Source organism: Cupressus sempervirens, chromosome 7 (genome assembly GCF_028749045.1).
Source record: "Cupressus sempervirens isolate cs-2001-9-10 chromosome 7, ASM2874904v1, whole genome shotgun sequence".
Classification (NCBI taxonomy): domain Eukaryota; kingdom Viridiplantae; phylum Streptophyta; class Pinopsida; order Cupressales; family Cupressaceae; genus Cupressus; species Cupressus sempervirens.
In genome coordinates this window covers 374,690,508-374,762,596 of record NC_143124.1, presented here as the reverse complement: position 1 = coordinate 374,762,596, position 72,089 = coordinate 374,690,508, and the positions used below count along the sequence as shown (strand labels likewise).

Below are 72,089 nucleotides of genomic sequence, written 5' to 3'. Positions count from 1 at the left end.
TAAGCAAGACATCAAACTCAATTAGGTGTATTGAACTACTATAATGCAACCACTCTATATTCAATGTAATGTAAATTTAATTCATCATATCAATGTATTGTTTCATTATATTTATTTATTTATTTTTTAAACAAAAAAAAAGGTTGTGCTTTGGCTTGGAAATTTTGGGCATGACAAGATCTATCGTGTTAGTCACCAGTTTTCCTAACTATGTTTGTCTACTATCACTCAATTTCCTACTAAGGCTCTTCTTACTAAAGATTCCTCTTTAAATTTAGTCACCAGTTGTTCTAACTACATTTTTCTATTGTCATTACCCTACTAAAGAGATTTATTTCATACATGTTCTGAACATTGACACTTGACATCAATCCTATGACAAAAAAAAAGTTGAATCGAAAATGATGAATTTACTTAGGATATGTTGAGCTTTTCTTTGTTTCTTTGATTTTTCTTTATCATGTCTCTTTTAGCAACTCGATGATGTCACTATTGACTAGAGAAGAAAGGACTAGGGGCATGATCTTTTTCTTTTCTTATGTTTGTGGTTTAGTTCCAATTAATCTGAAACATCCATATATAAGGGGTGTCCACTATAAGAGCCTCCATCTCATATTGGATGGTCATGTATACCCCAACTCCTCTTAAATGGATAAATCAATGAGGTTGGTTCTTCTCCTTTTTGGATTGAATTCTCTATGCTACAATAAATACTGATACTCGTCCTGCTAAGTGAATGTATAGATCACTGTGAGTATACCTAACACATTTCTATCTCAGGTTACAAATGCAAGGGTCATTGTGGAAAAAATACTTGCTGATTACTTAGCATGAGAAGGATCTCTCATGTGTTTGGTGTTTCTACATGCAAGAAACATTCTGGTCATCCTAGCATTTATGCTCTAATGTTTATGTTAGCTTGCTACATTAAAAGGGACAAGTGTTCTAGTCATTCTGGCTTCTTGTGCCTTGAATGCTTACATTTAATCCTCAAAAAGCTAGAACATGTGTAATATTCATATTCTCATGATTGTAATGTCAGTGGGAATTGTATGACATATGGGGTTTCACTATACGCTTAGTAATGACAATTGTCAAAGCTCAGTAACTAGACCTAGGGTTGCATCTAGCATAGGGCTGCCACTAGTGCATTTGACCTCATTTTTTTGATGAATATTGGTCAAAATTTTGACCAACCAATCACTCAAAAATTTTCTCGTAGAAATTTTGGCCAACTTACTTGTTGGTCAAAATTTTGACCAATATCTTGGTCAAAAACTTTTAAAATTCTTACTATAATTTCTACCAAGCATTGGTCAAAAAATTTGACCAATGCTTGGTAGAAAACTACCAAGCATTGGCCAAAATTTTGACCAATACATTGGTCAAAACTTTCAGAACTCCTAGTGTGATTTCTACCAAGCGTTGGTGAAAATTTTACCTAATGCTTGGTAGAAAACTATCATGCATTGGTTGAACTTTCGACCAATACATTGGTCAAAACTTTCAAAATTCTTGGTGTAGTTTCTCCCAAGTATTGGTCAAAATTTTGAACACTGCTTGATAGTTTTCTACCAAGCATTGGTCAAAATTTTGACCAATGTTTCATAGAAAACACCCAAGCATTGGTCAAAATTTTCTTGGTCAATTTTTTTTTTGAGGCATTCTATAAAATAGTTCATATGCCTTGCCTATGATTGGACATTTTGCATGCATCTTGTAGTCTCTCATCCTGATCATGGATTATAGAGAGTGATCTAAAAATGATGATGCTAAAAAACACACACAATCAAATCCAAAATGAACCTGCATTACAAATGGATTGTGGAAATCTGATATTGTTAATTTTGCATGCATGTCTACCAAGAAAATCACAACTTAAACACATATATAATAGATTTATATATGTGTTTAAGTTGTGATTTTCTTGGTAGACATGCATGCAAAATTAACAATATCAGATTTCCACAATCCATTTTTAATGCAGGTTCATTTTGGATTTGATTGTGTGTTTTTTAGCATCATCATTTCAGATCACTCTCTATAATCCATCATCAACTAGATGAGAGAGTGTAGGATGCATGCAAAATTTCAAATCATAGGTAAGGCATGTGAACTATTTTATAGAATGCCTCAAAGAAGCTAAGAATATTGAAATACTTACAAGGGTGTGAGGCGCTTCATATTTGTTGATCACACAATATGGTTTAAGAACTCCTCCTCACTAATTAACTTGCACCACAAACTAACAATCTTCATATTTATTGTGGGCTCCTATACACTATGTGAGTGCTGATGTAGAAGCCAAAGTGAAAGAGTGTTGAATAAGGTTTCTAATCTCAAGTTGGTCAACATTGTTTATTTAAGGACTATGGATTGGACAATTCTTCAATGTCTGAAAATTACGAGTAGCATTGCATCCTCTTTAACTATTACATGTATAGCCCTAGGAGGAAATAGGTTGTTGGTTGCTTCTTCTAGCCTAGAAGGATATGACTATAATAAAGACTAAGCTTAATCAAATATTCCCAAGTTCATAGTAGCTTCTACAATTTCAATTGATTAGCATACAAATGCAGAAAATAACTATTTACCAAATGTATGTACTAGTGGAGTCAATCTCAAGCACTAGAAGAAAACTATATATATATATATATATATATATATATATATATATATATATATATATATATATATATATATATATATATATATATATATATATATATATATATATATATATATATATATATATATATATATATATATATATATATATATATATATATATATATATATATAATACATTTCATTTTGACACATGAAAACAACAAATATTTTGAGTTCATTTGAATATCCTCAATTCAGTGCAGTAAGTTCAGCAAAATGATTTAATCAAGCCAAAGTGAAACCCTTAGATAGGTTTCCATTTGTCTTGTGTCACAACAAGTTCAGACTAAAAAGGATATGACATCCCATCATTCACTTGAATCTTTGGAGACAAATATGTGAATAGAAGCAAGCTTAGTAGATGTCTTCATGAATATTAATTTCTTAACAATGCAACAATGTTAAAGCTCTATTATTTTCTTCCATATTTCTCTTTCTTGGTTGAAAATATTTGTACTTCAAGTGCATATATGTTTAAAAAGAATTAATCAATGGCTAAGATAGAAAAAGATGTAAATGTATCCACTATGGTTCTGTCCTTGTTTGAAATTCTTTGTCAGCATAAAAACTAAACATAATAGTAACAACAAGAAACACACAAATCCTTCTTTTTTTTCTATTTCATATCAATTATAGATAAAAAAAGCCACTAGTCTATTCCCCGTGTTTAAACCAAGAACAAAGGAAAAGCCATCATCCATATGGAATACATAAGATTTTTCACAAATGCTAAAACCTATAATAAAATTTAGTTGGAATTATAACTACTTACTCAATCATTAACATTGGAGAAATCTAACAAATTTCTTAAATGCTCCATGAAAATGAAATTTTCTAGAGAATAGTGATGTAGAAGGTAACCAAGTACACAAAAATAAGGTTGATCACCCATATCAACTAGAATTTAGTGTAAAATAACATCATCTTCACTTAGATTTATTATTAATTGAGTGTAATCCATTTGCTTTCAAACTATTGAAACTTCCCTCTAGTCATGTTACCAATTTCATAATTTAAGACAAGTTTCAATATCAAATTAGTTTTCAAAATATCAACACATTGTTAATGAGAAAGTATTTAAGCACTGGCCTGACTTTTGTGCTTCACCAATTACTATTGTCTTTGCCTTTTTATCAGAAATAATTTTAGGTTTTGTAGATGATTCCAACAAAGTCCTCTTCTTGCTAGTAGTCTCAACCTTTCATCGAGAAGGTCTTAAATGAGCTATAAGCTAGAATAAAAAAATAGAATAATACCTTCCCAAATGGAAACCTTCCAATCCATCATCATACCATGGGTGTCTTTTGATTTGTGTCCTTGTCACTTTCATCTTTAGAAATTCTTCTGAATCACTATCACTTCTTCTTCCAAAGCAATCAAATATTGGGTCACTTATGAAAACCTTGTATAGTCCAATAAAATATGATCTCCACAAGATATTAATGTGAAAATAGTATAAGATGAGGAGCAGTATTCATTTTTGCATTACTAAAATCTTTCATTAGTTTTAAATAAAAATGAACCAACACAAAAAAAATATAGAGAATCAAACAAATGACAACTAAACAAATTTACATGTACACAGTATATTCCAACCAAAAAACAATGAATAGCTAAAAGAATAAAAGTCATCAAAACACATGTAAAGATGGCATTAGTACCCCCATCAATGACTACATCTCCACATCAATGAATACATCTCTTCATTCTGGAATATATCCATTGTCTTCATGTTGGAAGTTAAATTTCTAACTTTGCATACTCTCATATTTTTGTGGGAAATCTTAACCCTATATCAAAATAATGGACCATTTTACAAATTTCAATCTAGTAGCATCTAGGTAGCTCTTTTATTCCTCTATCTTTTATCAATCCTCTTACCTTTTGAAAATTACTAGATCTCCCCATTTTTGCACAAAGACATAATGTGCTCAATTATTTGGATATAGGATTAAGATAGGGATGATGTTGGAAAAGGTTATAGAGTCATACTTTGTACCTTATAGTTGTACCTTTTTAAGAAGCTCCAAATCCCTTTCAAAAAAACCCACTATGTGCATATCCTGCAATGATTGTAATCTATGTGACCATGTTAGGGTTACACATTTTGTCAAACATTTTATGTTCTTTTTGTATGTTACCACATTTCACATACATGTCTATTATCCTATTCCCAACTCTAGCATTTGATAAAAATCTACATTCAATTATGCTTTCATGGATGTCCATGCCCTTTTTCAAAGCTCCCATTTTAGCACAAACTGGGGGGATGCTAATGAGGTTTAACTAATTGAGTTAGTTTATTGTACTTGTTCAAAAATCTCCATAGATTTTTTAATAAGTCCATATTGTGCATATCTAGATATTATTGCATTCCATGAGGCCACTTTTGGTTGAGGCCATTCTTTCAAAAGTCTTAATACCTCAATGAGATCACCATTTTGTGCATGCCCTACAATCTTTGCATTCCTGAAAACCATGTCACACTGAGGAATTATGTCAAATAATGCACATGCCTTCCCTATACTTCCATATTTTGCATACATGTCAAACAGGGAATTCCCAACAATGATATTAGAAAAAAAAAAAAAATTTATTATGTTCAAATTGATATTCATTCCCTTTTTCAAATCTTTAGTTTTATCACAAGTTGAGAGGATGATAGAAAAAGTGAACTGATTGGGTTTGTTACCAATTTGTTGCATTTGACTAAAAGCATCCAAGACTTTTTCCACAACCCTATTTAGAGGACATCAAACAATAATTACATTCCATGATCCTACATTTGGTTGAGGTATATCTCTAAAAATAAGTAAAGCATCACCAAAACTACCATTTTGTGCATATCCCACAATCATTACGTTCCATGGAACCACTTTTCATTTAGGCTTTTTGTCAAATAGTTTGTGTGCCCTCTACAACCTTCTACATTTTTCATACATATCCACTAGGGCACTCTCAATTATAACATCTAGAAAGGTTCTTTTTTAATTGTGGTCTAATAGATATAGATGTCGTGTTTCAAATCTCCCATTCCAAAACATGCTGGGAGAATACTAGAAAATGTGATCCAATTCAGTTAAACACCTGCACATAGAATTTTCCAAAAAATCTCAAAATAATTCCCAAAAAGAGCACATTGTGTATATCCACAATAATTTCATTCCATGAAACCATGTTTGGTTGAGGTATTTTGTTAAATAGCATTAGAGCCTCTTCTAGAAGACCATTTTGAGTACATCTAGCAATGATTGCATTTCATGATATCAAATTTGATTTAGGCATCTCTTTAAAAAGTCCTAAAAGGTCATCAATAAAACCATTTTGTGCATATCATGGTAGTGCATGAAACCGCATCTTGGTTGGGTGATTTATCAAATAATTCATGTGCCTATTGTATACTTCCACACTTTGCATACATGTCCATCAAGGCACTTGCAACTAAAATATTAGATAGATATCCATTTCATTTTATACTTTTGTCTAAATCCATTCCATGTTCTAAATCTTATGTTTTGGCACCAGCTAAGGGCATTGGCTAAACAATTGAAGATTTTCACTTTGACAAGTACCCCACATTTTCCCTGCACTACCAGTCTGCTATGAAACGTAGACGTACTTCCTGTGGGGTGTATATTGAAGCCCAATAGTCTTTCATTTGTTATGTACAATTTATTATTGTTTCCCTCCAATTTAATAGGTAAAGTAAATAGCTAGAATTAATACAATAACACTGACACATCAAATATATGTAAATTTTTTACAAAATCATCTTTTTTGGATGCACATGCATGCAACTTAAAAATTGAAAATGTGAACTTACTTCAAGTATCATTGGCCATCAAAGCCACCAAGAGCATACAAAGCTCCATCCAAAACTGCTCCTACTAAAGCAAATCACTGCCAAAGTAGAGATCCAAACAAACAAAACACAAAACATTTATATTAGAAATAAGTACAAATAGATTTAGTAAACAGGAAAAAAATATAGTCAAGGGAAAACAAAATTGAAGTATACCATTACAGAATTATAGGAGCCTTGCTCCTTTGTTTGACTGAAAGGGGTTAAATGTGTTCTCAAAAAATCAAATTCAAGAAAGATAAAGGCGATATGCTTATTCAAAAGATGCTCTAAAGAATATAATTAATTTGATTGAGTTTCACTAACATGTTAGCAATAATGATTAGGGAGAAACATATCACCTTGCCAACTCATCTTTTGATTGAGTTTCACTAGCATGTTAGCAATAGAGTCAGTAGTCTTGTTGGACTCACGGTAGACATGAGATAAAAGATAATTCTCCATAGTGCTAAGGATGCATTTAGTTTCTTGAAGTATATAATTAGTAGTTCATAAAGGTTTTGATATCCCCTTTAAGACATTTCTAATATTTTTTGAGCCACCCTATAGCCAAAGATTAGAAATACCCATGTTCTTCACCATTTTGGTAGCTTGAAGATTCGTCATCACCTCCACTTAGTGATTGGACTCCCTAGTTAATAATTTGTTGTTTTGGAATTTCTTGACAAGAACTACCTGACTCTTGGATTTTAAAATTACATTATTCCTTCTACATTTGTATTTGAGCATTGATCTTTGAGGTCTTGAACCTTGAATACCTTAAACTATATTTCTTGAAACTTGGACATTTTCAACACTAGACATTGGACGTCTAGAGAAATTTCAAAAGAGTTTGTTTTAAAGTTTTTTAATATTATTGGAGCCTTTAACCATGCTTGGTGGTGACAAATTATGCACTATTCATTTGGTTAACACTTGTGATTTCTCCAACTGAAATGAAAGTTGTTGTCTTCATCTTAATAGGGTTTAATTTAATGTTGCCAAGCAAATAAGAATTTGCAATTGAAACTTGGCCTTATTCATGCAATGCTTCAATGCCATGGAAAATAGCAAGGTTGTGTTCATATATTAAAGGTCTAGTTGCTTTATCACCTTGTCAATGTTATTCAATCCATTCTTCTTGCTCGCTATTTCATATTTTAGATTGCATAGCTGACATAACTAGAAAGAAATATTAGTGAAGCTACCAATCCTTCATCTAAGAGAAAAACACATTATTAAAACAATGTAAGTGGAGTGGATATTTAATAAATGGTATATAGTGTGAAAATAAAAGGCAATCAACAAAGCATGGAACTAAAAGTCCTTCCTAAAAGGTAAGGTTTAAAACAACAATATCACAAGCAGTTGCTATAGCTTATGCTATAAAGCCTTTCTAAAATTATAAGCATGTACACATGCATATGAGTTCTCCTTGGCCAAGTACTCTAGAAGACTTACTTGGCTTACAAGTAAACTGATACATTTTGGAGATTTCTATGGCTTAGTTTATGATGTGAGTTCAAGATGGAATGCTCCTCATTCAATTGGGAAGATGTCAAAGCTATCCACTATCTAAATCAATACAAAGATATGGTGGATCCTGCTGAACTAAATCAACTAGATAAGATGATGAAAGATTTGAATATTTCCAATGACACCTAGAACTCTATCCCTAATAAGAATGAACATGAAGATTTCATGGGACCTAATGATAATGCACCAAAATGATGAACTATTTTCTATAGAATTTCTGGAGTCTCTAGAAAGTAATGATGTTTGGGGCCCTCATGAAGGATCTTAGTTACTTCTTTATTAAGTTTGATACTATCAAGTTTTGATGTACTATGATGATTATACTCCTACTCTTAACTCCTCATGCTATATATACTTCCTATTTGTTTCCATGGGATAAGTTCTTGATATGTCGTAAGATGTATTCCTTTATTGTATCTAGTTCTTGAAGCAACTTCTAGAATTTTGATACTTTTTTGCTGAATATATCCAACTAAACTTATTGTATCCAATGATTAAACTATTCTTTAATATCAAAACTAAAAGGCAATAACCAAAACATGGAACTATAAGTCCTTCCTAAAAGGCATGGTTTAAAACAACAATATCACAAGAAATTACTATAGCTTATGCTATAAAGTGATTCTAAAATTATAAACATGTACATATGCATATGAGTTCTCCTTGGCCAAGTATTCTTTAGATTCACTAGGAACAAAATACAAGAAAAATATTGGAATATTACAATGCAATAGATCAAATTTGAATATGAAAAACATTCAAGAAATTTCTATGAGGACAAGTTCATGTATTTGTTATAAACAAATTAGTAAACAATTAAGGTAACCTATGCAAAGGAATAGATAAATAAACTACTTTTCCTGAATGCAAGCTAAAAGTCCTTTCTAGTAAGTGGCAACCAATCCTTGGCCTATATGAGTAGATGTTGTATCAGCTCAGGATCCTTAACATTGTTGCACTATTTTCCAAGATTGAATTCATAAAAATATAGAAGACAAGGTAAGGGGCATTCCATACATCACCAAAACAAAGACTTGACACAAGGCCTTTGCATTAGAGTCTATATGTTAGTAAGACATTGGCAAGGATGGAATTGAGGATGGTAAATATATCATTCATTTCAAAAGGTCCATATCTAGGCCTGTGATGAGACTACAAAACCAAGTGAATGTTTGATTAGAATAGATTAAGTAAACCTTTTTTTTGTTACAGTGGAATTTTAGGGTTGAAGATCATTTTTTCATCCACTTTAGCTCAAACTACAATAGCATTAATTTCATACCTCATGGATTCTAAAGCCTTAATTTGACCCAATTTTACTAAAAGCCCTAGAGAGGGGGTAAGACCTTAGATAAGTGGAGTCCACTTGAAGAGATAGAGGTTAGCATTGGGTAAAGGCTAGTAACCTTGCTTGGCATCTTGTAGTGGGTTGGGTGCTACTAGGCACCTAAGAAGATTTTGGTGGATTAAGGCTGTAAACTCTACATTAGTTGAGGTGAGATATGAGCACATATTTTGGGCACCTTACAAGTTACACTACCTGAACCTGGTGATGCAAGCAATTGGCATCCAAATAAAGTGGGTGAAAGAAATAGTGTGCATTATTCAAGCACATCATTGTTTTCTTTGGAGTGTTATGATTTCAAGATATGCAGATGATGAATTGATTAGGCTTTAGACCCTTCCAAATAAAAGTGGTAGAAAAGATGACTTATTGGGATGAGAATATAAGAGGTAGATGGATTTGGGTTTTGTGATTCCTTGGTATGTTAGTTTGAGCTTCATTTGGTTTCAAGAATACTATAATATTCTCTACTTAACAAGGCTAATCATGTGAAGGTGGAATCTCATCTAGCCCGACCCCCCTCCCCCTAACATCAATCTAAATTACCCATTATCATCTAATTACATACTTCATTTGTTAATTCATCCATTTATGAACTATAACATTCAATCAATACAATCACATAACATTCATTAATATGATATAAAATTCATTAATATACAATACTAATCAAGACTTCATTAACATATAACAATATTCATTAACATAAAATAAAAATAAAAATTAATATAGATCATTCATAGATAATTACTTAAAACAAAATTCTTTCATTATCCAACAAGGTTTATCAAAGAGCATTTTTAAAATAGCATTTCTTCTTTTTGTTTTTCTTAGCTCTCTTAAGAAAAATTCTCATAGGAGCATCCATATCTTCATCATTCTCCTCCTCTTCTGGCATGTGTAATGTCAAATTTTGATGGCTCCTTCTATTTGGAGGAGTAGGAAGCTACTGCACTAAAGGGGGCTCTATTGCAAGAACAAGTAAATGGGATAAATTAGCATACTCTTTTTCTATTTTTAATTGTTACAAATTTGTAATTAAGTACTAGTACAACATAACATGCATTCTTCTTACTTGACAATTCCACATCATGTACATTAACATTTTGATCCACTACCATGTCAACATGTTGAACACTTGGAACATGCTCCACTCCTTCACCATGATGTTCAACATGCTTTGAAATATTCAAAAAAAGGATACAAGTAAAGTTGCAATTGAAGATGTTAAATTGTATTCATGATTGCATAATTAATTTCCAATAGCAAATTAATACCTCCACCACTATAATACACATCATGGCCTTCATCACAAGCAGGTTTTGTTATAGGATATGAAAGCTGCAGTAAAATGGTATGCACATTGTTATGCAATCAATTTACATTCAAAACTAACACCAAAAAAGAATATTCTCAACTATTCAATTTCATTTACTTTTCATCTGACCAATTTAGGCAAGGCTTTCAAATTCTTTGTGTAGGAGGGCAACCATGACTTTATAGCCTTCCTTCAAGGCAATTTTTCTATCTTCATCTATGAGCTCCACATTGAATTTTGTGTCCTGTATTTTTTGCTTATTATCATTAGTTTTCCATGTATAGTTTCATTAAACAATTTTTTTTGCAACATTATATAAAAAAATAAAAATGAAATTTCATTGCTCCTACTTAAAAGTCAAGACTAGAGATTCATATAGCCACTAGAGCCAAGTTTGTGTTGCCCAACCTTTTGTAGTCTTGCTTTTGTAGCCATGGATGTGTCTTGCAATCTATGAACAATTTCAAAGATCTTAGATTATATATTTACAAATATCACTAATTAGTGCATGATTACAATGTACTTAATACTATCATGACATACATTTTTTTGCCCTATGTTGCTTGATTTACTCTATTTTCACATAGTCTTTTCTCCTTTGCATCTTCTATTATTTCATTCCACTCCATTGATGGAATCATAGGATGATGGTCATACTTTGGGTTCTCCTTAAGACCCCTTCTACATTGGTCCCTCACAGTCTTTATGTGTTTTGATGCTCTTTTCAGAAGTAAGCCAATGTCAAAAATGTTTTTTCCAAATTTCTCCTGAAAAGATGTAATTAGCTGATTTTTTAATTCCATAGCTTGTAAATTCCATCTTTAAAAAAAAAATAGATTTTTAGATCAATAACTTTAATATAGTATAATAAATGGAAGAAAAAAAAAATTATGTAGCAATGATATGAAACTACGTACCTTTTACGTATGGTGGGTCCAAACAATCTCAATGTCATATAAAAAAGACGATCAAAGAAAAAATTATTACCTAAAAAAACATAAAGGGATTATCAATCCAAAATGAGTAATGTAAAAGTAAACTAAATTTACACTTTAAATAATAAAATTTTTAAAGCACCTGGAAGCTTTTGTAATTTTAATGGAAACATGGATTTCTTGTTCAGCAACAATGTCCCTACATATGAACCAGTACTAATCATATGAACTACTCTAGGAAATGGATTAGCTTCTATTGCTCTATCAACTGAAGGTCTATCTATTAGTGCAAAAAATATGAATGTAGCAAGATCTATTTGTCATAACTTTTATCACTAGTTACATCTACTAATGAATTAGGAAAAACATTTATAGACCATACTATTCTTTTACTACCATTCCTCATGATGAGTTTGAAGATTTAAAATATTTTAATTCATTGACATCCAATGACCCTTAAAGTGGAATTGAATGACATGGTTTTGTAGCTAAAAAAACATGTGAAAAACACATTCTAACTAAAAACACAGTCTAACCAACATTTTACCTGCATTGACATTTTTGCCCCTAGCCTTTAATTTGTTTACAGTAATTTAATAGCTACTCCTGCCAATTAGCTCGTCAAAATTTGGGAAACCTTTTACAAGCTATATCACTACATCCCCTCATCCAAAAAATTTAGATAAACATTGGTGAACTTATTTAGTAGTAGTGGTGAATAAGTGCTAATATTGATTAAACACCCCTTCTGGCCCACTCAAACCAAACAAGCAAAAGGTTGGAATGTTTAATGAATCTTCTATTTCATTTTGACATTTAATTTTTCCAATTTGTTAAGTAAAATTTGTAGGGTGATTAATATTTCCTATCACTACTCATTCTCCTTGTGTTGACACACAATAATGCTATTACTTCTCAGCACGTATATTATGGAAAAGAAAATTTTCTTGAGTAGAAGTGGAGCAAACTTCATTATGTTGAAAATATGTTCCATTGAGTGCAAAATTTCCTCACATTGTTTTTCTACAAGGAATTTGACATGTGACCAGCAAATGTAAGTTTCAAATGCCAAGTAACCTTCGAGGCAAACAAACTAGTGATCAATTTGTGAATTAAGTTTGAAATTAAAAAGTTATCCAAGTCTCAAGTTATCTGTTCATTACTTTTATTGTGAATTAAAGAAAGTTGTCATTACTAATGTTGTGAATTAAAAAAAGTTGACAATAGTGGAATAATTTAATCTACAAGGAGATTAGAGCAACTTGATGAATTAGCTTAAGTCTATGTTTTATTAGCAATCTAGGTGATGGAAGTTATGAGACCAACTAAATATGGATGTAGGTTGAACATGAGTTATCCAATGAGTATGTTGTTGGAAAATTCATTTTTATGGTGGCAATGATTCAGAAATCACTACTTTGTGCTTTTTACAAACTGACTTTTTTCATATTAATACATAATTATGATTATTTATGATGTAATATGTGGCTTCTCTGAGTTTTATTGTTCTATTAGAGTGGTCAATATTGAGTTGCACATCATGGTAGCATAGCATGTAATTTCCTCTAGAAAGCCCTTGGTCAAGAGCTTTTATCTTAGTGGGCAGTTGAACTTTGGAGCAATTAGTTAAGCCGTGTTTTGATTTGTAACATTACAATAGAATTGAATATTTTAGCATGAGTGGTCAGAGCAATGATATAGGCAGAGCTAGAGTTGATAAAGATTGTGATTGATCACAGAATGGCATTGGTGGATGTATGTAGTATAACAATTCTAGATCTAATATTGATATAGTCTAGTTTACACATACAGTAACATATAATGGTTTCATTTTTAACTTTTGTTTTATGTGTGTGATATTAGTTTTTTCCATAAGAAAAGGGCAACTAATTCTGTGATGGTTTTGTTAGTAGAGGTTTGTGACAAATCATTGGACATGAGCCACTTACTATGGGGTTAAATACTTATAATGTTAATCAACCTCATCAGGCGTACACTTTAACATTTACACAAAGCAATAAAGTGCCAATGACAGAGTGCATGCACTAACAATCCATTGTCAATTTCTCTAACTGTGACATCTATTACTATTTACAAGTATACAACAGTCATGTAAAATAATGTTTTGCCTACTCGTTGTACATGTAACAGTAGTAAAAGTATTTTGAACTATTTAATTGAACATGTCTAGCAATTTGTATAGGTCATGGAATAAATAATCTATCATTACAAGAACAATAGAATGTAGTACACAAATGGGTGAATATAAATCATTATTTTAATTGTGGGCATGAGCTTTCCACAATTCATATATTATGTGCAAGAGTTTCATAGAAAAACTTGTATATGTATTTTGAATCAATTGCTTGGTTTGTAGTCAATGATCCATCATTAGGAAGGGAAAAGTTGATTCAAAAAGCATATACAGTTTTCCCTAGAAACTATTTCACATAATTTGAGTTTTATACCTCAAGCATGTCACTATATGAGACAACATATTTAATGTTTCATTTAATATGACTTTTCAGCAATTGAAACGGTTGATTTACACTGCATCTAGAGTACTTGGGTTCCCAAGAAACATCCTTTAAGCATCACTATTCTCTCTGGTTTGTAACCAGAGTGTAGGGATAACATGCAACTTATGGTGAATTTAACTATATCTCAATGTTTTTGAGTGTATTTTCTTTTGTCAACATCCAATACTAATATTGTTGGGAGGAACCTACTCTAGTACGTATTTTTTTTTCCAGTAGATAGATTTGACTAATAGCATGCATGTGAAAGAAAGTAATTTAATATGTTTTGATATCCATACTATTAGGCAATGGAAAGAATCAACGATCTATAGGCTTACAACAGTTCAATAGGATTTTAAATGCATAAACAAAAGCTGCCATTGAAGATACAAATGAAAAGCCAAAGAAGTATGTTTTGAGTGCAAGACTTAATAGCTCAGATTTGCAAATCCCAATGTCTTAAATAAAATTCACCCTAGGCTCTTATCTATAGTTATACATAATGATATAGACATAAGGCTGAAAATGATAGTGACAAGGAATGCTTTGTTGGTGGTGGAATTAAAGTATTAACCACATGGACTACTCCAAGAAATGGATCAGTCACACATACCAAAGTACTAATCACCAAATTTTGTATTCTGGTATGTATGATAGGTACATGAGTAAAAAAATTCTCCCAACAAAAAGAATGCATGATTATCACATTAAAAAATATAGAAAAACAAAGTTTTACCAATTGTAGTGGCCATAGACAAGGATGTTTGCATGGACCTTGTTGCCAAAAATGCACAAGGCAATACTAGACCACTGATCGAAGGAGGTGTCCACACTTCATCATGAGCTAAAGAATACAATATTGTTAGCAAAGAAATTTGCAATGGATAAAGATCAAATGAGATACTAGGCAGAAGCATCCACACAAAAAAAAGGTAAGTGTTATAATATTGATGAAAACAAACAAAGAAAGAGTTACTTACACAAAGGTTGTGTGCTACAATCCTCACCATGTTCACCATGTGATGTCACAACTGTCACATATTTCTATAAAAGAACACATAAAATTAGAGATCATGATTCATAAAAGACTATAAAATATTAACATCTATTGAACTTCTATTATTGATGTAGTCAAATTACTGCTTACCTTCAAAGATTAGACCCTACGGTCCAATTCTTTTCTCAATGCCTCTTTCTCCTCACTTGTGTCACCCTTGATGATAGTGTTAAAAATTTCATTAGTGTATCTTTGCTTGATTTTCTAGGCCATGAACATAGGGTCAGCACTAAGGGAGATGTCATGTAGAAATGACACCCATATTTCAGATCACATTTGATCAACTGTCATTCTAGCTTTTTCCTATCATTTCTGACATCAAATATTAGTAAAATTCCATCAAAATATCTCTAAAGCCATAAAGAAAAGAACATAATAATACGAAATTTGTTTCTATATTACCATTAAAAATTACAATAATTAATATTTACCTCCACTGAAAGTGTGTGAGATGGTGCATCCATGTCACCTTATGAAAATGATTAGTAAGTCTTAGAAATCAGCATTGAAATTAAAGTAATAGACTTACCAAAAAAATATTAATAATAACGTAGATTGTATATGTAAATAATTTTTCCTAAGTTAGCCAAAAAATTGGTGTAACTAATGTGTATATCTTTAAAAAAAATTGACATGTTCTATTTAATGTTTACATCTGCACTTATGGTTTGGAAAGAAAAATTTGGTTGTCCATGACACCATCATAGTTGACATTGATCCTACCTAAACATTTCATTGACCATCATTATCTTCATCCATGTCATCATCGTCATCATCATCATCACTATCATCATACAACCAGAAAATTATTAGAAAAAAAAAAAGAGGGGAAAAAAAGAAAGAAAAAAAAAAAAAAAAAAAAAAATTTGTGGAGGAGAGAGAAAGTGACGAAAATGGAAGGAAAATAATTTAAAATAGAAAATAGGAAAAGTGGAGAAAAGAGGAATCTCTATTTTCAAGGTGCATGGGTGGCATAAATAGAAAGTAATAAAAATAGTTGTCATTCCATTAATCGAGGTGTGTAGGTGGCAAGTTCCTTAAATCATGCATTTAATATTTGTTGGTGCTTAGTTGTATTTGGGTGGGAATTTAATATTTATTTAAAGGTAGTTGTATTTATCTTTTATCCCACATTGGTTGTGTTTGTAATGTCTTGGGTTAGAAGTGCCTATTTAAGAAAGGCCTATTATCATTTGTAATCAAGTTCAAGAAATGGAAGCTCTTCTAATGGAAGTTGGAGAAATAGAAGCTCTTCTAATGGAAGTTGGAGAAATAGAAGCTCTTCAAGACAAGCTCTTCAAGTAGAAGCTCTTCGGATGTAATTTCTTGTAGAAGCTCTTAGCGAGAAATCTCTCTTATATTGTAAGAATTTGGGGTTTTTCCATTTGGAGAATATTCTAATGAATTTCAAGTATTAATGGAAGTTTTATGAAGCATTTTGTCATCTCTCTTGTCTCCATATTATTGAATTTTTGGTTGTGAGTTGGTACGAGTGGTGTGGCCTGTCATCAGTGGTATCAGAGCAGGAGTTCCTGAGCGTGCGGACAGATCGCCGAACATGAGGCAGTTTGCACCAGGACCTTGAGTTGGTTGAAGTTTGTCAAGAAGTTCTTGATTGTGTAGATAGATCGCCGACTGTGAGGTAGTTTGCACAAGGTTCTTGTGTTGCATGAGATTTGTCTTCTAAAGACTTGACTATGGAGAAGGGAAAGAAGAAGATGACTTTTGTGATTGGATGGATTCTGAGGATTCCTCGACTTGAGAAATTTAGAGCAAGAAATCAACAATTATTGCTAGTTGATTTGCAGAAGCAAGTGAATGAATTAGAAGCTGAGTTGCAGAAGAGAAGAGCATGTCACCAGAAAAGAGATATTGATAATTCCTTGGATATGGAAAAGAAAGATGATCCAGTGGAAGAGCAAGCGGATGAAGAGGAAATCATTTGCGAACCTAAAGTTGAAGAAGATGAACGAGAAGAGGAAGAGCATCAAGATGAAAAGATTTATGAACCTGAAATAGAGCAAGATGATTTGAAGATTGCAACAGTGGAGGAAGAGTATAGTGCCTTAGTTGGAGATCAAGCAAGTGGAGTAGTTACGTGCATTTTTGATGACATAAAAGAGGCAAGTGAAGATGAAGATGTCAAATAGGTAAATTCTTATGAATCATGGGATGTTTTCTTTGATACGAGTTTTAAAGATATTAATGATGGTTTGCATGAGGATCTTGTTCATGATGTATGGTATGCAAAGGAAGATTGGTATGGTGTTGTTGGGTTTATTACAGGTGTGATTAATTCAACAAGATTGGATGAGGATGAGAGTTATACTTGGATAGAGTTCATTGCAAAGGAGCATTTTCAGCAGCAAATAGTTGTTCCAGCCAGGTGTTGGAAAAGAAGAAAGAAGGAAATATATTGGCACCAAATACTTGTTCCAGCTATGTGTTGGAGGAAGAGGAAAATAAATCTGTCAACAGTGGCTACTTCATTTTGTGAATCCATATTCACAAAATTTTTCCTACCATGGGAGTCGGATGCAGGAGCATCATGCATCAGCAAAAAAAAAAAAAGGTGGAAGATTTGCATGTTGGTTTTCTTGTCCTGTTGAGGTGGAAGCTTGTGGTGAAGATACAGATGGTTCTATATCTCTCTTTTGACATCAAAGTGTGGGACACACTTTTCTATCTACCAAGGGAGTCTGATGCAGGAGCATCTTACCTAGGAAAATTAAATTATTAGAAAAAAAAAAAAGAGGGGAAAAAAAGAAAGAAAAAAAAAAAAAAAAAAAAATTTGTGGAGGAGAGAGAAAGTGACGAAAATGGAAGGAAAATAATTTAAAATAGAAAATAGGAAAAGTGGAGAAAAGAGGAATCTCTATTTTCAAGGTGCATGGGTGGCATAAATAGAAAATAATAAAAATAGTTGTCATTCCATTAATCGAGGTGTGTAGGTGGCAAGTTCCTTAAATCATGCATTTAATATTTGTTGGTGCTTAGTTGTATTTGGGTGGGAATTTAATATTTATTTAAAGGTAGTTGTATTTATCTTTTATCCCACATTGGTTGTGTTTGTAATGTCTTGGGTTAGAAGTGCCTATTTAAGAAAGGCCTATTATCATTTGTAATCAAGTTCAAGAAGTTTTGGAATTGTAAGCTCTTCAAATGTAATCTCTTCTAATGAATTTCAAGTATTAATGGATGATGTTTTATGAAGCATTTTTTTTGTCATCTCTCTATCTCCATCTTGTTGCATTTTTGGTTGTGTGTTGGTACGGGTGGTGTGGCCCGTCATCATTGTCACTTTGATCATTGTCATCACCACCACCATCTTCATCACCATCATCATCATCTTCATTACTATCATCATCATGACCATCATTGCCATGATCATCACCATCTTCATCACCATGATCATGATCTCCATCAACATCATCATCGTCATTATCACCATTATCATCAACATGACCAAAATCATAACCATCTTCTTCTTCTTCATCGCTGGGTAATTATCATTCCTGATAATCATTTACTTCATCTTGTGCTTCTTTAATATCTTCTTCTTCCATCACATTATACTTTATTGGCCTTCCTCTTGGGTCATGTCTAACAAAAAATTACCAACCTAGTTTGTGTGGAACACCAAAATAAAACACTTTCTTGCATTGGCTTGGAAGAAAATAGGGCTCATCTTTGACAGGCTCAAATGACCTTGTATTAATCATTGAAAATCCACTATCATATTCAATAACAATCCTATTAGGATCATTTTGATTCAACTGTGTAGCCTATACCATTTAACAAAAAATAGAACTATTTTGAATGAATTAAAGTCACACTCAAGTATATCATCCAAAATGTCATAGTATCAATTTTTAGATTATTGAGGATGTATGTTAGTTCTAGACAAAATATTGGTGATCGTGAAGATAACACTTATCCTAGAATCACACATTTTCTTTGTTTCATCTAATCTTTTTGAGTAAAATTTATAGCCATGGTAGTACATAGCTTTGTGGTGTTTGACTTGCAATTATTCAAACATGTCAAGATTATTTGCATTGATCTTTGAGTTGATATTAAACTTATGTCTTATGATTAGTAATCTTATGCATACTTTTGTATCTCTTAAGGCATATACTAGATCAAGTACCATTGGCGTAACATTAGGATCTCTATTATAGTGAGCTTCTTTAACCAACGATACAACACCATCCCATGTTAATGAGCGACCATTTTCTTGAGATTGTTCAATCCATACCATCATTCAATCAAGATTGTTTGCAATATACAAATGTAGTGCATCCCACTCATGACCAACTATAAAAAAAGACAATTACAACAGTTAGAAACAACTTATATATATTGATGATGGATAAGAATAATTAAAATACAAAAAAAAATCTATAATTACCTCTCACTCTCCTTAATCTACCTTTCCCTGTTAGGTACTCCCCTTCAAATTTGCCATTAGAGTTGGGATCCCAAATGTGATCTACATGAATATTTGTTGCAAACTTTGAAAGATATTCACTAATGTACACCATGGTTTGATATACCATAGAACCCTCACAATGTGCTCTTTGTTAAACCAAGCCCTTCATAAATTTCAAGTGCCTCTCAACCATCCACATTGACCTAGTTTGTATAGGTCCACACAATTCAATCTCTTCAACTTGATGTATAAGGTAGTGTTCTTGAGCATTAAAAAAGATTGAAGGTAGACACTTTTGCATTTCACACTTAAGTTGTGAAATTTTTCTCTTCCAATATTTTACATCTTTTTTATTGATTTTTTTAGATGATAACCACCTAAAAGAGATTCAACATGCAAAAACACATAAATGAGATTTCAAATAAAATTATATAATAGATTTTAGATTAAAAGCTTCAAATCTAAGAAAAACACTTCTAACCTCATGTATTTTTCAAGATCATATATAACTTGTTTAATACTATTGTCAAACTAGCGTGGAAAGGATAGAGGTAGGATGTACTGCAATCGTTAAAAAATAATCATTTCAATATATTAGTACATTCAATTTTATAAATATACTGTGAATAGAGAACATGACTTACCTTAATGAAGGTATTCCAATCATGTGTTTTCAACCTTGGCCCAAAATCACCTTCTTTGATAGAAGAGTGCTTATGTTTTTAACAAATCCTGTTGGAAATTTTTCTTATTTTATGACTTATTTTAATGCATCACTTTGTTACTCCATTGATAAACAAGGAAGGGCACTTGTATTTATGCGGTCTCCATTGCTATTTGATTCAATGAAATCTTTTAGTGCAGGATTGGATTCATGAATGTTAGTATAATTTTTAGCAATTTTTTCTCTATCATGCCTTCCATCCAACATTTTTAATAGTGTCTCTATTACATTCTTTCCAATATACATAACATCAAACAAATGCATGATTGGGATATCCTTATAGTATGGTAACCTACTAAATTGAGTAGGATAACTTTTCATTCCTCTAGAAAGTTGATCATTGATGCATTGATGACCAAGTCACAAGCATCAATTAAAACATTAGTAAAAATAAGAGAATATCAAAATAAAAATTTTAAACTTTGGATGACAAATTGGACATTACCTCAACAATTTAGTCAATCATTTTCCAACCTCCATAGATGAGGTGTCATTCTTCATAGCCTTGATGATATCTCTTTTTTCCCATTAAATTTTTTTTTTTTGGCAATTTGATACCTATGATTATTGTGGAGAAAGTGCCTAAACTCATCGAACACCTTCTTTCCTAAACTTCTCAAATGACAAGATTTCATGTTCAGACCACAAACTAGACATGTAAATTTTTCCTTTGTCTAAAGACCTAAAAGATCATGTACAATTGGATCATGTACAATTATTGTATGCAACTTAAGCATACAATAGTAATGTTTAAGCACTATAATAGACCAAAAATATGTGATCTTAACAATATAACATACTGCAAGAATGAGTTAGCCCAAGGGCATCATGTATTGTCTATACAAGCATTACATGGAATTGAAAGTGTCAGTGTCCTATTGGTCTAGAGATGTCATGCATAGTGATGTCATTCCATAACTTCAACAACTCATCAATTAGGAGTTCAATATACACATTCATATCTTTAACTTGGTACTTACCTAGTAATTGAATGAACATAAATATTACATAATTATTATGAACATTTTCACTATTTATAATTTAATTTAGATAACTATAAAATAAAAAAATACCCGGCACAATCATTGACAACATTATGTGCTCCCTCTTTATGGGCATCCAAGGAGGAATGAGGAATGTTATTGTTAATAACAAAAATAGGCAACACTAAGTAAACAAATATCATATCTCCATATGAATTGACACTATTTGCCACTAATAAAAGTGTCAGATTACGAAGTTCTTCTTTAAAGTGTGACCATGTTTCTTCTATCTCTTTAAATGCAAAACAATCAGTAGGAAATCACATAATGTCATCTTGAATTCTATTGCATGCATGGTAATCCATAAATTGTGCCAAGCTAGTGCACCTAAATAATTGTTGAAGCTGTGGAATAATGGGAATGTACTAAAGAACCTTATGAGGCACCTTTTTTGTTATTTGATCTGACCAATATCTACTAATATGACAATCAGGGCATTCTGTTGCAAATTCATGTTGTTTATGACATATAATATGATCATTGGGACATGTATGTATTGTCTAATACTTCATTTCAATTTGATTCATAATGGTAGATAATTCTCGGTATAAACAAAGAAATTTTTTTTATTGTGGTAACAAAAACTCACCTATCAACCTACAACAACAAATATACATTGTTAATATAATGAATAGTAATTGTATGCTAACATTGAAGATGACAAAAATGGCATGCCTTAGTATATGGGACATTGCTACATTAGATAAACCATTCATAACCTTTAAGTTCACCAACACTATAGCCAAGAGTAGAGTTGTTTGGGAGCCTTTTTATAAGGGCTTGTGTGCCTTCTCAAGTAAAAGTATATCAAGACCATCTTTATCATCATTATCAGATTTTCTATTACCATCATTGTGAGTCTCTTCATCACCTGCTCCAATACCATCTTCTTCAATCATGTCCTTTAGCACATTATCATCTTCTTCCATGGGAGTGTTATCCTCAGCTTAGATATTCACACCTCCATGTTCCTCTAGTAGGAAATTCATATTCAGTAAAGAATGAAAATTGTGGCCCCTTCAACATGACAATGTTGCCTATAATGACTCTGGGCTATTGTGATTAGAATTCTTTGATTCTTTAAGCCCTTACACTTTTTGCAAGGACAATAACATTTTTCAAAAAAATTTCAAAACTAAGACCACAATGCAGCCATTGTCTCATTATTTTGTTCTGGGTTCATATTGCTAGGCATGGTCTTTCTTCACATGAAAATATATTTGCAAATAAATTGGACATGTTGTAGTTAATTTTTATATCTGCACATATGGAAATTTTTGATTAATATTTTCAAATGTAACTAAAATGATCTTATAATTTCTAGAAGGCCTAGATGTTTGCAAAATGTGGAGTTATAGACAAAGTATCTTAATTATTTGCAAAATGCCTCAAAGAGGTGTCACAAGGTGAAAGTTACTTAGGTGTGATCAGCAGCATGCCTTGACTAATCTTGATAGCAATGACTGATGTGATTAGTGCATCAACTAATGAAGATGACTAAAAGATCAAAACATATTAATGTATAGCAATTTTTTTCTTGAGGAAATATATGCTCTTTAGTAAGATGTAAAAGGAAATATGAATTAGATGTGATATATGTGTGCTCCAGGTAGATGGACATTACCTTTTGAAAATTGAACAGGTGAACCCACAATAATGGGTTCCACTTTAGTGGGATGAACAAACTTGGAAAAGTTGGCAAAATTTTCAGATTTCTATTAGCCATACGTTCGCACGAACATCTTAGACATGTTAGCACGAACACATACCATGCACCTGTTCGCACGAACATCTTAGCACGTTTGAAGGTATGTTCGCGTGAACATGTATATGGTACATGTTCATGCAAACATATATCGAGCCGATTTCTGGCACTTTAATTTCCTTTTTTTACTTTTCCAAAGTCATTTTCACGGTGAGTACTGTTCATTGAGCGCTCTGGCAAACTTGTGGTTTGTGCTACCTCCATCAGCATCATCATGTCGCTTTAGTTCTGATTCTCATCATCGAGTATGTCAAAATATTATTAATTTAATGTTTTCAACATCTTTAAAATATTTTTTTAATGTTTTTAAAACATATTTGAATGTTATTTATGTTTTTAATAGTTTTGAAAACATATTTGAATGTTATTTAAATTTTTAATAGTTTTGAAAACATATCTAAATGTTAATTTAATATTTTTATTGTTTATTTATATTAATTTAGAAAACAGGAAAATATTATATAGAAAGCATTAGAAAATATTAGAAAAAATAGTAAAAAATTTATAATATAAAATTTAGGAAAAACATTAGAAAACAAATTTAGAAAAAATATTAAGAAAACATTAGAGAATTTATAATTTAATATAAAATTTAGATAACAAATTTAGAAAAAAAAAGTGTAAAAACATTAAATAAATATTAGAAAATTTAGAAAAAACATAACAAAAATATTACAAAATTTAGAAAAAAACATTACAAAAACATTAGAAAATTTATAATTTAATCTAAAATTTAGAAAAAATATTTATAAAAATTAGAAAATTTAGAAAAAAACATTAAAAAATATTTAGAAAATTTAGAAAAAAACATTACAAAAATATTAGAGAATTTATAATTTAATATAAAATTTAGAAAAAATATTAAAAAATAAATTAAAAAATAAATTTAGAAAAACATTAGAAAAAATATTAGAAAATTTATAATTTAATATAAAATTTAGAAAACAATTTAAAAAAAAACATTGCAAAAACATTAGAAAATTTAGAATTTAATATAAAATTTAGAAAACAAATTATATATATATGTATATATATATGTATATGTATATGTATATGTGTGTATATATATATATATATGTATATATATACATATATATATATATGTATATATATATATATATGTATATGTATATGTATATGTGTGTATATATATATATATATATACACACACACATATACATATACATATATATATATACATATATATATATATATACATATACATATATATATGTATATATATACATATATATATGTATATGTATATATATATATATATATGTATATGTATATGTATATGTGTGTGTGTATATATATATATACACACATATACATATACATATACATATATATATATACATATATATATATATGTATATATATACATATATATGTGTGTGTGTGTGTATATATACATATGTATATATATATATATTCATATGTGTGTGTGTGTGTGTGTGTGTGTGTGTGTTAATGTTAAATGTAGACATGTATGTTTTCGATATTAATGTTTATGTATATATGTCAAATTCACTTTAATGTCTTAATCTTAGAAGTTTAATTAAATGGCATATCTTAAGGGTCTAGATCCTAAATTGTAAATGTAAAAATATAGATTAGAATGTATAATTTTTTATTTTGAACATAGATGTACATATATATTTGTTCATGGTTAAAAGTAGATGTATGTACATGTTTTTAATAAATTCACATTTATATATATATATATAATTTGTGTATATGTTAACTATTGATCTTAATTTATCTTATAAGTGTAATTAACTATATTTAATAACACATGTCTTAAGGGGAGATGCTAAATTATACATAAGAATGTAGATTAAAATGTATATTTTATTTCATAAATGTACATGTAAATATGTTCATGTGGTAGATATAGATGTGCATACATATGTTATTATTTTTAATGTCTTAATAATTAGAAGTATATAATTAACTATATAATTCAATGACATGTCTTAAGGGGAGATCCTAAATTATACATATATAAGAATGTAGATTAATTTGCATATCTAGGTATGAATATAACATACATGTACATCCAAACCCTAACCCTAACCTTGATCTTAAAATTTAATTTCTAAACCCAAGTTTATAAATGATAATAAATACCCTAAATCATAATCTTGAACCAAATCATAAACTTCATATGCTAAGTTCCCTTATCCTAAATTCTTAACCATGGACCTTAATATTAACCCCTAAATTTAATGCTAGAAATTATGTAAGTTTGTATAAACCCTAACAATGTCATAAGGTCTTAAATCTTACCCTAAAATTGAGCCTAATTACACTAAAACCTTATTTCAAAACCTAATTGAGGCCTAACTTACATAAAATTAAAACAAGTTGACCCTAATCCTAAATTGTTAAAAATTACATTTGAGATACATGCACATACATTCAAACACATGTACATATATAAAGTATTCACCCTTGTTTTAAATGATATATATGTAACCCAACTTGAAACCTAAACTTCAAAACATTATCATTTAAGAGTAATATAAATAATTTATTACCCTTTAATTGAATTCTCTAATAATACCCCCCAAAGTATAATAAAATCTTAGAACATTAAATTAACTCTAACCATAATCAAACTCTCAACTTTAAAGTTATCTTATACTTATATGCAAATTAATCTAGGTCTGGATGTGTTACAAATTATCTAGGTCCATGATGTGTGATGTATGTTTTATTACATGTGTATAATTTTTAATGTTAAAAATAAAAAATTGTGTGTACATTAGGCAGTTTAGCTCTTCATACATTTCTACAGATATGGCTTCACATGATCAACTTGATGCGGCTCCTAGTGTGGCACCTAATGTAGTTCTTGTTGTGGCTCCTATTGTGGCATAGGTTGATGCAGTTCCTATTGCAGTGCCTGATGCAATTCCTAATCTAGCTCCTCATGCACCTCGTGGTGGGGCTCGTGTTGTAGCTCCTAGTGGGGCTCGTCATGCAGCTCATGTTTTGGCTCCTAGTGTGGCTCCTGGTGGTGTAGGTCCTGCCATGGCTCCTGGTGCGGCTCCTATTCTAGGTCAGGCTACACCTACAACTCCTGTTGGAGGTCCTACTACACCACCTCCACGCATCGATATCGATGCTTTATTTGCATTTTTAGAGTAGGAGGTTGCTAGACTACAACACTCTATATTGACCTCTAATGATGGTCTTTATAGAGACATATGTACTACGATATGTAGGAGTTTATAGGATTTGACAGCTAGGTTTAGAGCTCACCATTCATTTACTCCTGCCATATTAGCTTCCATATCTAGGGAGCTTAGGGCTGAGGTTTCAAGAAATGCATCATTCGATGATGTCAAGAGGGTAGCCCCCAAAGAAATCATCTAGAGAGAGCTCTTTCTAGCTTATGAGGGAACACGAGGTAGGGTGAGAGGCTACAGAGTCACACGATGTGGAGACCCTATTATTGCTAGCATGATCTATCCACAATTTTTAGCTACACATGGTTATTATCCTAATAACGACCAGATACCCCTTTATTTTGCACAGTAGTTGTACACTGAGTTTCATATAGGGCTCAATGTCAACTACTTGGATATTCCTAATTATTGCAGATAGGGACATGGTCGGATCGCAGATTGTGACCAGTACTGCAATGTAGATCGTCTCCCACCTATAGATCTTAGACAGTTTGTTGGACTGAGGATGCCTCCTATGACTCTTGCACATGTGCCTATTGTAGATAGAGTCATCATTTCTTCCCAAAGGGAAGCAATTGACACTATTGGGCACATTGCATCTGCGGTGGCTAGTATCACATCAGATTCTATTGGTCATTATCTTCATAGTCGATGTCCTCATCCACTTGGTTGACCATCTTCACAGGCATCTAGTAGCACTTCAGATGCCTCTTCTGATGATGCATACAGAGTTGCTAGGCTACCACTGCCAGGCGATATTCATGGTCTTTCAGGGCAGCAGACACATATGGATATGGCACTATATTTTTTGGAGGATATGTTGCACTTTATTAGCTATATTTCTAATACATAGAGGATTCTAGTACACTCGATGATGGATGTTCTTAGATAGCATCAAAGCCCCAACATAGTTCCATAGACACAGGCCACCACACCAGTGATAGATGATACACCTGTGTGTAGCTCATAGCATTCGGCATCAGACTCACAACACTCTATAGATGACTCGAGCATACGAGTTGGAGATGTCCATATCATGGCTGAGGGTCTTGATGATTTTGGTGAGTAGTTTTGAGGCCTGTCTGAGATTGATACTAGTTCAAGCCTGGGTATTTCATCATACATGGACCTGTTGTTTGGACCTGGCAGCACTGATTCTACACCAAATGTACCCAGCCAGTTACACAGTCCACTTCACTTAGATTTACTAACAGTTGGACATGGAGTTTCAGGCTCAGGTGCATCAGTAAATGATACAATGGAGTTTTCTGATCATCCTCCACCTCCAGAGACCTAGGTACATATATAATTTATTATTAATTTTAAATATATATGAAATTAAAAAATATGTTCATTTATTGAAAAATTTAGTTCATATATATATATATGTGTGTGTGTGTGTGTGTGTGTGTAGATATTTAATTTAATCTTTAACTCATAATAAATCATGTAGGCACAGGTCTCTGAGCACATGGTTACACATACTATTGGTTCAAGGCATCATGTACATGAGAGAGATGATTCTATTGAAGCATGTGGTAGTGCTCAGGTACTTGAGTTTTAAATAATTTTTTTAAGTTCATATTTAATTTGAATGTACATGTACATGATGCACATATGTATATATATGTTTTAAAGATAGAACTCTAACACATGTATGTATATATGTATATATATTTGCAGGGCTTGGTTGATGCACCTCAGCGAGAGGATGTACAGGAGACTCGATCAGAGGGTCATTCTATTCGTATGCGTCTTGAGGGGTCCCTCTAGTAGTAGATCAGATTTTTTTATTTTTTGATGCATTTATATATTGGAGGTCCAGTTTACATACGTACACATGTGTATTTCAATTCCTTGATGACATGCATGTACTTTCACTATTTATTTGATTATTGAGTATTTTAGTAGTTAGATACAATCACATGTACGTATATATGACTTTTTATGTTTTGCTACATACGTGTATTTATTCGAGATTTACAATTTTCATTTTAGATACATAGAGATATATTAGATCTGTAGATGTTTATTCTTGAGACGTGTATATGTGTACAGATGTGTATTTTTTTGTGTTATAGCTATAGAACATGATCTTGAGACGTGTGTACATGTATATCAATTATCAATTAGTAGGAAGTTAAAAAGATGCATATTTCTTAAATTATCAATTACTAACCCGCTAAAGATAAATATTAGTTTTATGTGGATAAAAATATGTTAATAAACTAACCTAAATGATAACTATGAACTTATAATCTTACAATTATAAAAACACATGTTTAATTTTTACTTATGAAATTCAATCTAGTTTGAAAAAAGTTGACAAATGAATTTAAATTATTAAATCCATCAATGGTACAATTAATTTAAATTATTAAATTATATAGTTTTTTAATAAACTAAATTTGATAATTAAGAACTTATGATCGTACAATTAAAAACACATTTAATTAAAGATGAAATTCAATAGTTTGAAAAGAAGTTGATATTTAAGAATTGTAACATAGATAATGAAAGTGTTGAAGTATAAAAAATACATAGAGGGTATGCAAGACAAGCAAGCAATGTTTGAAGTATGTGATATAGTCCCTAATTTGTGTCCAAGGAACTAATTGGTTTTGGAGTTCCTGGGAAACCTATTGGCTAGTGTTCAAAGGAAATCAATGTGTTCATGCAAGGGCCACCTTTTTTCTACTATAAGAATGATGCTTTTGCATCGAAGGATATTTGGAAGACAATATTTGAACAATTTAATAGTGTTGAACCAGAGTTGGTGGATTCAATGTTCTTTTCAGCTTCCAGAAGAGCAAGAGGGTATGTGCATAACCTTCCAATAGAAGAGCAATTTCAAGAAGAACCTCTCCCCCCCATGACTATTCAGGAAGCACTTCCACAATAAAAAATTATTGGCCTTCATGGGATCAGAAGAAAAAATTGAATTCCATAGACTCAAGATGATGTGGCACTATCCTTATTGATCAACTGGGAGTTATGATTAAGAATTCATGAGGGCAAGATAGTGTGCAAAAATATATATTTCAAAAGTGTGAAGAGTGGAATTTGGTATGGGTGGGGCCAAGTGACCTCGTCCCTCTAGAGCTTCATGAGATAGAGCTTATATTAGGATTTGATAGAGATCACACTCATGGAACTTCTTGTTTGACTGATTGCTTGCGTTGTTTGGGTAATTCATTCCAAAAAGATATAGTTGCATATCATTTATCAGTCTTGAAAGCATTATATCCTAATGGCATCAGAGTATACTCTCTATTTTCTAGTATTGGTGGAGCAGAAGTTGCTCTTCATCGACTTGGGATACATTTAAGTTGTGTTGTATTTTTTTTTTATGAGTTTCCTCGCATTGTGATGGAAGTGAGGAAAATAATGCACTCAAAAGCCTCGGCTAATAATTTTTCCTGATCAATGTGTAGGCTCATTTTTTTTGTGAATAGCTCAACGTTAATAGAGTACTTAAAAAATGGAAAAGGATTTTAACCAGAATAGAATGTTCTATATTGATTTTAAATTTTCAAATCAAAGGATTACATACCCTAACTAAGAATAGTAATTTTTTTCATTTTCAAACTAGTTTTATAAAGGTCTACAATCAAAAAATACTTTTTTTTTAAAAAGAGAGTTCAATTTTCAGTCTTCCAATGAATTTGTTTGAACTGCCTCTAAAGTGGTTTGTCCTAGAAGCTTATCGTAATAATAATGTTTCTGATATTTTTTAACGGATGGTTTTTAATTATAACTTTTGGAGGACCTCCGTGGGCTTAGAAAGTATGTGTTTTGTTTTACAATGATATAAAATCACCATATTTATTGTTTGCAACTACTTGAATTTCCTTGAAACTTTTTAAGGTGGAGTATAGAGAATTGTAGATGATTAAGGGAAACCCTTTTCTTAGCTAGGAAATTAAGTAGTGATGCTATTTTGGGTATCAGATTCCAAGCAGTCTCACACAATTCTTTTTAAAAACAAGTTCTTACTTTTTATATGCTAATCTTGTTAAACCATAACTATAAAACTAATTGAATTTCATTATTAACAATGAGTACAATTGAACCTAACCTTAAATCTAATTAAGTAGAAAAATAAATATAATTTATCACTTATGAAATTCAATCTATTTTGAAAAAAAGTTGATAAATAAATTTAAATTATTAAATTCATCCATGGTACAATTAATTTAAATTATTAAATTATCTAATTTTTTAATTAATTAATGAAAATTAAGAACTTATGATCGTACAATTAATCTAAACACATTTAATTCAAGATGAAATTCAATAGTTTGAAAAGAAGTTGATATTTAAGAATTGTAACATAGATAATGAAATTGTGTAAGTTTGAACTAACTTCTAGCCTATTTATATCAAGTTGTTAAATTATTAAATTCATCCATAGTACAATTAATATTATAGTTTTTAAATAAACTAATGATAACTGAGACTCAGATATTCAAATTAAAAACACAATTTCACCAAAGTTGATATTCACAATTTCACCATAGTACAATTGAAAACACATTTCACCAAAGTTGATATTCAGATTATTATAAAATAAATCTCAAAGGTCTAATCAACCATGATGTACACTTATAACATGCAATATTTTTTCATGATCTTCACTGTCTAGTCTCTACTTGTGACATACATGCTTAAGTTTGACTAAATGCAGACAAAGCCCTGTAGCAATGACCAGGTGGTTGTATTGTAAAACCTTGTTGTCAAGTTGATAATCAACAAAGTGTATTCCATGTTAGACTATTTTGTCTTGCTTCAAATATGTTCCCTCTATCACAACAGAACCTGTACCACAAATTTAAGTGTTTTAAAATTTGACAGATATGAAGTTACCTAGATATATTTATTTATTTAAATATATATGTGCATGTACATGTATATGTATAATTTACCTATGGGGAACAACATTCCATCACTTTCTTCAGGGTCATATAACTTTGTCCTCTCTGCAGTACATTGCAATAAATAATAACTGACACCTTCATGATTTCTAGGCTCAACAATCACTACAATGAAATCTCCTGCATAACAAGTATACATGAATGCATGTGTACAATATATATAAAACAGTTGAAATTGATAATTAAATAAAAAGTTGAGATTAATTTTTATGATACTCACCCACTTTTACCAATCTAGAGATATGATTATAATCATCAAAAATCAATGGAATATCATCAAAATTTTCATCTTCTTTATCAAATGTATCAGTAACATCAAGTGGTACCGAAATCCAAGCACTTGTATATCCATGTGTCTGATTGATACATTCTTCATATGTTTCATCAATGCAACTGTCACAAAAACATGAGTATTTTCTTGTCTTCAATGTCCAATTGCAATTATCTGTACTCATGATTGAATGTAAGGAACGTGTCTTTTCTATCCTCTTGCAACCATGCATGTTTTTTCTATTAACACTTGAAAGTTCATTAAATTGAAAATATAGAAAAATTAAATTTAAACTTCAATGAATTCAAAAATAAAACTTAACAATAAAATTTTATAATTTAATTGCATAAAAGTTAAACAGATGTACACATCCATACTTGTTATCTCCCAGAAGACTCTATATGGTGCATGTCAACTCATTATTGATGATGTCCCGACCTTATTGTTGCCTCACTTTTCACCCCATACCTATGTTGTTAAAAGTGAAAGATTTTGAAGTCATGATCGAGTTTGGTCTAATTTGAGTCTAGGTCTAAGTCTTCCTTAGGTAGGCTATCTTTTTCGGGTTTCCTTGTCATTGTCTTTTCCTTCTCTAAGACAGTTGGGTTGTTCTAGAGGTCTTTTTGTATCGAGTAGGTTATAGATCCCAACTCGGCTAAGATAATATGTTTGTATTGATGATCTTTTTCAGTAGAAGAACGATGATTGTGAATCATGATTTCTAAGAATTTGCAAGGAATCAGAGGAAAGTTTTTAGGTGACTGATGTAATGATAGAATTGGCATTGTAACATTTATAATTCCTCTCCTCATGATAATGTGTGTAGCTCCATTGATGAAATGTCTCTCATTCTTAACAAGTACATTGGCTATAGAGTAGGGTTTAACATCCACCAATGCTAGAGGAATTTGAATTCATTTGGTGGAAATTTACATGCATTGTAGATACTTGGAAGAAGAAGGTGCAAACTAATCTCTTGGTTTAGTGCAGATGTTGTTTTAACTCTACAAGGAATTTCAACACCATTTGATAAGGATCAAGAAGAAAAAGTGGAAGTTGAGTAATCTGTTGTGCTTTACTTGCATTCTAATGTTTTGAAAGGTATTGTGATGCTCTCTTAGCTGAGAGGTGGTAGACATCTTTAGATAACAAAATGGAGAAATTGATACAAATCAATTTGAGTGTGCTTGATTCAAGAATGATGGAAACCTACTATATTCTCCTGCAAGCTATTTTATTCGAAAGATTTTTTTGGAATAATCAAGGATATTCCAAGTGCAACAGCTCTTCTACCTATTGCATCAGAACTTTTTTTTGATGACTGCATAAGTTACTAGGTCTATTTCTCGGAGGCTGTGCCATGGACCGAGGAAGAAGAAATGGAGGTGGTGAAATTGGTTCCTTTCCTACAACAAGGTGAAGCTATAGAGCTCCTTGCAAGAACCTTTCCTGTGAAACGTAGTACATTGGAGGATATGCTGAATGACTCAATATTTACTGCAACCCACAGCCATCTAAATGGTGCCACTGTGAAGGCATTTGTGACCAAGTTATTGCGGGATTATTCATCTCAAGATGATGTTTGTCTTGTTCTAGACAATGCATTTGCTACAAATTTGAAAAGTGTGAAGGATTCCTTAGAGGAATTTTCTAGCCCCAATCTAAGAGGTGGTGATCATGATGAGATTGAAGCTATGTAGTAGATGAACCTCCATACATCTATTGTTAATGGAAGGCAATGGTTTTAGCAAATTTTAAAACACTTATGCATAGAAAGGTTACCCTAGTAGAAAATGCACTCACATGTTCATTTTTCGCAAGGTGAAATAGTTTGTTCATTTTTCGTAAGGAGAAGCCGAGTTTCTATTTTTCACAAGAGAAGTCAAGTTCTCATTTTTCGTTGGAGAAGAAAAATGTTCATTTTTCTCTATACAAAAGGCAATAACAAAATAAAGCAACCCACATTAAGCCATTTAACTCAAATGCTTAGAGGCTGTAAATCAAAATAGAGAGAATTATCTGCCTCTAGATCAGTTAACAATGATGATATGGGAAGGATATTCTTTGAGCCTTGAAACTAATTTGAGAATCTATCATGAGAATTGAATCTATTTAGGTCGGTCCAATGATGCCCCGAGAAGATGTATTACGCACACGAAATCAAGATTTCAGATGCAAACTATGAAATGATGAATAGGAAGAATTGTACCATGCAGTTGTAGCTCTTGAAGTTATAAACATATAAGAAACACCACCATAGCTGCTTTTATAGAAAAGAGATCTAAAGAAGATGGTGAACTTGGCTATCACATCAAGAACTAAAGAATGTTTCTACCATAGAACATAAAATATAATACCAGTCATTCCTCATAGCTGATGATATTCAAGACATATAACATCATGAATTATAATGTGGCAATGTGATCAATGAGCAGTGACCAAATATGGTGTGGGATTGGTTGAATAGCATTGGTTATTAGTCAAAGCATGGTCTGCCATCGATGAAGCATTAATTTGATGGGACAAGGAAGTTTCAAAATGATTTTACTTCCAGTATTATCATTGTCATCACTCCCCAACCATACAAAGCATATGATGGAAGAAGGATCAATACATATTTGGCAAGCCCAAGAAGCTGAAGGGAATAATCATTATCGTTCTACTTTTGATAGATGCATAATTTCTCTTTCTTTGTTGGTCCTTGCACCATGGAGTTTGTAGTCATATCGTCATTTTCTTTTTAACCATAAATATCCTTAAGCACCAAGCATTTCAAGAAGGTGGTCTAGTTCCAGGCATGGAAATCTTTGGAGCAACAATGTATACCTACATTGTTTGGACAGTAAATTTCCAAATAGCTTTGGCCCTCAGTTACTTCACATAGTTACATCATCTATTTATATGGGGTAGTGTTGTTTTCTAGTATTTCTTTCTTTTGTCAATGTTTTTATCAAACCTATGTTTTCCACAACAACATACAAAGTTCTTGTTGAAGCTTGTGGCTGTAGTCCAATGTACTAGTTCCTTACACTTGTAGTTGTTATATATGCTCCGGTTCCTTATTTCACATACTTCACTTTTCAAAGAAGATTTTTTTTGTATCATAGCATCATTCAATGGGTAAGGCATGAAGGAAAAGTCCAAGATCCAGAATGGAATGTAGTGTTATGAGCACCATAGACACGTCCAATTTGTCCAGTTCATGTGGGTTTCACAAAAAGAGTTGAAGTAGGTTATCAATAATTAAAGACAAAAATTCTTAAGAAACCAAAAAATAGAGTAAGGGGTGCTCATAATCAGTCAAATTAGGCACATGCCAATCCTTGATCTTATCAACACATGAATTATTGCTTAGTTATTTTGAAAGATGATAGGAGTTAGAACTTTATTTGCCAATTTAAATGCCAATGTCTATTTGGACTGAAAACAATTTGAGAGAAATAAATAGTAATTGGAAACTTCCTCTGAAGTCATTTAATGGGCTTTCTGGAAAGTGGCCAAAATTTGAAGACTTCAACTTTTCATCCTTACTGAGCATGCTATATTGATATGGCATTTCCTGTAGATAAGAGATATTATAGATGTTGAAGCCTTTCCATACAATTTTCAATCTCCTGTTCCAAAAGATACCAAGATTAGTACATCGAGATATCATCATATCAACACATTATTTTATAACTTTGTACCAAATATCCTTGTATTTTGGAGAATGTACAGAGGAAAATTTAAGACTTCATGTTGGCCCTTTGAACCAAATCAGAAATTGATGGTTCTGACAGTGAATTTAGTTCATGAACACTATCTTGAAGATGTGGCTTGCCTTTCCTTTTAGAGTTCAGGGTCGGTGGACACAACTCAGTAGTAGCTTTTGCTACATTTAAATCCCTAAAATTGGTTTCAAGATCAGGACCAATCTCAGGATCAGGATTTTGATTTACATGTCTTTTTTAGCATTTACATTTGGTTGATTTGGGGACAAAATTTTGGGTATTCTAATTGTGATTCATAGGGTCCCACATATTGGCTTACAAAAGAGTTCAAGAATATTAGTCTAACATTGAAGTTGAGAAAGATTAAATTTAAAAGATTTAGAAAGAGAATCTGAAAAGGCAAAAAGGAAATGGAGAATTAGAAAGAAGCGATCATGAGATCAAAAGTCATCATGCGAAAACTGAAATGTCACTGGAGGGAAACCAAACAGTGGTTGAAGGAGATTATTTATTGCAAATCTTTTCCTAAGGAAAGGGTTCTTCTTTTGCTACATACAGTCAGAGAGCTAGAGTAGAGGAGGGGGGCATTTTAGTTTAGATATTTCATTTCATTGCATATAGGGGGTTCAGCCTTTTCTGCATATAGTTAGAGAGCTGGAGTAGAGGGGAGATAAATTGTTGATGTAATAGACTTAATGTTGCAGAGTCAATGGAAGCGTGTTTTATATCAATGATTTCTTGTTCCATTTAGTTAGTTAATTTTTGCTTCTATGTTTCTTTCTTTAAAATCTGAATTACAAAAAGAAAGAAAAGATGTTTCATTCTTTCGTTATGAAGATATGAACTAACTAAAGTAAGATGTGCTTTGGGATATTCAAAGGAGGATTCATTGGAAGTTCTTGATTATTTCATTTATATTTTTGTTGATAGTTTCTGTAGTTTAGTTGATGCTGAGTATACAGATTCATAAGATTTGTGAGTTCTATTGCTTGGTTTGTAGACCAGTAAGTATTTTCTTGCCTAAATTAAGTTATGGTTAGACTTAATTTGGTTTTCCTCTCTTGCTCTTGGGTTAAGACCATACCCCACATTAGTTTTAGGAACAAAACATAATTCCTTGAACATCATTCACATAGGGAGCTGCACCTTAATTCAGAGGGAAACTAGTTATTCTCAGAAATAGTTTCCCAACTATTGTGTAAAGTTGTTCTTCATTACAAATTGGGAAAATTAAAAGGAGAATTAGAAGAAGAACAATTTTTTTACCAACAAATTTTTTGTGACTCCACTGGAGAGTTGGAAAAGAAGACCAGTGTTGGAGATTGTATTTCTAGTTTTATTATTGTTATCTTTGTTTGAGATTGGCAACTCTGTGTCTTTAAAAGAATTCTATTTTCTTATCAGAGTTTGAAGGATTTGAAAGTTCTTATCGTTCAGTTTCCCATCTTGTATTTACAATAGACTTTGGTGACTAAGAGGAAGAACACTTTGATTTTTCAAGCTTCATTATTTTCATTGCTTCTTGAGCAATTGGTGACTCTATTCTCAAAGAACTCCATTTAGAAGTCAAGAAACAATTTCATTATAAAGTTTCTAATTGTAGAACCTTGGTGATGATTGAAGATTTCAAAAGACAAATGCTCACAATTAGTCTCTTTACCTATCATGAGGGAAATGGTGCAACCTCATGAGGATATAATTCTAATTACAGAAAAGCTAGTGAAGTTTTGAAAGAATGAGAGCTAGCTGGAAGGTTGGTTGCTATAGTACAAAGACAAATATAGAATTAGAGGTCAACTTAAGCACCAATTCAAAACACTCAATGACCCATGAGATGGAGGAAATTTATTGAGGTCAGATTCCTCAAAGAAATGATTTAAAATATAAAAAGATACTTTCACCATCTGTTGAAGAGATTGTGATTGATGATGATCCTATGCTTCAACAACTCTAGAGTAAATTTAAAGAGAGTGTTAGCTATGCCACAAGAAACAACTTGAGTATAGCTCAAGACCATCGGTCTAGAGAATCATGGAAGCTGATTGAAAAGAGATTCTATGTTCTCTAGGAGTTTAGACAGAAAGGCACTAATGTGAGTTATAAAAAGGATGCTTTGTCTTCTCCCATCTTCCCCGCTTTGAAAGAACCTGAATTTTCTTCATCCTCAGTATTACCATGGATGAGCCATCAACATAAAGAAGGTAATCAGCATGAAAAGCATTTCTAGCCTGAACCACCACAAGAAGAAGAAAAGTTTTTTTTTATTCCTTATTACTCAACAGTATTTCCTTTGGAGTCATTAATTGTACCATTAGATTCTTCATTTGAGGTTGAAAAGAAGATTTTATTTCCTAAGGATGAATATAATGAGAAGAGTTTGGAAAATACTATGCCTATGTCTGAACTTAAATATCAAGAACACACCATCAATAGTTTAGATGCAATTATGGAGGATTTCAGTTTCTCTCAAGAATCAACAGGTATGAATCTAAAATCACTTCCTGAATTGAAAGAAAAAGAATCAATTTTGATTTTAGATGATGAAATTATTAAAGCCATAGAAACTACATTGATTATTAAAATGAGTGAGGAATCAATGATTGAAGATAATACTGCTCATAGGCACAATGAGCAATCATCTCGCTTAGTTAAATCACTTAAGGTTGCAGAGAATTTTTTTGAAGAAGATATCATTAGTGAGGAAAATGAAGAGTCCATGACAACCAGTGGTTTGATTCTTGAAAAACAAGAGATGTCCTAGTTTCCAAAAATACAACTGTCAGCAAATGAAGGTATTCCTCATAGTGATAAAGAATTGGTCAACAAGGATCCCATGGTAGAATCTATTTGTTTTAAAGAAAAAGTAATGATTAATTCTCTTGTTGAGTCTTATATTGAAAAGAAAGTGAGGTCATGTTTTACTAAAGCTAAAAATATGGTTGAAGAGATGATAAGCAGAGTTGAAAGAGAAATAAATGGAGATAATTGTTTTGATATTTTAAAAAAACCTCAAGCCTCAGATGATCAAGTACCTTTTTACAAGATCGATGAAAGGAGCAATGAATTACCCTGGGAGAGTCATCAACAAAAGAATGTTTTCAGCCTATAGAGATTTTTGAAGATCAAAAAGAAAAGGTAAAAAAAAATTGAAGATGTATCTATGTTTTCATTTCCATGTGTTGATGAAAGATGTGAATCGAATGAAAAGAATGTGGATGATTTTTCAAAGTGTTTTCCTGAAAACTATTCTAAGGCTAATGGACTTTTTGAAAATGGAATTTTTGATGCTATGGAAGAACATAATAGTGATGATTCTTTTTTCACTATGATTGATAAAGATTAGATTCTTGAAACATTTTTTTTTTGAAGATGATACAATGTTGGATGTTTCTAATAAATTGTGTGTGGATGAAAAAGATATCCAGCTTATTGAAAATAATGTTGAAGAAATCAATGCGACAACAAATTTTGAACATGTAAATGAAGTACTGTAGTGAGATGGAGAAATAGATGAAGATTTTTCTAATCTTGAAATAAAATTTAATCAAGTTATGGTGCCAATCATATGTGAGTCCTCTTCCATAATTAATCTAGCTATTGAAATTGTGAATTTAGATGAACATCTTGCTATAGCAAATGAAGAAACCTTCAATTTCAACCCCATTTTGAAATCTGAAGTTGCAAATGATAAAGCCTGTGATTGGTATGATGCTAGTTCACTTCCAAAAGCTATTCTATTTTCTAATTATGTTCATTTTGATTTGAAAGGTGATATCTTTGCTAAGAGTTATAATTGAGTAAATGAATGTGAGTGTTTTCAAGCAGTGCATTTGGAATTGCTTGAATATCCTGCCAGTCTGGATTTGACTATTGATATCTTTGTTATAAGTGACAAGGTTGAGGATAACCGATGTAGGTATGATTCAGTGATGCTTTTAGAGTCCAGTGAATTTTCTTCTTCACAAAATAGGATAGAGCATGTGAAAGATAGTACGTAGATAAATACAAAGCAATCATAAGTATATGATGAGGCATGGCTATTTGGCAAGGTTCTATTGGTCACTATGTTGCAGATTGCTCTTGGAATCAAACTTAGTAGTAAAGGGGTGGCCAGAGGATATCAATGTTGCTACAATCTGGTGAAGCATTCTCCTCTTTGCCGAAAAGGTTCATATTTCTCTCTTCCTGTAAATGGCCACATATGAATTTTTCTCTGCTTTGGGTCCTGCTGGTGGGGTCTCCTCACCTTTTGTAAATAAGTTTTGCTTTCCAATTTTGTTGTGTTCTAGTGTAGTCTTTTCTCGCTTTCATTGTTGGTTTTTTTCTTGCTTATGTTTTCAATTTTCCATATCCCTCCTCTCTTTTTGTATGTAGCCTCTTGTTGTTTCTTTGGTCTAGACTCTACAACCCAATGCTGAAGACACTTGTTTAACTAGAGATGCTAGATTCTCTATGCACTTTCCAATGCATATTCCCCAGTCAGAGCTAGCTGTTGCCTCACTTTTCACCACATACCTATGTTCTTAAAAGTGAAAGATTTTAAAGTCATGATCGGGTTTGGTCTGATTTGAGTCTACATCTAAGTCTTCCTTAGGTAGGGTATCTTTTTTGAGTTTCCTTGTCATTACCTTTTCCTTCTCTAAGCCAGTTGGGTTGTTCTAGAGGTCTTTTTGTATTAGGTAGGTTATAGATCCCAACCCGGCTAAGATAATATGTTCTTATTGATGATCTTTTCAGTAGAAGAATGATGATTGTGAATCATGATTTCTAAGCATTTGCAAGGAATCAAAGGAAAGTTTTTAGGTGACTGATGTAATGATAGAATTGGCATTGTAACATTTAGAATTGGATAGTAAATTGCCAAATAGCTTTGGCCCTCAGTTACTTCACATAGTTACATCATCTATTTATATGGGGCAGTGCTGCTTTCTGGTATTTCTTTCTTTTGTCAATGGTTTTATCAAACCTACGTTTTCCATAACAACATACAAAGTTCTTGTTGAAGCTTGTGGCCATAGTCTAATATACTAGTTCCTTACACTTGTAGTTGTTATATCTACTCTGGTTCCTTATTTCACATACTTCACTTTTCAAAGAAGATTTTTTTTTGTATCATAGCATCATTCAATGGGTAAGGCATGAAGGAAAAGACCAGGATCCAAAATGGAATGCAGTGCTACGAGCACCACAGACATGTCCAATCTATCCAATTCATGTGGGTTTCACAAAAAAGAGTTGAAGTAGGTTATCAATAGTTAAAGGCAAAAATTCTTAAGAAACCAGAAAATAGAGTAAGGGGTGCTCATAATTAGTCAAATTAGGCACATGCCAATCCTTGATCTTATCAACACATGAATTATTGCTTAGTGATTTTGAAAGATGATAGGAGTTAGAACTTTATTTGCCAATTTAAATGCCAGTGTTTGTTTGGACTGAAAACTATTTTAGAGAATGAAACAGTAATTGGCAACTTCCTCTGAAGTCATTTAATGGGCTTTTTGAAATGTGGCCAAAATTTTAAGACTTCAACTTGTCATCCTTACTGAGCACGCTATATTGATATGGCATTTCCTATAGATAAGAGATATTATAGATGCTAAAGCCTTTCCATACAATTTTCAATCTCCTGTTCCAAAGATTACCAAGATTAGTACATGGAGATATCATCAGATCAACACATTCTTTTATAACTTTGTACCAAATATCCTTGTATTTTGGAGAATGTACAGAGGCAAATTTAAGACTTCAGGTTGGACCTTTGAACCAAATCATAAATTGATGGTTCTAACAATGAATTTAGTTCATGAACACTATCTTGAAGATGTGGCTTGCCTTTCCTTCTAGAGTCCAGGGTCGGTGGACACAACTCAGTAGTAGCTTTTGCTACATTTAAATCCCTAAAACTAGTTTCTAGATCAGGATTAGGATTTTTATTTACATGTCTTTTCTAGCATTTACATTTGGTTGATTTGGGGACAAAATTTTGGGTATTCTAATCGTGATTCATAGGGTCCCACATATTGGCTTACAAAAGAGTTCAAGAATATTAGTCTAACATTGAAGTTGAGAAAGATTAAATTTAAAAGATTTAGAAAGAGAATCTGAAAAGGAAAAAAGTAAATGGAGAATTAGAAAGAAGTGGTCATGAGATCAAAAGTCATCATGCAAAAATTGAAAGGTCACCAGAGGGAAACCAAACAATGGCTGAAGGAGATTATTTATTGCAAATCTTTTCCTATGGAAAGGGTTCTTCTTTTGCTGCATACAGTCGGAGAGCTAGAGTAGAGGAGGGGGCATTTTAGTTTAGATATTTCATTTCATTGCATATAGGGGGTTCAGCCTTTTCTGCATACAGTTAGAGAGGTGGAGTAGAGGGGGGGATAAATTGTTGATGTAATAGACTTAACGTTGCAGAGTCAATGGAAGGTTGTTTTATATCAATGATTTCCTATTCCATTTAATTAGTTAATTATTGCTTCTATGTTTCTTTCTTTAATATCTAAACTACAGAAAGAAATAAAAGATTTTTCATTCTTTCATTCTAAAGATATGAATTAACTAAAGTAGGATGTGCTTTGGGATATTTAGAGGAGGATTCATTTGAAGTTCTTGATTATTTCATTTATATTTTTGTTGATAGTTTCTATAGTTTAGTTGATGCTGAGTATATGGATTCATAAGATTTGTGAGTTCTATTGCTTGGTTTGTAGATTAGTAAGTATTTTCTTGCCTAAATTAAGTTATGGTTAGACTTAATTTGGTTTGCCTCTCTTGCTCTCAGGTTAAGAGCATACCCCACATTAGTTTTAGGAACAAACCATAATTCCTTGAACATCATTCACATAGGGAGTTGTACTTTAATTCAGAGGGAAACTAGTTATTCTCAGAAACAGTTTCCCAACTATTGTGTAAAGTTTTTCTTCATTACAAATTGGGAAAATTAAAAGGAGAATCAGAAGAAGAACAATCTATTTACCAACACTTATCTAATGAAAAATGAGTCTTACACCATTCAACAACATCATGTGCATCATTTACATGAACTCCTTGATAATTCATTTGATACTTTCACAAAGCACGTTTGATGCAAGCTCCAGAACCATCATGTTCACCTTTTCCATGGCCACTCTCAAAGAAATTCCATATGAGTTTTATATTCTCATTGCGGTGATATCTACACAATGCATAAAATGGTCTAGATGATTTAAACTATGTGGCACATCCATCAAACCAAACATAATGTTTATCAGCATTTATGTTTCTTTCTTTCAAACAAGAAAAGAACGTATTGAAGCAATTTTCTATATAGTGAATGTCATGTTCTTTATCATCACTTATATAAAAATGATATTTCTTTATAATTACTCGTTCTTGAACTATACTCTAAACACCATCCAAATCTAATTGTGCATGTCTATAAAAAACATGTACCATAATAGTGACCTGCTTATTAAAGTAATAATCTGATTGAATTGCTTTCTAATGAACAAATGAATAGTTCTATGCAAAATCAACAACTGATACAATTGTTCCAAGTGGAAAATTATCTCTCGGAGTTTGAAACTATTGTGCTTGCCACTTTGCAAAAAATGCATGACAAATATAAGGTTGAATCAATTTCTTAAATCTATCCATAAATGTTAGAAGAGGCAACTCCTCTTCAACATATTCCAACCTTTTTGTTTCTCTCCCCAACTTTGTTTCATTCTTGACATACTTGTAACTTTTGCAATTCAATATTTTTGTTACATCAATATTTTTAATTTTCAAAAGAAATAGAGCCAATTCACCACATGTTTCACATAATCCTTTGATGCAATTTATTTTACTAGTTGGATCATCAATGTTGTCACACAAAATGGATGATATAAACTTACTTCTCCTACTAGGAGGAGTAGCATGAAAACTAGATGTGTCTTCTATAAACTTTTGAAATACCTGATAATAGAGATCAAACTCAATATGATGATGACAACAACAAGTTTCAAACACTTTGTTTGACCTCACAAAGTATGGCTTCAATTTTTCAAACAATGTTTGCCCAACTTTTACATTAGGATGTTCATTACAAAATGACACATATAACTCATGTTGTGTTGTGTCCAACCAATGTTTTGTATGATGCTCATATTGACCAGGTGCAATCTTATGCTTGATAACATCTCTACTATTTGTTGAAGGATGAGTGCTATCAATCCAAAATGATATGACTAATTTTTTTAATAAATCTTCAATTTTATTAGAACGAGGTGCTCTACACATGATTTCCAAGTTGCCCTCCATAGTACTATCATCCACAATTAATCTTCTCCTAACATATTGTCTCATTGTTTTCCTACTAAAACCCATTTTAGACAAAATTGAAGATATTTGTCTATTTTGAGACATATTTTTACTTACAACAAGCATCAACATCACTTTTCTTGCCACAGACTTATCTTTAGTTTGAGATTTTTTTCCTATGTTTCTCAAACCTTGTTTAACATTGTCAATCAAATCAGTTTGCATGTTAGAAAATCTTCTCTTCTTTGATGTTGTGTTTACACCTAACAATTTCAATGCCTCTTGCAACTTTTTTTTATCTAAGAAAAAGTGAAAGCATCTGAGCTTGTTCAAGTGTTTTAGTGTTATCAAGTTGAGTCATACTTTCTCTTATCTTCTTCTTTATTGACCTTCTCTTAGACAAACTTAATAGTTGAACACTAGCTGCAAGTTTTCTCAATTTATCTACATCCATTTTAAGTAAATGATCTAAATTCTTATGAGAAATACCATATTTTATAGATTGGACAATATTTAAGAGTTCATCCATACCAATTCCTACACCTAATCTCAACCCTTCTCTGATTTTTGTTACTGGAATTTCTACAAGGACCGATCTTGAGCCTTCTCCAACATCCATTGTTTGAGCTTCGATAGGGAAAGATTTTGATCTTGAAACTTCTTCAACATTCATTATTTGAGATTCGATAGGGATTTTTTTTGACCTCTCTCCCATATGCACTACTACTTCTGTTGAGCCTTCTTCAACATTTCCTTCACCTTGTTTAATTCGATGATAACATGTCGTAGTCTTCTAAATATTTCTTTGTTTTGCTTCATCAGATCTTTTCCTTACATATTTGTTTTTCCTTCCTTTCTTGTTTCCCATTATAAAATAAAAGATAATAATAATTTATCCCTTGCCTCAAGATAAATTTTGCACAATAACCAGATAAAAAAATCACTATACAGATTTGTCTATCGCTATTGGTACTTTTAAATTGTTTGACATAAATCAATAGAATGCAGTCATCTGCAACAAAGCATAAATATTCTTCATTATAATATGACTAAAATCTATGAGTCACATTCTTTACAAGTCAAAAAGCACCAAATCTATCTTAAGCCATCATTGAATCATAAACAAATAACATGGTATGAATACTAGAATGTTTCTCCTAAAAATTAAATTGCTTTTCATTTTATGGAAAAATATCAGCCTATTTTTTTCAAGAATAAATTGCTGCATAAAATAAAATGGCATCGGCTATCAAAAGAAGCAAACATAATGTTAGAAATCCCCTCTTTCATTTGTAGCTCTCATGTCCTTTCTTCTCCAAATGATGTAGCTCCAAATGATGTAAGTCCTAAAATCAAGTCTTAACATCCTTTTGGGATATTCAAGAATTGGTGGTATCTTGTCAAACAAGGGATTAACATTGATGCATTCAAATGTACCTTGGAAGATTTCGATGGTTGATTCTTGATGAGAGCTTATAGGTGCCATTATTGCATTTGACAACTCCAAAGGTTGTGTCCTAGTGAGTGCTGGCATGATACCTCAGAATGCAGATGCAGTGGAGGGAAACCTAAATGAACTTTATGCCTTCCAAGTGTGCACCTAGACTACCAACTGCGCACTTAAGTGTGTAGTTAATAAAAAAGGGTTGCAGTTGGTAAAACAGGGTTGCAGGGTGCCTAAAATGTAAATTTTGAGTGTTTTGAGTGATTTAGAGTGTTTCCTAAGGTCTTGGGATGCAATGCAAGGTGTGGAAGTGTAGATTAGGGTTTTGGAACCTAGAATGAAGCACCTAATTACCAAGTGTTCCCTAAAACTACCAATTGCACCCTGAAACTACCAACTACACCTATGAAGTGTGCAGTTGGTAAAATAGGGTTGCAGTTGGTAAAAGAGGTCAAAACTTGATAATTAAGATGTGGGTATGCAAGATATGAGTGTTTTTGGGATTTTTAAGTGTTTAGGGATGTTATGCAATGTGAGGAAATGCTAAATGACCTAGGGTTTTGATATGAAAAGTGTAAATGTCCTAGGGATGTTATGGAAGTGCAAATGCAAGGTGTCATTTTGAAGGTATGCAAGATGAAGATTATGATATGCAAAATAAAAGTTAGGGTTATGTTTTGGACTTGGTAAGGATGCTAAAGGTAGGTGTACACAAAGTGGACTATGTAAGGGATGGTTTCCTAGGGTTGATAATGATGTTTAGGCTATGCAAAATGAGGATAGGTGATCAAGAAGACAAGTTGGTTGATGGACAATTTGATAGGGTTTGAAAAATGTAATATGAGGGGGATATACCACTAGGGTAAGTCAAAAATGACATTTAGGAATATGATTATGCTAATGATAGAGGTATACGTAAGGTTTTTTGAACTTAGGTGAAATCTTGACAAGGTTTTAACAATGTTTGATGTTTTGACAAGGTTTTGTAAGTTTCCAAGGTTTTATCTTGATTATGTTTTACACACATGCAAGACACATTAAGAAAAGAATAGCTATTGTTAAAAGTGAACAATTAGACCACAACCTATGCTTTAGGACTGTATCCACTGAATTCCTACTTGAACCAAAGTTCAACCGTGCTTATCTAAAGTGGACAACTTAAGACCTTGGCACCACAGGCTCCCCCTTATAGCGCACTCACTTCTCAGGGCTACCAAGATCTATGCCTCAAGGGGCATGACTTCCCAAGGGATTTTTCTCTCTACTAAGGACCGCGAGACTGTAGGATGTCTTCACAAGCATGGGTGACCCCTTGAGCCAATGGATAGAAAGGATTTTGGCCACTAAAACATGGTTTTTAGTAAGGGCATTCTATTCAGCAAGTGAGTGATAAAATTCCTCAGAAGGTCTCCTAGCCTTGAGAATCGAGGTTTGATGCACCATAATGGTACTGGAGGAGAGCTATCACTCAGCAATACCGCCAACACGGCTTTCACCGTAATCAAGTTTTATATAGTGGCTGGAACATTGACCTGGCTTTTGGCCCTTTTACCACTATGAGGTCGTCCCCTGGCATACCCAATATCGAGTATCTTGGTCCAAGGTAGGCCTCCTATAGAATTTACATGGATTTCATTTACACCCAAGATCCACAAATGGTGAGGGAAGAGGATACGTCCAATGCAACTCTTAGGGATTTAAACACTGTAGACACGCCAGACAAAAAATTAAAAGTTCATTTTAAGCACCAAATGAAGTGTTATTTAATCTAATAAATCCACACACATGATTTTGACAAACACACAATGGTCTTCGACAATGTCCTGCAAAGCAAGCATTAGTAGTTTGTTATGATTGTGTCTTCATCCCATGATTGCCACATGCTGCAAGGAGACCATTAGTAACACAATAAGAATATACATTTTTTAACACCATTAATGTGTTACTAATTTTTAATTTAACTTCAATGCATCCATTAAACAACTTCACTAATGAAAGAAAGAAATAAATAATTTAGATGTACAATTTTTTTACCACATTGATGTCTTCAATTTTGCGAAAAAAATTCATGGCAAAGATAGACAATGCACTACTAGTCAAGTTGATGGAAAATAGTTTTACAAATAGCAAATAACTTTACAAATGGCAACTTTTTTAGATTTTTTAGACTGTTTGCACGAACATGTTGACATCAGATATGTTCGCACAAACATGCAAAATTACAAAAAAAATAACCTTTTTTTCATATATATATATATATATATTTGCTCTTTTGACTTCCATAATTGCAGGAGAATGATCTCCTACTATAAAATAAAAAAATGTCAAAATCTGCTGCTCAGAGCAAGCTTTCCAACGACTATAATTTTAATACATATTTTAATTATTAAGACTTTCAAATATGATTTTAACTCATTATAGGTTCATTACCGATTGATCATCAACTGACTTTGACACCTCGGGAAAATTAGTAAATTAGGTCAATTTTTTTTTGAAAAATATGTAGGAACTAGCTTATTGAGATAACTTTCTATTCAAAAAAAAAAAAAAAGGTTAATGATAAATTGACTTCAAATTATTTGTGTCAAACGGAACATATGTCTAAATTAGGGTTCATGTCACTTCAAAACTTCATAAACTATACAATATTCAACCAAAATAAATCAAACCAAATGCATCCTCTAAATATTGATGTTACAAATCTAATGCCGAAATAATTACTTCATTATCATTTCTAGAAAAAAAGTTATGTGTGTCAAACTGACTGTCACTCTTTAAAATATTGAATGTTATTATGTACCACTTTTCGAAGGAGATAAAAAAATTTGAAATAAATAATTTTTTTTTTAGATTAAAAAATATGGTTAGAAAGTAGGAACAAAGTACTCAAAATCACTAGTTTATGTCATCTTGAAATTATTTATAGTTTTGGAGATATAGTCACTTGAACGTGACATTTGTTGCAAAAATATTGATTTCAGTGTCAAAATTGGTCAAAAAGTGGAATCCATTATTGTGCGATCACCCTATTCAATAGGGGCATCATATTTTCATCAATTTATTAAGAGGTTTGTATAGTTTAAGACTGGAGTAAGAGATAGTTATCATTGTTGTTGAACATTATCATCATAAGGACTATAGACTAAGTGTAATCGGACATTTCATTGTCTATGGTTTTACCAATCGCAAGAAGCTAGCTAGCAATAGGAACTACTCTAGGAACATTTTGTGGATGGGCTTTTGGAATGAGACAATTCAATATGCTAGGCATTTACATGCAACAATCTATTGTGATACTTTCAGCAACTACAGTTCTCTTGTTTATACTAAACTTTTTTTTAGAGCTTTTATTCAAATTGTTGGGACAATCCACTATCATTATTGCTAAGTCTAGAGTTGTCTTGAACTGGATGCTTTCTCAACTATTTGCATTTGCCACAAATTTATCTGTGCAAAATTTTTTACATGAATGGGATTTAATTTTACCAATAGTCTGAATTTCTTGAAATGTGCTAATCTTCCATTTTGTGGTCTATTGGATAACTTCTTTCACATATATATTTAGTCTCCCTAGTACTGTTATTGTAAAGAATATATCATGCTGATTTGGTGCTATCAAATCCTTTTATTTGGTGGAACTACTGCTAGGCATACTTAATTGTTTCACTGACAAACTATGCCTAAAAGCTCACCAAGTTTTTTGCAAAGACTCAGCATGTTTGTGGCAAAAGCTTGTCTGCATCAATTTAAAAAGGCCAGTTACTCTGCTATCAAGTTTTTCATGTACTAACATCTTCCAACATGAAACAAACTCCTTATTAAGGCCAGTTGGCTTTAAATTCATTAGCTTTACTTGTCAATTCTCTTGATTTACACTAGTCAAACCACACTTCCTACATATATTAGGTTAGTAATATCTCATTTATGTTATAGATGGCCCATTCTAGGTGAAATAGAGACAACAATCAATGCTAATATTAACATTAACATTTAGTGGTAGACCATCTTCACTGTCAACTTATTCAAACTAGAATGTGGGTGGTGTTGGACCCACATCAAATTCAAACTAGAATGGAGGACCTACATCATATTTGAACCAAAAATAGCAAGAATATCTATCTCACCCCAATTATAAAAATATTGAGACATATCCATCCCTTCCTTACCATGGGAACAACAATCTACAAATAGGATCATCTCTTCTTAACAATTCTTGGAATAGCCATTCACAAATAAGAGAGTCCACTTTTCCAACTACTCAAAAAGGAAATTAGGATCCTATTGTGAATAGATATGCATATGAGCAATAGAAATCCTCTTTTCTAAAATCACAAGGAACTTTTCCAACTACTCAAATAGGAAATCAAGATCCTATTGTGAATGGGTATGCATATGAGCAACAACAATCCTCTTTTCTAACAACACAAGGAACTCTTCCAACTCCTCAAGGAGGAAATCAAGATCCTATTATGAACCAATATGCATATGATCAACAACAATCCTCTTTTCCAACAACACAAGAAGGAAATCCAAATCTTCATATGAATGAGTATGTAGTAGTATCAGCATCTTTCTTTTCCAACTTCACAAGGAAGAAATCCAAATCTTCATGTGAATGGATTTGTAATAGTACTAGCATCTAAGCAACAACAACCCTATTTTTCAACTTCACAAGGAGGAAATATTGATCTTTGTGTCAATGGATATGCAACAGTATCAATGTCAAAGCAATAGTGACCCTCTTTTCCAACTTCTCAAGGAAGAAATCTAGATCTTGGTGTGAATGATTATGCAGCAACATCGGCATCTAGGCAACAACAAGATTTTTTCAGTGTGGATCATTCCCATCAACCATGGTATAGGAACAAGCACTAAAGAGGCTCACTATAACTCTAGATTATATGATTCATTCAATATTTATGGCATTATCCTACATGCTAAAAACCATGTACACTGTATCGTGAAAATATCATTTCATTTCCTTTTGGTTACTATGGTTGTGATTTCATTCATATACTTTATTAGCTTGATTTGTGACTATGATTTGATCTGGTCTTTAAGGGATTGCTATGGCAATTGATTGGCCTATAAAAGTGAAGATACTAGTTATGCATCCTAGCACCTTGGGTCATATTATGTAAAAGGATTGATGGTAGTTAGGGGCTTATGCTTTGGGTTCATGTTACTATTGAAAAAGAAACATATATTAGGAATAATGTATTCATTAAATTATTAAACCATTGAGGCTGAAATGACTATAATTTTTTGGTATATGTTTGTTTCTGATATTCGTGTATACTTAGCTTACTATTTTATCACATGTTTTCGAATACTATGATTTCAATTAAGATTAAGCCTATATATCAGCTTGTGTCTTCACTTTTGAAGAATTTTTAATTAAAAGTATGTTAATTTAATCATAATTATTTATTTCTATTGTCTCTTTGCACTCTTAATAAGAATTGAGACATTTAGGACATATTCATAGGCTCAGGGATGTACCCAAGGTATAGCATGGCCATGCCCAAACTAAGATCAATATCTGGTATGAAGGTGGTCTAGATAAGTAATATCAAAGCCAAGATAGAAATGGCTATGGGTCATCAGACAAAATTTACCATAATATATTCTATAAATGATTTCAACATTTTAATTTCATGTATGTCAACAATAATTGATTGGCAGATTTAATTTCATTATAAGATAATTACTGCAATCCCTAAAATTAGAATATTTGAGTTCACAATTAAACTATGTAATGGATGCTATGAATATAATTGTGTAGAAAATAACAATGAACAATTTCACTTGCTATCTCTAATATATACAATTATATATATGCTAAAAATAATTGATACTTCTTGCACTTAGTGGAATGATCCTTGCTATGTCAATTATGTCAATATAAACTATATGCAATGGAGATGTAATGGCATTGCTTCTCCCAATGCAAATTGTTGTCACTAGTATGACTTTGATAACATTCAATATCTAATCCTTATTTATTGCTAATGGTGATATAGTTGTATTAATGTTGTTTCTAATATAATCCTTCAATGCTTACAATCAAATCTAATTATTGCTTAAAGTGAGATTTGATGTTTTTAATTTGTTGATAGGCTTATGAAATTTTGGAAATGCTGCTATGTCTGATCTTTCTTTAAATGTGTGCAACTAATAATGCCAAAAGTAGTTGTTCAACATAACATGTTTATTTCAAATATATGTTGAAATAAATGATAACAAATGTGCTTTTATACCATGCACTTGGTGTGAGAAGTCATGTAGGATAAAGAATGATCTCTATCTCTTTGTAATGTCACTCTACATAACAGTTAATTGATGTCATTAATTACTTATCAAAACATATCATAATTCACTAACTTAATCTAGATCGAGCTTGATTACCATCATCAAGGTAGCCATTCATGATTAGTAATTGTCAAGAATGGATTAACATTGTTTCTTTGCATAATGACATCAGTTTGTTAACAACTCAATGCTAACATTAACATAAACTATCATATTATGGATAAGGTAGTATTTTTTTATCTTTATCAATCACTATTTATGATATTGATTATGGATTTTATTCAATCATTAATGTTTGAAAGCATTAGCGTCTAATGTGATTGGTTTACGCCTTAGCCAATACTAGTGGCCAATGGCCATCATTGATTCTTGAAAATGTTATCCATTAATTCTATTCTTTGATGGCAAACATGGATCCTCCTCTTAGTTGATCTATTAATCTTTCTCTTGCTCTATGATTGTTTAGTTATTACAAAACTAAATAGATATACTGATATTTGCATTCACTCTTCAACCCTTGATATTGTTTGTTGCTCCTTATCAACCAATGATGCTTCCATCAACTCCCTTAATCTTGTTTGTGATTTCTAACACTTGTCTCGACTGAGGTTCTAATCTTTTTCACTACTTTGTAATGCATTTGTTTCAAACAGTTATCTGATTGATATCTTCAATTGATATTGATCAATGTAATCTTATCAATATCTTCTTTTTGATGCTTAGTGACCTTCTCTATTCATTAGCTTCCTCACAGTATTAATTATATGATCAGTCTTAGTAGGATTGAATCATCAATATTCATTGATTCTGACTGTCCTTTGCAATTGTTGATCAATTGATGTACATAATTGTAGTCTATAAAATTCATGATGATGTCTTGAACATGTCAATGACAATGAAGATACATACTTAGTATAATTGACATGTTGCCCACTTTCTTGGGAAAGTCATCAAAATCTTGGACTAAATCCTTATTCCTCTGATGCAACTATGGACTAATCCTTATTCCCTTAATGTAACTAGGAAAACCATCTTATTCATAAGACTTAATGGTTTTCCAAACATCTTATTCTTCTACTAATACATATGTACATCTAATTTTAACTATCAATGTGCTATTGGTGTCAAGGACTACCACTCCTTGTCCGCAAAAGTACTTTATTGTCTAGATATTAGTCCGATAATGGGTACACCATAGTAGATTAGGTATGTCAATGTCTCTAGTTCCTTTGGTATATGGATAGGCATATAATCTGATAGTTTTCATTTTTGTTATGCATAACTGAATATTGTTATATATGGAAATGTAGGATTTTGTTGTGTAATAAGCCTTAGTTCCTCCTTCTAGTTAGCTTTCATTGCATTGCTCTTATATAACTTATGAAATGAAGACTTTACACTATTGATGTTTCTTCTTTCAATTTCTTAGTTATATTCAACTCTATACTACCATGACTGTAATGACCACTCCTGATTTTTTGCCTTTATGATAAATGAAACAAGATATATCTATTGCTAATTGTTAGCTTTAGATTGCATGCACACTAATTAAACTCGCATGTGAAAATACTTTAAAACATAAAAAAACTAGTTGAGTGGGGAATATCTACTCCAACTCAATCGATGCAATAATATGAAACTCACAAATACAATGCTCTTGAGTCCTAAGGATAAACAACTTGATGAGTGAAGGATGTTTGCTCCAACTCATTTAGTACAATAACATGAAATAGAGACTAAACATGCAACTATCTAATTGAGTGGGGTTGGTTTCTACTCTATTTATAATATACAATAAACTTGGAAATACAATACAGGGATCAAACTAGAAATACTCAGTGAAAACCAATTAAAATTGTCTACCTAACATACCTAGTTGCTGAAAAATAACTTAACATAGATGCAATAGAAAAACCAAAAAATGGGTTTCAAAGCCCTAACCATCTACACCAAGAACTCTGAGATGGATGACTGGAGCATGAGAAATGGTGCCAAAAACTAGTTATAAACCTTTGCAATGTCCCAGAAGATAAACAACTAGTAGTACAAAGACTAGTCAACAATGATCAGAACCACAAATCTGCAAAATCTCCTCAATCAGCCTCACAATTGGGCTCTAACACTCTACTGCTCAAAGAACCAAATGTATCATCACTATTGAAACTCAATTGTGGGCTTCAGATTGCATCTTTCAACAATGTGGAGAATTTTATCTGCAAGAGTTTCCATCCTCACAAACCAAGAAGCAACAACTCCTTCAAAACCAAATCGAATGCTTGTGCAGCTCCCGCGCGTGCTCCGTGAAATATAACAATGAAATAGGAAACCCTTTTTCATTTTAACATGTTAAGCTTATGTTGGTCAAAATTTTGACCAACACAAACATGGATTTTTAAAAAAAAATTATTTTTCTTCCATATTCTAACCAATCTAAAACATTTTAATAGATGGTCAAAAAATGAGGTCAAATGTACTAGTGTTCATTGCATACTCTGCTTGCATAAGTTTGATCACTACTTTACCTGCATCCTTTGTGATGAGTGATTGTCTACTTCTTCAAAGTATCATGTTTCTTCATGATTGCACAAATGATTTGAAAATGACCCTTGGGGCCCTTATATAGGTTTTGACCTAATTCTTCAAAGTGCTCCAATTTACGCAAAAATCACCCCCTTAGCTAATTTGACTACTCTAAATCCATTGTCAAGATTAAATTTGAAATCTAACACACTTAAATAGCTCATATAACATTTTAAAATTTTGGGACTAACATGATTCAACACTTGTGCAGTCCATTTTTTCTAATACTTTTTGAATCTTGGAATCTTTTCAAATCACACTTTCTTCAAATTTGCCAATTTTTTTGGAAAAAGTGAACTCCAATTAGCTCTAGTCAACTTTGGTCAAACTTGGTCTTTTAGACCTCAAAATCACTTCAAATCAACCTTACAATTTTTTTTGATCATTTTGATCTCTTATAAATTCTTCCAAACCTTGGATTTCTTCAATATCTTTTAATATACTATGCTACATCACATTTTTGGTGTTTCATTTTTTGATTTCAATCCTGAGGGGGTAGGATGATTACATCATTAAATCTAAAATTCAACTCAATCTAAATCTTATTTCCTCATTACTCAGGGCATCTTGCTCCCTTCTATCTAGCATCTATGTTATCTACCTCATCTTTTGATCAACTGATCACATCTTATAACATTTTTGGTTAGAGTTTGATGGATAGGTATCAGGAAAGTCTAAACCTTGACTCCTAAGGATCAAGCCTCATTCTAGGGATGATTCTATGACTCATGATTGGATCTTACTATCTTTTATGGAGAAACATTTAGGAGTTCTATTTGGACACTAGGGGGATTAAGCTCCATTTTAGACATAATTCCAAATTCTTGTTAAGGATTAAGCTTCATTTTGGAGATAATCCTAAGTTTTACTAAGAATTAAGCCTTGTTATGGGGATAATTCTATGAGTCATGATTAATCTTGTCATCTTTTAATGGATAGGTATTGGGATAGTCTAAACCCCAACTCTTGAGAGTTGAGTCTTGTTCTAGGAAAAATTCTATGAAATTTGATATCTAGATGTTCTATCAGAATCCCTTAAGATTGAGCTTTGTTCTATAGATAACCTTTAAAAGCTTATCAATCTCAGTATCTAGGTGTTTTATCTGGATCCCTTAAGGTTAAGCTTCATACTATAAATAACCTTTAAAAGCTTATCAACTTTGGTATCTAGGTATTTTATTTGGATTCCTTAAGGTTAAGCTACATTCTGGAGATAACCTTTAAAAGCTTATCAACCTTAGTATCTAGGTGCTCTATCTGGATCCCCTTAGGTTAAGTTTCATTTTGGAGATAACCTTTAAAAGCTTATCAATTGGTCTTTGTATCATCAATTTTAGAACCAATCTCGTTTCTTGTTTTATGCTTCATACTTTTGATTTCTTTGAATTGAACATGTTGCTCACACATTCATTCAAAGAGGGTCAAAATGTAATACCTCAAAATTGGCACATTGCCATGTTAACCAATTCTAATCTATTCAATCATTCCTAAGTCCTATTTTACTAGGACAATCTAATTCTAATAATCACTACTTGACCTAGGTGTCAAATGTAAAAAACTCTAATCTACATTAATCACACTATTTATTTAATTCCTAAGTATCAACTCAAATTATCTAAAATAAAACTATTGATGTAACTAAATTTAATTATAAGTCTTCATACTTTAATTAAATTAAAATTACCTCTTTAGCTAATGTATAGAGGAATTAGCCAATAGTGGCATGTTGTGATGGTTATGTTGTTGAGTTGTTATCCTTGCCATCAAGGTTCAAATCTAAATGGGGATAAGGTATCCCATTTGTGACCTCATTGGTTCATATCTCTAGGTCAAAGCATTTACCCCTCTTTAAAAAAACAATGTACAAAGGAATTAAATGTATTAGATTTAATAAGATATCTCCTCTCTTTAATTATTGAATTTAACTATCCCATTAATTATAGTTTATCCATTTATGAGGTCATCTTTTATTTTATTAAATTAAATATTCTCTCCAAATCTTCTCTTCAGTTAAAAAATGAAAACTCTGGGTGGACTAAAATTAGAAAAGGAATTAAATCAGTTAACTTCGTATTCCACTCAAAATTAAATCACTTAACTCCTTATTCCACTCAAAAGTAGTTAATTAACTTCCTTTTCATAAGGAAAGTTTCCATTTCAATTGAATCTTCTTCAGATCTCAACCATCTGTCCAAATTGATCTTGACCATTGATCAATTCTTGGATTCTATTTAAGAATCTCTCAATTCCTTATTTCAAAAAAAAAAGAGGTGGAATTGAATTTGCATCAAGCTTGTGCTAGAATATCTACTCATTTGCTCTTAAATTCTTAGCTTAATATTCTTGCATATCAATCTCATGTTAGTTTAATATGCATTCATTTAGCATAATATGTTTCTTTTATTTATTAGCTTAATAATGCATTTCATATAGATTAATCTTGCATATCTCCTATAGCTCAGGATCCTTTGTTCTAGAGGTCTAGTTGCTTGCTTCTCATTCTGAGAGAAAAAGCAAAATCCTTCTAGTTAGAAGGCAACAAATCAAACTGTTGGATTACTTATATGAATGATCTCATATTCATTTTAGGATGATCATTTAGATAATGACTGTGTTGAAGTGTGTGTGAGGATCTAAGACCCACAATTCACATATATAATATATACTCACTCATAGATGGATTTTCTAGTCATAATCAAATCAAAATTGCACCAAAACATTAGGGAAAGGATACTTTCATTTGTGCATGGGAAATCTTCTATTGGAATGTGATGTCATTTGGTCTAAAAAATGCTGGTGTCACGTATTAGAGGGTAGTTACTACAATTTTCCATGATATGATGCATAAGACCATGGAGGACTATCTCAATGATACCTCGGTTAAGATCACAAAATGTAACACTCACCTTAAAGATTTGAGACCCATCCTAGATCATATGGAGAAATTCATTCTGATACTTAACCCCAAGAAATGTGGATTTGGTGTAACATCTGGGAAATTCCTTAGTTACATTGTGTCTACAAAAGGAATTGAGGTTGATCCAGAGAAAGTTCAAACAATCATGGACATGCCTCCACCCTATAATATTAGTCAGATGAGGGGATTACAAGGTAAACTTTAATCCAATCATAGATTCATCTCACAACTTGCAGATAGGTCACAACCTTTTGCCAAGACTCTATGTGAAGGTGTGAAATACAACTAGAGCCAAGATTATGATTAGAGTCTAACACAAATAAAGCAATACCTTTCTAATCCACCAATCTTGATGTGTCCTATCTATGGGAAGCCTCTTATTCTATACATCTCAGGAATAGAGTCATCTCAAGGTATTTTTCTAGCTCAAGAAGACAATGATAACAAAGAAAGAGCTATTTGCTATCCGAGTTGCATGTTGATTTCTTACAAAATCAATTATAGCATCATTGAGAAGGCTTTCTTGGAAGTCATTTTTTCTTCCCAAAAGCTGAGACACTACATGCTCATTCATGCTGCATGATTGGTTTCTAAAATTGATCCATTAAAGTATTTACTTAGGAAGGAATCTCTAATAGGAAGGTTAGGTAAGTGGGTCATGATCTTAAGTGAGTTCAACATTCATATGTTGAGAGAAAGGCTATTAAAGGACAAGAAATCATTGATTAATTAGCAGAAGCACCAATGAAGAGTCTTCTTCCACTAAACATTGACTTCCTTGATAAATCAATTCTAGTGCTAATGCATCAAAATTGGGTGATGTTCTTTGATGGTTCCTTTACATAATAGGGATCCAATGTTGGGATCTTATTCATAATACCATAGAGGTATTCACTGCTAAGGAGTACAATATGTTGTTTCCTTGTACAAACAACATTATATAATATGAAGCCTTAATTAATTGGATGAAGATTGCAGTTGAATGGAGAGTGGATAAATTAAATATCTTTGGTGATTCATAGCTCATAATCAACCAGATCAATGACATGTATCAGATGAAGGATGAAAAATTGATCGCTTATAAATGCATGGTGGATGACCTAAAGAAATGCTTTTCTCATATCACTTTTTTACAAATTCCTTAGGCAGACAAAAAAGTGGTTGATGCAATGGCTACTCTTGCTTTCATGTTATAGATGCTAGAGAATGATCTCCAACATGAGTTCCTCATAGAAATGTTACTCTACCCTAGCTATAATTCCCCTAAATCTCAGATGATTAGTTCTATTGTGGGACACAATTCATCCTACTACCACCATATATACTCTTAACTACATGACCAAACCATCCTAAACAATCTAACCTAGAATGAAAAATGTCACCTTATCCTTAATGATTGATAGTACATTATTATTGTTGACAATTTGTCGAGGAGAGGTCTTGATAGAACACTCCTTAGGTGTCTAGAATCCAATGAGTCCAAATGTACATTAATCAATGTACATGAGGGCATTTGTGGATCTCACTCTAATGGTTTGACACTAGCTCATAAACTTATTAGAGTTGGTTACTATTGGCTAAATATGGAGCAATAGGCAATCAAATATGCCAAGTCCTACAAACAATTCTAGCTCCATGGAAATCTGATTCATGCTCTAGCTAGGGAGCTAATTCCATCTATCATAGTTCAACCATTCTAGAAATGGGCCTTTTATCTTGTGGGTTAGATTCACCATTCTTCTTCAAATGGACATATATTCATTATTACAACTATAGACTACTTCACTAAGTGGATAGAGGCAATCCCTCTCTCTATAGAAAATGGAAAAATTGTAGCTCTATTAATTATGAATTACATCATATGTAGGTATGTTGTACCTTCCTCCATCATTACTAATAGTGGAGGATAGTTTTAAAATAATGATCTTAAGGAGTTGTGCAAAAAATTTAGAATCATGCAACACTGGTCTTCTATTTATTACCCCTAGGGTAATGGTCAAGCGAAGGCATCCAACAAGGTGATCCCTAAGATTTTACACCTCATAATTAACAAATCTAAAAGGACTAGCACCTTTAGATTAATTTGGCTTTATGGGATTATAGAACTAGTATAAGAAACTCCAATCGGTACAATGCCCTTTGCTTTGGTATATGGATGGGATGTTGTTCTTTCAATTGAGGTTGAGATTCCTACTTTGAGAATCTCCATGAAGGCCCTCATTATTGATGATGACTACAAAATATCTTAGCTTCAAGAGCTAGAATTATTAGATGAATGTTGGGAAGTGGCATGTGATCATCTTCAAGCTTATTAGCAACATATGTTTGGAAGCTACAATAAGAAAATTAAGCCGCTTCCAACTGATGATCTCATTTTGAGAGAAAATCCTACGAATCAGAAACAACATATAAAAAAAGGAAAGTTCAAACCCAATTGGCAACATAGGTACTACAATGTTTGGATCTGGTGCTTACCAACTTTCTACATCCAAGGGAGAGGTGCACAAGGAGCCCATTAGCACTCTCCATATAAAGTGGTTCTATAGCTGATTTGATACCAAAAGCTCTCTATGGATACTTAAAAGTCATGAAAAAAAATCACTATCTTGGTGAAAACCAAGCAATAGGCACCTTGGTAGTACCAAAAAAATTGAAAAAATTCAAAAATTCAAAAAAAAGAGAAAAATTAAAAAAAGAAAAAGGAAAAAGTGTCATCAATGAAAACCTAGCAAACAGGCATCATGGTAGGAAAAAAAAAATCTCTACCAAGAAGGTGAAAACCTAGTAAATAGGCATCTCTTATTTCCAATGCTACATCTTATAGTACATCTTCTAGTTCTTGTATAGTTTCTTTGCTTCTTTAGTTTTCTACTTTCACTCATGCATCCATGGATTGAATCTTGTCATAACTTGGGGGAAACACCCTATAATGTCATAGGAATCTATCTTGCATCAATCATTAGTTTTTTTAACTACATCTTCCAACTATTGCTAGTGTCACTTTTGAGATTCCTCTCATCGAAGATCTCTCACATCAGTCACCAGTTGTTCTAACTGCATCCACCTACTATTGCTAGTGTCACTTTTGAGATTCCTCTCATGGAAGATCTCTCATTTTAGTCACCAGTTCTAACTATTTCTACCTACTTTCACTTGTGTCACTTTTGAGATTCCTCTCACAAAAGATCTCTCATGTCAGTCCCTAGTTGTTTTAATTATGTCTACCTACTATTTCTTGTCTCACTTTTGAGATTCCTCTCATAGAAGATCTCTTGTGTTAGAAACCAGTTGTTCTAACTACATCTGCCTATAGTTGCTTGTGTCACTTTTGAGATTCCTCTCACAAAAGATCTCTCATGTCAATCTCTAGTTGTTCTAACTACATCTTCCTACTATTGCTTGTGTCACTTTTGAGATTCCTCTCATCGAAGATCTCTCATGTCAATCACTGGTTGTTCTAACTATGTCTTCCTACTATTGCTAGTGTCATTTTCAAGATTCCTCTCATGAAAGATCTCTCACATTAGTCACCAATTATTCTAATTATGTCTTCCTACTATCAATAGTGTCACTTTTGAAATTCATCTTACAGAAGATCTCTTCAATCAATCAAAGTTGTTCTAACTACATCTTCCTATTGTCACTTGTGTCACCTTTGAGATTCCTCTCATATAAGATCTCTTGTGTCAATCATCAATTGTTCTAACTATGTTTTCCTACTATCACTTGTGTCACTTTTGAGATTCCTCTCACGGAAGATCTCTCACATCAATCACTAGTTATTCTAACTATGTCTATCTACTATTGCTCAATTTCCTTCTAAGGTTCTTCTTGATAAAGATTCCTCTTTGACTTCAGTCACCAATTGTTCCAACTATGTCTATCTACTATTGTCACCCTACTAAAGAGATTTATTTCATATAAGTTTTGAACATTGAAATTTGACATCAATCCTATTACATAGAAATAGAACTCAAAAATGATGGAATTATTTAGGCTATGTTGAGCTTTTCTTTGTTTTTTTTACTTTTTCTTTATCATGTCTATTTGAGAAAATCAATGATGTCTCTTTTGACTAGAGAAGCAAGGATGGGGGGGCATGATCTTTTCATTGCTATCTATTTGATGGTTTAGTTCTAATGATTTAAAAAATTCAAATAAAATGGGTGTCCACTATAAGAGCCTCTATCTCACGTTGGATGGTTATGTGTACCTCAACTCATTTTATATGGACTCTTCATTGAGGTTGGTTCTTCTCCTTTTTCTTTTGGGTGAATTCTCTATGCTATAGTAAAATACTAATACTTGTCCTACTAAGTGAACATATAGGTCACTATGAGTATACCTAGCACACTTTTGTCTTAGGTTATGAATGCAAGGGTCATTGCAAATAGAATACTTACTGATTACATAGCATAAGAAGATTCTCTCATGTGTCTGGTGTGTCTGCATGAAAGAAACATTCTGGTCATCCTAGCTATTATGCTCTGATGCTTATGTTTTCCTGCTACATTAAAAGGGAAAAATCTTCTAGTCCTTTTGGCTTCTTGTGCCTTTAATGCTTACGTTTAATCTAGAAAAAATTAGAACATATGTCATATACATATTCCCATGATTGAAATGTTAGTGGAAATTGTAGGACATGTGGGATTTCACTAAACACTCAATGATGATAATTTTATGAGCTCAGTAGCTAGACCTAGGGTTGCATTACATAAGCACAAGGTTTGATCACTTCTTTACTTTCATATTTTGGCATAAGAAGTTGTTGATTTCTTCAAAGTATCATGTTTCTTCGAGACTGCACAAATGATTGATTAATCACCTACTTGGCTATTTTGACTACTTTGAACTCATTTTTGGCATCAAATTCAAAATCTGACACACTTAAACTTCTCAAAAAAGCACTTTAAAATTTTGGGACTGACGCAATCAAATGCTTGTGCTATTCATTTTTCTAATACTTTATGAATTTGGGAATCTTTTCAAATCACATTTTCTAAAAAATTTCTAATTTTTTGGAAAATGTCATATCTATTCAAATTTGGTCAACTTTGGTGAAACTTGGTCTTTTGGACCTCAAAATCACCTCGAATCGACTCTAATTTTCTTTAGATCATTCTAATCTCTTCTATATTCTTCTAAATCTCAAATTTCTTTATTATCTTTCAATATACTACTATGCATCACTATTATGGTGTGTCATCTTTTGATTTTACTCTCAAGGGGGCAGGATGATTACATCATTTGAATCTAAATTTCAACTCAATCTAAATCTTACATTCTCATCACTTGAGGCATCTTGTTCCTCTCTATCTAGCATCATATGTCATCTATCTTATCTTATAATCAATTAGTCAACCCTACAATAGTTTTTGTTAGAGTTCGATGGACAAGTATCAAGATAGTCTAACCCTAACGCTTAAGGATTAAGCCTCATTCTAGGGATGATTCTTTATTCATGATTAGGTCTTGTTACCTTTTATGGACTAGTATTCAAGTGTTCTATCTGGACTCTAGAGAATTAAGCTCTATTATGGAGATAATTCTAAATTCTTGCTCAAAATTAAGCTCCATTTTAGAGATAATTCCAAACTCTTGTTGAGAACTAAGCTCCATTCTAGCGATACTTCCAAGCTCTTGTTTTCAATCACTATTCAATGGACACATATTGGGACAATAACCATAACTCCTAAGGATTAAGCCTCATTCTAGGGATGATTCTATGATTCATGATATGTCTTGTTATCTTTTTCATGGACAAGCATTCAAATAGTCTATCTAGAATCTGGGGGATTAAGCTTTATTCTAGAGATAATCCTAACTCTTACTAAGAATTAAGCCTCATTCTAGGGACAACTCTAATGGTCTTGGTTTTGATCATTATCCAATGGATAGGTATTGTGATAGTCTAATCCTAAATATTGAGGATTAAGCCTCATTCTATGGATAGTTCTATGAGTCATGATTAATTTTGTCATCTTCTAATGGACAAGTATTAGGATAGTCTAACCTTGACTCTTGAGAATTGAGTCTCATTTTGGGAATAATTTTGTGAAGTTTGACAATATTTTTTCTATCAACTTTGGTATCTAGCTATTCTATCTCAATCCCCTAAGGTTAAGCTTCATTCTAGAGATAACCTTAAGAAGCTTATCAATTGGTTTGTGTGTCATCAATCTCAAAACCAATCTCATCACATATCAGTATCTAGGTGTTCTATCTAGATCCCCTAAGGTTAAGCTTCATTTTGGAGATAACCTTAATAAGCTAACTTGGTGATGAACATTTTCTACATTTTTGGGTAAGGTGACAAAGTAGAGGAGTATGCTCTTTCCCCTTGAGGGAAATCAGAAACTTGGACCCTTATATCTGAACCACTAGTTTGGGTCAACCTTTAGAGGGCCTATCAGAGTGATCCAACCTTTGAGAATGACCCAAGTGAGCACACTCCTTTCACTAAAGATTCCAACTTACTATAATAAAGAATCTTATTTGAGTGAAAGACTCCAAAGAAATATTAATTCCCTCTTCTTCATTATGATACTGCATATCAAGAAGAGGCTCTATATACTACACTAGTTGATGTCGGCCCCAATATTTCTAGTCAAGTGTGTGCACTTATAGATGCTGGTGTGGGCTATTGGCCTTAATTTTATTCACAAATCCACTAGGTGTTAATATGAATGGAAGCTAAGTAAAAGCTTCTTAGTCTATTTCTACTTAGTTCACCTCTAAAGGGGGCATAATATTTGTGCAAGGAAGGGGAAGAATCTCTCCTATAGATACTCACCATAGGCATGTACCTGGGCATTGGAATGTGGTATACACACTTGACCCCTACAACAAGGGTGTTCATTCAACATATATATTATCAAGTCCTTGGAACACACCAAAAACATGGCCACCCTCTAGTGTGGTGACATAGCTAAATGAGGTGAATGCATGTACATAAGTTGTGAGACAAAGGTTTTACTTCCTCTATGATTTTTGGTGATAGGGATAAAGTCTATCTTTTTTGAGTCTTTAATCTGTCAAACAAACAAAAGGTCAAGACTCCCTTCATCCCTCTAAGTTGTTTTGTCCTTAGTTGGATTGTTTGTGACTACTACTTGCTTCCCTTTTATGAAAACAACTCTCTTAGAAAACCAAAATGTTGTCCACTATGCTGATATGTATCTAAAACTTGTAAACACAATTAGTATTCTATCTACAGCTATCAAAACCATTTAAAATCTCTTCAAGTTCAGTAAAAAAATGTTGGTCTACCCCTTTTCTCATGCCTAGTTCTACAAATTTTCATGTGAGAAAACTCCCTATTAGCACTTCCTCGTGGGGTTCTTTGTAGTTCCTCGTGTAGGTATCTACAAATATCTATATGAGATTTTGCAAAACACTATCTTTTTATTCTAGAATTCTATCTTTTTTTCAAACTGTCAAATCCTTGTTCGGCCCTATATAGCTCCTTCTTCAAGAAAACTAGTCAAAATTTGTTGTTTTGAATCTTTGCCTGCTTCACTATACTTTCTCATGCAGTTCTCTGTGAATGCTCATGCAGAATCTTTTCCTAAAATTTTCAAACTATTATATTAGTTTTATATAAACTCCAAGTCTAATTTGGGTCTACAACACTTGATCACTTCTCTATCTAAAAATAGTATCAAATAATGACATCTTGCCTAGCTGAAAACTTGTGATCTACACATGAACTAGTCTCCTCACTCATTTATCTTACCTTGTCCTTTTGTGTTTGTCATACTTAATGTCATTATAGTCATAATCTTTAGCTATTCTCTCCATTACTCAAATGACTCATACCTAACTATACAATATTTTTATCTTGCTTTTTGAGGCTACATTCTAGTGTGGTCCTTCTCTAGGATTTTTCTCTTTGTCATTGTCTATGACTATGGTAATAAGGAGTGAAATTTTGTTTTATCCCCATAGAATTAGATGAGGTATAGCTAGGAGTTGTAATCATGGCAAAGGATACTTTTTAGCTTATACATAGTCTGTCTCTAGTTCATCTAGTGAGGAGCCTTGATGATCTCCTTCACCGATTAGATCACCTCATGTTCAGAGAATGTTTTCCATAAACTTACAACAAACCAGGAATTCCTTGTATCAAGAGGATCTTAAAACTAGAAAGGGTCATACATCTCCAAACAACACAATTGAATTCTTGTTCAAATGACCTTTTAACCAACATACACTGAAACTTATCACATTCATAAAATAGTTGATCAAGACCCAAAAAATGGAGAATATAGTTGAGAACAAGATCACCAAAGGAATGAAAGATGTAAAGAACCTTTTACTAATAAAAATGAAGGAAATGAAGAGATAAGTCTTGAATATATTGAAAGATTTCATAATGATAAACACTTCTAGAATGTCATGGAAATCTTGCTCAAAGAAAAGAAAGAGAAATACTTTCTCAAACTTGCTCAAGAGGGAGCCAAGCGGCATTTTAATGTTGAAATAATCATTATACTTGAAGAGGAAACTAAAACATCTAAGTCTACCCTTTTCTCACACCTAGTTCTATGAATTTTCATGCGAGAAAACTCTCTGTCAGTACTTCCTTGTGGGATTCTTCGTAGTTCCTCATGTAGGTCTCTAAAACTCTCTATATGAGATTTTGCAAAACACTATATTTTTATGCCATAATTCTATCTTTTTGTCAAACTATCAAATCCTTACGAAGCCCTATATAATTCCTCACATGAGAAAATAGTCAAAATTTTTGTTCTGAATCTTCACTTGCTTCACTATACTTTCATGTGCGGATCTCTATGAATCCTCATGTAGGATCTTGTCTAGTCAAAATTTGTTGTTCTGAATCTTCACCTACTTCATTATACTTTCTCTATGAATCTTCATGCAAGATCTTGTCCTAAAACTGTAAAACTATTATATCAGCATTATTTGTGCTCCAAGTGTGATTTGTGTCTACAATACTTGATCAGTTCTATGTCTGTAAACAATGTCAAACAATGACTTCTTGCTTAGCTAACAACTTGTGATCTAGACATGAAAAATTCTCCTCACTCAGTTATCTTATTTTCCATTCTTTGTGTCATGATAGCCATAACCATTGGCTATTCTATCCATTACTTAGATGACTCGTACCTAAGTATACAATATTCTTATCTCACTTTTTGAGGCTACATTATAGTGTGGTCTTTGTCTAGGCTTTTCCTCTTTGTTGTTGTTTATGACTCTGGCAACAAGGAGTGGAAACATGTTTTATCCCCATAGACTTATATGAGGTAGAGCTAGGGGTCATAATTGAGGAAGAGGTCACTTTTCAGTTTATACATAGTCTATCTCAAGTTCATTTAGTAAGGATTCTTTATGATCTCCTTCACCACTTAGATCATCTCATGTTTAGATAACATTTTCCATAACTTAGAACAAATTAGGAATCCCTTTTATGAAGAGGATCCTAAAACTATCAAGGATCATACATCTCCAAAAAACATAGTTGAATTCTTATTCAGATGACCCTTTCAACCACCATAGATTGAAACTTATCACATTCCTAAAATGGTTAATCAAGACCTAGAAAATGGAATATTTAGTAGAGAACAAGATCACCAAAGAAATGAAAGATGTAAAGAACCTTTTACTCATGAAAATGAGGGAAATGAAGAGATACATCCTCAAGATGGTGAAAGATTTCGTAAGGAAAAAAATTCCAAAAATTTATGGAAATCTTGCTTAATGAAGAGAAAGAGAAATACTTTCTCAAACTCCCTCAAGAGGGAGCCAAGATAACTCATCACTTTAATGTCAAAACAATCATTACACCTAAAGAGGAAATTGAAACATCTAAGTTGAAAAAACAACTAAAGATCATGCAAGAACAATTAGCCTAAATGATGCATAATAAGGAAAAACCTACAAAAACATAAACCATAGATACTCTTTGTCCATTTCCTTTTGACAAGAGTATAGACATGCCTCCTTTTCTAAGAGGAGTTGAGTTACCCAAGTATGATAAATACTTAGGAATTTGCAATCCCCATGTAATGTCCCCATTTCCAAGATCAATTTTAATAATAGAGTGAACATAAGGAACAAATAAATTATAATTATAATTAAAATAATAATTATATTGATAAATACTAGTAATATCTTATAAGAATAGAGTATCCAAATTCTTATTTAATAAATAGATTAATAATATTAAACTAAGTTATCTTATATCATGTCTATTATATAATTATTTTTGAATTATTATTATAATAGCATAATATATTATAATTAAATAGTATTATCAATAAATAAAATATATAATTGAATATAGATGTTAAACTATATGTATATAGTTTTTTTAAGCTTTGTTATCTATTCCCCATTTTAATGTTTTCTTATAAAAAGTAAATTCAATGAGTAATAAAAAAATAAATAATAATAAACAATAATAATTCAAAACTAAAAAAATAGATTAATAGTATCATTAATATAGAATGATATAATGATCATTCAATATAAATAACAGTAATTTATGTATAAATAATAATGAATCAATTATAATAAACTATTATTACTATTAGATGATAATCCAATATATAATTACTAATATTATCATATTATAGTATAAAATATATTCATATTTTGTTACTATCCCTAAATCAAATCAATGCATATTGATAATATATATCAATATCTCAGAATAAAGTTTATACTGTATACAATCTACCAACTCAACACTTAGCAGATGTATCCTTAACACAGCACTGCATCACAACATATAAAGGAACCATATTAAAGGAGGAAGTAGGGGGGAGAGAAATCGATTACTATCCACTCCAAGGGAAGACATCAAACTCTGTACAGGAATCAAATGAGATTGGAGCAATCAACAAGAGGAAAATAGAGACGGCTACTTATTCAATAAGAAAGCATAGCCAAGTGGATAAGACAACACAACTGATAAATTAATGCACAAATAATTTATTTTTTCCTTAGTATAGGGCCATCCAACATAAGATATGTGATTCTACAAATATTGGAAGGTCAATATCATCAAGCATCTATATATCCATCTAACTTTCTACAATCACAACCAGGAGTCACATACCAATGGTAGCAATAAGACATAAAGATTTGGAAGTCAACGTAAGTAGGTAGAAGAGGGAGCAATAGGAATACATTTACATTCTATTCCTTTTGGTATATGCTCCTATGAATATCATCTTACCTACAAAAGTTAGTAATCGCATGTTAGAGAACAAACTATTGGGTGTGCACAACATATCACCAATATTGTTGCATATTAATAAGTTTGAATCATACGCAAATACTATTTAGTTATAGGCAATATTATACATCAGGTCACACATATGCTCTAAAGTATTATATCAAAGTTATAAATATAATAAGCCCATTTTTACACAATTTGGTGTATTTGATATAATAGAGTATGTAGTAATCATCATACCAAGTGCATGTACCTTTGGATATTTCTAATTGTACAAATTAGAGACAATGATGAAGATTGTAATTTTCACTTAATGTATAATATTGTGGGTCATTCAAGTGCTTGTGAATATAGGATATTATAATTCCAAGAGCTCAAGTAGTTCCTTGGAGTGGGGACATTACACCCCAAGATCATTTGCGAGAATTAGGTGCCTTATCTAGGGAATTTATGCATAATCAAACATACCTCATGTTTATATTTCCACAAAGTCTAGGTGGTTAGGCTATGGAATGGTTTTCATAATTGCCTAGACTAGTATCAAAACATTCGATGAGAATGCTAACCTATTTGTTCAATAGTAATCTCACAACATACAATATCTAGTTAACATGTGAGACTTGTGTAGCTTTAAATAGAAAGTTGGGGAGCCTTTCTTCACATTCCTTCAAAGATGGAGACAACTTTACACCAAATATTCATGAAAGATTCCTAAAATGGAAAAGCTTGACATCTTCATAAATAATATTTTACTTGACTTTGGGTATAAAGTTCAACTCCAAGGTCCATGCACCTTTGAAGACATGGTCACACAAGCTATCTAGATAGAGGAATTCATGGTCAAAAAGGGTGAAATAACCCTTCAAAAGGTTACCAAACAAGGATTAACCTCTACTAAGAAAAAAATATAAGTATGTGAATAAGAATTGTGAGGTTTTACATGATGGATTCATTGATAACATTACTCCTAAACCTTCTAAGGTGACTTCCAATCTTATAGACAATCTCAAAGCATCTAAGAGTATTGATAAACCTCCTTCTAACAACAAAATTTTTGGAAACAAACCAAAGAACTCATCTTGAGTCACATGAAAAGGATGAGAATACACACTTGTTGGTGAGCCTTTGGATGTGGTCTATAAGACCTCACTACAAAACAAGCTCATTTCTCCGTTGGATAACTCTCATCATTATGATCCACAACCATGACTCCCATGGTAGAATGAAACTACATTTTGTGAATACTACCAAATCAAACATCAAAGAACAAACAATTGCATCAAATTGTGTCACAAATTTTAAGACATAATAGATGATGGTGACATTTTTGTGGATGGACATAACAAGAAATTGGATCACAAGGCTTTCAAGGAGCCAATCCCATCTTATAAAAAATGAGAAAACTCAAAGAAAAAATGTCATAACAAGATCAACTATACGTACTCTAATGATGATGAGATGGTCCACATGGTTGAACCAGTGAATTTTGAGTATTGTGAAATTATCAGCATCAAGGGAAAACAATACAACATTAAGCCTAAGACACCCTTTGTCTTAAGGGGCCCTACTTCCAATACATCTGACAATGAACCATTAGAATCTTATGCCAATGTTGTTATGCAATCCTGTGCCAATTTAGTACTCAAAGCCCCTATGCCTTCTACTCTTGAGTTAGAACAACACAAAGACAATCCTCTTTCCAGTCCATCTAGCAAAGGAACAAAAGCTACAACATCATCTATGACTACTAGATATAGTATCCTCAATCAATTGCAATGAATAAATGTTCAAATCATGATCTTTGAATTTCTCAAAATATTGCCTTCTCATAGGAAAATTCTTGACAAAACCCTCACTAAGGAAAATGCACCTCAAGATCTTGATCTTGATAGGTTCCAATCTATGGTAGGTCATCTAACCTCACCTTACTATATGTCCTTTTCTGAGGATGAAAATATAACCAACCACTACACATTATAGTCATCATACACCAAAAATGTGTTTGTTGTATGCTCATTGACAATGGAGCTAGTTAAAATTGTCTCTACTACTTTTCTTAGAGAATTGGGATATTCTAAAGAGTCCATTGATCCTCATTGCAAGATAACCATCATGGCATATGACAAAGGCAAGCACAAATCTCTAGGTTTTGTGGTGTTGCCTCTCTGAGTTAGTATTGTAGAAAGGGATGTCACTCATAAAGTCCTCAACATTTTGTTAGCATACAACATACTTCTAGGGAGACCATGGATATATGAAATGTGAGATGTGCCCTTCACTTACCATCAATGCATAAAGTTTCCATTTCATAGCTCTGAAGTCACCATACATGCGAATACTAGCTATACTTGTAACATGCTAAAATCTACTAAAATATTTGTACCTACTAATAGGGAGTCTATAGACCATCATGATAATAAGCCAAAAAAAAATCAAGTAGTTATTCAAGCTGAAAGAAATTGGAATGGGTGAATATCACATAGAACTAGTTCTATCCTTGACGTCTCTTCTTGAGTCTCCCCATCATTATGGGAGACCATCTGAAGCAAAGAGACCTTTTGTGCTAATACCTCAACCTAAGTACAATGGTAACTTTGTTGAAGCTATTTTACCTCTTGAGGAGGAAGATGAAAATAGAGCCATTGCTACATGAATATACAAAGAGGAAACTCTAGTTGACCTCATAGAATAGTCTCGTGAAATCAATCTTGAAAAGTATGTTCCAAGTCTTAAACTCATGAAATGCTTTGGCTACATGGGAAGTGGTCTGATTGGATGCAAAAATAATGGTCTTATTGATCATGTCAAAGTGATAGCTAGAAGGTCTTGACATACATCTAACCTAGGCTTCAAGAAGATTCCCTTCCATCTAGGGATTAACAAGTTTATACCAGAACTTGATATTTCATCTAACCATAAGTCACAAGTTGAGTTAGCTAACCATGAGGGTGAAATTGATGATGAGGATCCTTATCCTTATCCAATTCTTGTTGATCTTGCAAAATTCTTCATAGAACCAGATGACTTTGTACCATGTATCAATACAATGTATGGTGATAGTGATTCTTCTAATAACACTAATAATTCTCCTCATATTCAACAAGAACAAGAAGAGTCTATTCATGCTTTAGTCATTGAGAAACTTTGAAAAAATCTAGATGATGTTTGAGAATTTGTCACTATCACTATTGGTGAATTCCACTATCTATCCCCATGTAGCATAGATTGTTGAGAGTATGAATTTAAGTCTCTCTTAGAAGCAACTATAGATAAAGACATAGATCAAGTTCATGTCTATGAAAATCAGCTCAAAGTAGGTGAATTGTATAGGGTTAGGTCAGATGAGTCTTATCCAACTAGTTTCATTGAATCTTTGATTCATGACACTAGAACCCAAAAGTATTCAAACACACTTGCAAATGAAACCGCTCTAGGTCTTGAATTACTTGTCCAAGAATTTGTGATTATACTATGAACACTACTAAACCAGCCATATCTCTTTCACTTACCTATCCCAAGCTCATATATTGGAATTCTAATGCATCTAGTGAAGTCCTTGCATTACAAAATGACTATGCCCTTTCCTATTACTTAAATGTTGTCAAACCTATAATGTCTTCCACTAATGAACAAAGTGTAAACATGATTGAAGTTGATATCAAATATCTCAGTCACACAATAAAAAATTTAAAAAATAGAAGGTTTGATGGTGAAAATCACATTGTGGCAATATTGAAACTTAAAATAGTAAAAATAAAAAATGTATCCAAAGGTGAAAACCTCTCTAAGGTGCCTATGAATGAGATATTTGATGCACTTCCTAGTAATTTTTAGGAAAGATCATCAGTGTTGATAGAACTGACACAACCAATCAACTTGGGAACATGGAATAACCTCACATGATACATCTTGCATTGTCATTATCTCCAGAAAGAAAGGAGGAATGCATTGTCTTCTTCCAAGAGAAAAATATAAATTTTGCATGGATATATTTAGACATGCCAAGCTTGGATCCTCATCTCATAATGCATCATTTATCTATTGCAC

General features: G+C 32.2%; 1 pseudogene; it reads left to right on the top strand.

The window, feature by feature from the left end:
* Positions 1-23,244: 23,244 nt before the first annotated feature.
* LOC149547023 (uncharacterized) lies at positions 23,245-33,335 on the top strand (annotated as a pseudogene).
* The last annotated feature ends 38,754 nt before the right edge of the window (positions 33,336-72,089 follow it).